Source organism: Adiantum capillus-veneris, chromosome 11 (genome assembly GCF_014529385.1).
Source record: "Adiantum capillus-veneris isolate H3 chromosome 11, ASM1452938v2, whole genome shotgun sequence".
In the NCBI taxonomy this organism is placed as follows: domain Eukaryota; kingdom Viridiplantae; phylum Streptophyta; class Polypodiopsida; order Polypodiales; family Pteridaceae; genus Adiantum; species Adiantum capillus-veneris.
Window position 1 is genome coordinate 124,248,821 of NC_140941.1, and position 71,436 is coordinate 124,320,256.

A 71,436-nucleotide genomic window follows, 5' to 3' on the forward strand; every position below is an offset into this window, starting at 1 on the left:
GAAAACACGAAGGAAGAGATAGCAAAAAGCAGCGAAGTCAAACCCCAATTCAAAGATCAACATAGGGACTGGTGACGACCCCGTATATATGAATGACGTTGAAGAGGATTCTCATTCAGGTGAAATCATGGAGACCAAAATGACCACTAGGCAAGAAACCAACAAGGAAGATCGTCATGAGCCACGATGGCCAGGACCCAAGAAGAAGATAGGAACTTACCCAAACCCTATAGAGGAGATCAAATGAGTCAAGCAATTAAGGAGTTTGGTAGAAGAGACCCAAAGGGATCTAGAGCCAGCACCTAGGCAGATCCAGATTACAAACAGAGTGTTCCCTACGCAACAACAACCTCACAAAGTCCATAGACCCCTAGCCATACCTAGTGTCATCCAAGTAGAATGTAACATTTAATGGCCTAAAATCTTATGTGTAGCGGAAATTAGCATGAACATAGTGAGCATTTCATTAGAGTTGATTCCTAATGAGAATTACAAGAGTGCTTGGGTGGAGAGAGCAACAAAAAGCATAACACCTAGTTAGATAGCATCGACAATACTTTCAAAAGAGAGAGCAATTAAGCTATTGACAACACTTGAGGACCGGATTTGCATGGAGCCGGTCCCCCCTCCAAAAGGCTTTGTATTATGGTTTCTCCCATCAAGAGAGACATTGTACAATACAATTCTTTGTGTTCCTTCAAGACGAGCTAGTGCAATGAAGATGGAAGCTTCATACACCAAGCAAAACACTTAATCAAACACAACTTGAATTATCCCCGTTCTCAGACCCAAGACCTCACACACCTTCGAAGATGGTGAGAGCTAGCAGGGTATGAGAGTAGATTGAGAGGAAAAAGAAGTATCTTACGAGAAAGAAGTACATCTCCTCACATAATCACTCATATTAGCATAGCTTAGCTTAGTAATTAGCTTGGTAGAGAAGATGAGCATGCATTGAAGCTTGGCTCTTGGTTGGATTTGCATCCACATGCCAAGAGAGTGTTGATGTAGGCTTCTATCTCACAAGCTTGGAGTAGGTGATGAGCTCTCCATTAAAGCTTGGGAGGAGATAGAGTATTTTCCCTTCACACATGGTCAAGTGTGAGAGTGTGTGTGTCAATGCCAAGCAAAAATCAGCCCCCTCTCTCTCTTGGGCGAGCCCTAGCTGCTAAGTTAGTCTGGCTTTTGCCTCATTGGACCTCCCCAGGTCAAGCCAATAGGGATTAAGCAGCATAAGTGATAGCCTTCTGACATGTGTCCCCCTTTCCCCTTTTGTGAGAGCTTTAGATAATTAAATAATTAAACTAAACTCTCATTGGACCCCTTTGCCTCCTGGCCAATAGGAATCAGGCAAGCCATGGGGCTCCTGAATGCTCATTGGACCCCTTGGGAGACTGCCCAATAGTCTTCTAGGACACTTAATTCTTATTGGTTTCTTTTATTAAATGTTTTTAAATTAATTAAACTAGATTTACTCTAGCCTAATTCTCATTGGTCCACTTCAAGGGTCTTCCAATAGGAATTGGGCATACCTTGTGGGCATCTGGCCTAGGGAGCTGACATGTGTCCCTCATTCCCTTTGTGTAAAGGGAGCCTGTGTGTGTGTGTGTGGCTTTCTCTCTCATCCCCTAGCTTTGGGGCTCGCCCCCTCCCATGTAGGGATGTAGAAAGACTTTTTGGGCACACACTAAGCATCCAATTTTCCCTAAGGTTGACCTTTGGACACAACCTTTGAATTTTGGAACCTTAGCATTTTGGAAGTCTTAATGGGCTAAACCTTAGGGTCTTTTTAGCCCGTTGTTTCACATGGCTCTTTTGCAGATGGCCCCCCCTTTGGATCCCTATTTTCCCTCCTTTGGATCCCTACTGTGGCCGGTCTGCTAACTTAACCAATATTCTAGCTTTTTCTCCCTTGGCACTTCCCCACATTAAATGATCAGTTTAATATGAGAAAATCATTTAGGAGAATTAGATATTGATTATTATGACATTGAAGTTCGCATACCTAATCACGCGAGCCTTCTTGCACTTGCGAGGAATGCCTCGGAAGAGAGTGTAGGTGCTGGTGTATTCTGCTAGGCATAAGTCCGCAAAGATCGTCGGACGGTGCGTATACTTTGTGATGATGTCGTCAAAGAAGATGTTTGAGTCGTCTGGTTGAAGAGAGTCTAGCGTGGATCTTCTTTACAGCAGCAGTGTTCTTTGGCTCTCAAAATCTGCATTGATAAATGTGAATTGTCTACTTGCACAGTGTAGCGGCAATGAAAGTGTGATGTACGTAGCTTGTTGCGATGTGATTTCTTGGGCATTGACCAACGCGCTCCCCATCTTCTTCAACCGTTTGAATGTTGGGAGGCTAGTTGATTGCTTTGCTTGTGGAAGAGTCTACCTTTGTCATGTATGACGTGCAATACGCAGCTGCTCCATGGCCATTGAATATAAATTGGATGTCAATGTTTGCATCCCAAAGGGTGCACAGTGACTTGTTAAAGTTGTTTGTGTATATGTCTTTTGGATCCCTCTTTAGCAGAAGTGTTGATTCTGCAATCTTCACAAAAAGTGATTCAATGTAGAGGGCGTCATCCATGTTTAGAGTGTTGAGCCAGTCGCCGTCAAAAGATAGTTCTGAGTCATGACCTAAGTGAAGTAACTCCATGTCAATCTGTTTCTTGTTTTGTAAAAGGGTTTTCTTCTTGGTTTGACTTGTTATTGGGTACAAGATTGTGGATTTTCTTGCTGGCGGACGCGGGAACCCAAATCGACAAGATGTTTTGTGCTTCTTACAAGTTTTACGATGGAAATGAATTTGCACAGGGTTAAGGTTGTCGTCTAGCTGATCCTTGTTTGTTGTGATGTAAGAGTCGATAAATTGCAATGTCTGATCATCAGGTGTGGTGCCAAATATCGGTGCATCCTTTATCCAAAGCAGGCCATGGTCGTGTTGACTCCCTCTGTGTTGAAACTCTGTCACAAAAAAATAATCCAACACTTCACCAAGTATTGATTTATTGCACTTAAGTTCTTTCTTCATTTCTTTGAATCTGTGGACATAGTACCTCGCAACAGTAACAGGATCTGATCGAACCAACGCACGCATGAAGATAGATACGCTCGTGAAGTCCTCCTCTTTTATATCTTGGTTTAATCTAGTCAAACATTGTCTCAAGGGTGCCCATCTTTGCTCTGCACATGAGAATGTCAGGAAGAAGGTAGGCTAACCCTGTTGGTGAATCATTGCGAAGACATTGCGCTTGAGCTTTGCCTTGTAATCAGTAGAGCAATGTCTCAAAGTCATGATAGCCGAGTTGAGAGGTGAGCAGTTGTTCAACGTTCGTGCTTGTGCTAACGTCTCTAGCTTGGAGTTGTCTGCCCTGGAGTTTCCCCTTTCGAAGGCGGACCCATATAGAGCTCAAGACTTTTCCAATGATGACTTTCATTGTTTTAAAAAAAAGGTTTTCTATGTCTCTTGCGAAGCGTCTATCCGTACTTTTAAGCTCCCACTGTGCTACTTGTTGATACTTCTTCTTTGCCAAGACATGGTACTTTCTTCTCTCCCCAGAGAACAATGCTAGGAATGCCAACTCTTCGCAGGCTTTGTCATCGAATATGCTAAGCGGGCTAAAGCCCTCGCAAGGTGCGATGCTACTTGGTTGCGCAGCGTGGTCCACAACCTGCTGTGCAGAAAAGATTCCATGAACAAGGGTGTCAGACTGCTCAACGGTATCGTCGTTGACATGGAAATCAGGACTCATAGCAATGTCAGGAGCCAACAAAAAGGAGGATGTCCATGACTCATTGAGTGTTATGTTTTGTTGTAGGTATAAGCACGTTTTCAAAAGGTGTGACAATGCTTGTACAACATATATTGGCCGAACAAGACCACTAAGATATGCATGGTTATACTCCATCTTGCGCTTAATCTCAACCAAAATTGTTGCTTGCTCATGCGCAAAACGAGGCAACAACGTCTGTACTCTCGATAGGTCTGCCATTACATTCACAATGCTACCATGCAAACCATATTAACCCTCGTAGTTGAGCTCACGAATCTGTGCAAATGCGATGCGTAGGGAGACAAGTCGTCGCTCAACAGCATTTAGCTTTTCAATGACCGGCACCTTGGCGTTGAAGGTTAACTGTCCGCATGCACAAAAAGGTGGTGTTTTTTGTGCTTTAAGGGATTGCTTGCAAGCTGTACAAACACGAAATTCTGAGGGACCTCCTTGGGGGAGTTGCTTTGGGTTTGTTAAAAGTGAGGCCTCGGCATGGTTTAAATTATGCGAGCTTTTCTTAAACATCAAAGTCTCACATGATGCACAAGGCCAACAAGGTGTATCCATTATTGCTTTTAAGTATTTTCTTGCTTGTGAATGCGGGCACTGAACTACACAGGGTTGGGAGTCCACGGTTTTCCACATCTTATAAATTTTGGTTTGAATTTGCTTAGAGTTGTAAGAAGGCATCAAACTCTGAAATCTAAATGCAATCTCTTTAGCAGCAGAGTTGGGACTTGCTTCTATTAACGAAGACAAAGCAGTTGTAGCATGTTCAGTCCATACACATCTCGCTCGCTTCAAACGATTGTTTGCTGAAGAAAATGAGAACAAACCTTCTGGGGTATCAAAGAAAAGCAGCCCATTCAGTTTCGAGGATGAAGGCATATGCGCAGAGCCATAAGAAACCATCTTATCGAAGGTCATATTTTGGAAAAGGTACATATTGCAACAAGAATCTAAAATACGACAAACAAGGGACACTAAATGCATGCTAAGGACCTTTGAAGACTGTCGAGTCCATAACAATGATTGCACAAGGTTTCTAAGTTTTAGAATTTTATTGGATTCATTTCGAAAATCAGCAACCCATGGCTTAAGCCACACATTAATGGTTCCAATGTTTCCTTCGCAAACGTCACATATAACAAGCTCAACAATCTTTTCAAGGAGAGTGCTTAATGAGAAGCCACAATCAAATATGCATATGAGAGAGTTTAAAACATCTTGATTCAATGGATGCTTAGAAAAAAAAGGATGATCTATCCCAAGGTGTAAACCACCAATATCAAAGCTAAACGATTGGTTGATCATAGTTACAAGCGTTATTTAGAAAGAAAAAAGGTATGTATCATAGACGGTATGAGCCAAGGAAGGTACAAAAAAGTGCCAAAACAAGGATGCATACAAGAGGCTCGAGATATATTGCAAGAGATACATACAAACAGAAGCTCTAATAGATTTTAGCAAAACTAGCTTGGCACACTAGACTTGTATTCTGAAACATACCCTTCAGTGTCAACAGTGAATGTCCCAACTTTCTTGAGGTTGACAAGAGATGAATTCAAGCTAACAAGATTATCATCGTACAGTTCGAGAAAAGGTCGACGAAGACAAAGCACTTGATCAACAATCTTCCCATGCAAAGTCACATTGGCAACGGATCCATTTTGGAGAGCGACCTTTGCTTGCACGGATGGCACCTTGAGAACATTCGACACTTTGTCACATGTGAAACAAAAGGGGTTGGATGCTTGGCGGCTTACCCGAACTCCCTTACAACTCTCACAAATGTACTCCACACCAAGGCTATTCACGTTGACGACCTCTAGTGTGCCAAAGATCTGCACAAAATGCGAATGCTAAATTAAGTGCTGGCTGTTTTGAAAGATACATACAAGCAAACATTGAAAATCAGCATGAAGAGTGGGATTCACCTTCTTCCCAAAACCCAAGCTTGCTAATTGCTTTGAGAGGAAGCCGCAAAAAACATTCTCAAGTTGGATTGGCAAAGCACACAATATAGTTGCATCAGCAATTGAAAGAGTGTTTGCAAGGTGCTTGAAAACGTTTATATTGTGAGCCACGCATGAGTAAGTTCCATTTGCTTTCACTTCATTGACCATATGATGATAGTCCACTCTTCTAGAGGGAGCAAACAAAAGCTAATCGAAAAAAGACAAAGTTAATAAAGACACAAATGTCACTGTCAATTTTTTGGGCTACAAGTCAAAATGCAACCAAAGAACCCAACTTACGCTTGCCCTATCGCTCGAGGCAGGTCCATCAGCAATTGTCAAGCGATAGCTCGTGCCACCATCACCCTTGGAAGAGTCATCAATCTTCATGAAGGTAAACGCAACACTTGGGACAAAATCCACTGTTGGACCAGCCACAAGGTCTTTGATTTTGTGCACGGGATAAAGACTCAAGACGCAATCAAATGGCTCAGCTTTGACAACCAAAGTAGTTGCATCGGCGTACAAAGCCCACACGCTTGTGCCACCGTCGTTGCGAGTTCTTATCCTTACTGACCCCCCCTCAATGCGCACAAAGTCATTGGCTTCAAAGGACTCCACAAATTGAGCAATGTAGCTCTCAGCCACAACAAAAGTAGTAGTGTGCTTACATTCTTTATCAACCAAATCAGCCTTTAAGAACTTAGGGAAGGAGCCTTCTCTAATCTTGAAAGTTCCATACTTACATAGCACCTTGCCTTCAAATGCAAAGCGGAAGTTGATTGCGTCAGAAAGCTCAGAAATAGCAAGGACAGGAGTCCTAGGAGCAAACGCTAGCTGCGAATCAAAAGTTTCAACGATTGCATCACGTTTTGGAAATGTTGTGTCACTGCTCGAGAACGACGTTATGCCAGCTAGGCTCTTACGCACGGCCTTCCGTGCAAGACAATCAAGTCAAATTTATCCTACAGTGCCAAAAAAGGCAAGGCTGCTAGGAAAATACCTCTGACATGGCTAAGGGCTTTTCTGATGGCCTTCGAAGGAGAAGGCTTCTTAAGAGAAGCCCTTGGACTTAGTTTCTTGAGAGGAAACATTACTCTCTCACCAAATGCCTCATGTGTCGGAGCTTCCAACACACCTTCTTCCTTCAAGTTGCCCTCCACAAGTTCATGCAAAGACTCGCCATGCGTAGCTTGAGCGTCTTGCACACTTTGAACATGCTCGAAAGATAGGTCTACAACCAACAAGAATTCACAACGGAAAGGTTCAAGCGCAAGGTCACTTTTCGTTGACTGTAACAAGTAAGCAATTCATTCAAAAGGTGCAAGTAAGAGTATCAAACCAGCCATTTCAAAATCCATTGCGCAGAGGTATAAGGTATGAAGATGCAGGACAGAGATGGAGGGAGAGGCGGAGACAGCGAGAGGAGGAGAGAGGCTTCCTTCCCTCGAGAGTTGGAATGCTTGAGAAGTGAGAGCAGCTATTGTCAACTACAACCCATAAAAACTATGCATAAAGCTGAGTGTTAGTCTAACCAAGCCACTGATAAAGAGGACTCAAAAAACTAACAGGTTTAGGGACTTAGAAAGCAAGTTTAAGTAACAGCTCAAGAGTGACATCCTCATGAGTGAGTCTTTAATATTAGGTCTTTAAAGATGCAAGGTGGAAGTAATCATATAAGAGGTGCAAATAAATCACCCACATTCTTTTTTAAGACCAAGAAAGGAAGAGAGAGAATACTCGGCAACCCAAAAAGGGAGCAAACTTCTGTCCTAATCTTTAATGCACCTCAAAAAGACAAAAGGTAGAGAGAGAGACAGGGAAAGCAGAGGAGAAGAGAGAGAAAAAGCATTGTAACTTGACATTAAATCTTAAACTACAAAAACATATGCACAAACTACAGACATCTTGCCATAACACCTAGAACTACGAGCCTTGCCCGGTGTGGGCCCTGAGAGCCGATTCAAAAACCAAGACACAAAACGAGCCTGACACCCACACATAGCTTTGATTCAGAAAAAAACCAGAGATGCTCACACTGGAACAATCTTCTAACGAATATTCTTCTAACAACATGACATGAAATCTGGGCACAAAACAAGCTTAAAATCGGCACCACATCAAATCTTACAACCCCTATTTCGAACGGCACTAATTTAATCTGTCTTCAAAATCTGTGATTCTTGCCATAACCATGCATCCTTGAGATCCCGAGCGTCACCCATAGCAATAACATCACCCTCTCCATCTATATATGTATGATCCTCAAGACTGAAATCGCTTGTCCGTCTATGTGGAATTCTGAACCCACGACATGTCCCTCATACTTGACCTACAGAACATGAAACAAAGGTCACAAAGATCTTCATTTACAAATTGCAAAAGAAGCTAAAACACTGACAAAGACAGCCACAGACCACAACATCACTCAACAACGCTGTCGAGAAGCCAAGACCCGACGCTCTTTGAGCAGGAAAATGACCCATTGTGGCTCACCCTGGTCGGCAGTGTTGTGAATAGAGGAATCCTAGGCAAAGTCAGTGCCGCGAGCAAAGAAATCCGATGCTCAAAATGACCCACTATCCACTCACCTTGGTCAACAGTGTTGTAGGCAGAGCAACCCGGGGTAGACTCAGCGCTAGCAGACACACCACCAGCCCGAATGTGTTGTATGCTTGAGGTTGCCACACAGCCCACGATGTGGGTGTTTTTGGCCAAGCTCTCCCAAACTCTTGAGTGCGCCAACCCGGGGCAGACTGAGCGCTAGCAGACACAATACCAGCCCGAACGTGTTGCATGCTTGAGGTTGCCGCACAGCCCACGATGTAGGTGTTCCTGGCCAAGCTCTCGCAAACTCTTGAGTGCGCAGAGGCTGAGGCTCCTGAGCCATCCACCGTTTTGAAGCTTGCAGAGATCGACGACGAGGGCTTTGCAGGCTCAGAAAAGCAGGAGACCTTGCAGGTTGTTGGGAGGCACGAGCAATGCATTTTGCAGAAGAAAAATTCTATGAGCCATAGCGAGATCTGTGGAGGTAGGCTACTCCTCTAGGTCGCTCCCCGCAGACAAAGGGAGAGGGAGCCACAGGCTTGCGCTAGCAGGGAAGAAGGGAAAAACTGCGCAGGAGGAAGCTCAGGCCAAGGCGGCAACCAGGACCACATCATGGAAAAGAGAGAGAGCGAGGCAGGGGAAGAAAGGCCTCATGAGTCACACTCCACAAACAAAATGGATTTCGGCGCCTCGGATTCCCTCGTAGCTGTCCACACGAACGAAGTAATCATCCCCACCTTGGATTCCCTCCAACTTCTCTACCTGTCCACCTACCCACCTTGATGATCCTAGGCCAATAAAAAAAACGTTTTTTCCTATTTTTAGCCAGGAAAAAAGATAAGGTGACTGTAGGGCCTATGCCCTTTGGGCAAGCCAAAAAATGCTTGAGGTTCTGGGCCTTGGGGAAAGTAGGTGGCCAAAAAATTGTTTTTTTGGGGGTTGAAAAGGTGGTATCTCTGAAGATGCCTTCTTTGGTGACGCATGAAAGGGAAAAGGAAAAGCAGATGGAGAAGAGTAATTTTTTTATGTGGAAAGGTAGCGGGACAGCTGGAGCAGAGAGATGGAGGTCGGTGACTGGAGGTCCTTTTCTTGCATTGATTCGATGCGCAGATGGACAGATATTTCTTGGTCTTGTCTACAGGGCTGGGCTCGGATCTCTCGGGCGTTGGTCTGCAGGGCGAGTCGAGGTGTTGATGGAGCTGATGGCGTGACGAGGGGGCAGGTGCCACGCGGTCCTTGCGTGCAATTCTATTTTTTGTTGCTCTCAAGGGACACACCGAGTTCAGGATCTCTCTCTCTCTCTCTCTCTCTCTCTCTCACACACACACACACACACACACACACATTTATCTGCCACCATTGTTGCTCGGTTTTCTTGCTAGAGATCATGGTAATAAGGAGACGAGGGAGATAGTAGGACGTGTGTATGACACCACAGAGAGAGGGAGGCAGGAATGGAGGTGGTAGTGAGAGTAGTGGTGCGCAGAGGCAATCGTCTAGAGGGATGAAGGCTTGTGTTCATCCGGAGTGGATAGCGACACCATCTGATTCTCTTTCCATATCGTCTGTGTGCAGGCCAGGTTGCGGGCCCACCAACACCGTCTCGGAATGGCTTGTTTGCAGGACAGGCTGCGGCTGTACTCATAATGCCTTTCTGTCCCTCTTGTTTGTGTGCACGGGAGGCCTCGAGTGGAGCAGAATGATGGCCCTACACAAGGCACATGGTGACGACAGACACTTCAAGAGGAATGGTGAAGGGAGAGAAAGAGACGGAGACAGACCTACTGTGAAGGGAGACAGTTGTGGAGAGAGAGAGAGAGAGAGAGAGAGAGGGAGAGCTAACTGCATGCACAGAGAGGAGGATGAGGGGGGCATTTTATGCGACGGACCAACTCAGGTGAGGCAGTGGCACCGTAATTTAGCATGCCACCGTCGAGCCTATAGGTCCTGCTTAACCTTTTAGTTTTGAGAAAATTACCAAAATACCCTCTAATTTGTGGAAATTCCCAGAAGACCCCTCAAATTTCAAAAATTCCCAAAATACCTTTGTATCTATTTTGGTTGAATTGTTCAAGATTTCCTAATCTTTTCGCCCTTTTGACAATCTGAGTGCTTCGCATGTAATTTGTCACAAATTACCTCGCAAAAAAGGACAATTATGTCTAAAGATAATGAAGTAATTAATCTCCAAAGCCTACATAGCCAACTCAAATTTTAGTTTTACTAAACAATCAGTCTCTTATGAAAAGCTACAAATTTTTTAATCTTCGGAGGTATTCAATCTCACAACCAGGGGTATTTTGAGAATTTTGGAAAATTTGAAGGGTATTTTGGGAATTTAAGACAATGAAATTTGAGGGGTATTGTGGGAACTTCCACAAATTAGAGGGGCATTTTAGTAATTTTTTCTTTATTTCTTTGGTATTTCGACGTTGTAGCATGCTCGCACGGTTGGATATCGATTGCCTCTCTCTCTCTCTCTCTCTCTCTCTCTCTCTCTCTCTCTCTCTAGCCTACCACGTCGCTTTGTCTATTTGCATCGCATGCTGTTCCTGTGTCGCTTTGACTAAGCTGCAGGGAACACGTGCCTGAAGCAAAAGGTGTTGACACGTGGCCGGGGGAGGGGGCCGGAATCCCTTCTCCCATTATTATTAGTATAGATGCATACAAAAACTTGTGGTTAGTGTTTATATATGTAAGGCTTTCAAAAATTTAGCGAGTGCAAAATGTTGCTCAAGTCTCTCTCTCTCTCTCTCTCTCTCTCTCTCTCTCTCTCTCTCTCTCTCTCTCTCGCGTGCGTGCGCGCACCACACGCACACACACACACACACACGGTTGCCTTGCATCTCCACCCGCCATAGCTCCAAGCCCAAAATTTGGTATAAAAGCCGTGCAAGTTTCAACCTCCATAGTTGGAGTCTCGACTTGAAGAAAGCCATGTGAAAAGCCTCCTCTAAAGAAGAAAGAGTGCAATTCAATGTGCTCACAATCACCATCAAAGGGGTCGCCATGAGGAAATTTTTGACACATGGGCCATGAGTGGAGTGGGTTGCTTCAAATTTCATTTCTACTAGTAAAACGGCACCGCCTTTTAAAGTTCTATGAGCCAAAATAAACTAAGCGTTCCTTCCTCTTTGCTTTCTGAGGAAAAATGCCATTGTTATGTTTATTTCACATTATGCGTTAGGCCTAGACATTGAGCAAGAGGATATTCACACACCTCTTCGTTGATCTCCTTGGTGCTTGACATTGGTACTCAAGCTCTCCACATCGGCTTCATCAATTTTTTGAGTTTCAATCTGTAGCAACAAACTTCATACAAATTCAATATCTCATGGCATCCAAGTTCGACAAAATTGATGGTCTGGATTTCATACATGGCAAAGGAATACCTCATGCAAAAGAATCTTTGGAACATCATCAAGCCACTTTCAACCAGAGGAAGCTAGAACATTTGTTGCGATAACTTGAGCTTTATATGCTGAGCAACAAAAGAAATACAAACAAGTGTTTGATATTATTTTGACTTCTCTTTAGGATGATTTTATTCATTATTTGGATGATATTAAATCTTCAAACAAGTGCCAAAGCTAAATATTCTAAAATGAGCTTCAATAGGTGCTGCCAACGTTTGAATTAACGCGGATCAAACAAGATCCTTTGAGATTAACTCAAAAAGGAAAAAGATGTGTGTCCTTGGCACTCGAGTCGAAGAGCCGGGTGGCAGATAGCTGGTGGACATGGTACCATGGTAGAAAAGGTAGGAGACGTTCAAGGTGACGCAGAGCACTGCATGTTTTTTTATATATAGAAGAGCTCACAAGGTGATCATTTGAGCCTTCGCGACAAGCTGGCTTAGCTCAGCAACACGTTTGCTACATCGCGATGTTGTGAGCTCGATACATGAGTGTTGCTTCGCCATTTAATAAACGTTTTGCAAAAACTAAACCTTCATTGGATCTCCAGAGATTCTGTCTAATGAATTGAGGGAGAGCTTGAAGATGGAATTGTATTCTTTAACCATGTGCATTCATGAAAATAGAGCAACGTTAACTAGCAAGTTAAAGAGAATCAAGACCCATCTAGTTATGAGTTATGTTAAAGCTCCAGTACGTGACGAAGACCTAATTATAGTTTTGCTTAATAATTTACATGTTGAGTTTCATCAAATTGTAACCGTCTTTAAGGAAAAGACCCTATACCTTCTTTGGATGGTCTTGTGAATTCTTTGTAGAAAGAGGAGAAAAGAGCACCCCGTGCTACTTCTCCTATGGTTCCATCCCTAGCAAAGCATATGTCTATCACAAACCCTTTGTCAGTAGTTTGGGCTTGAGAGAGTGCTACTTCTCCTATGGTTCCATCCACAGCAAAGCATATGTCTATCACAAACCCTTTGTCAATAGTTTGGGCTTGAGAGAGCGGGTGATAAGTGGTAAGACCTTGTTAGTGAGTGCAAAAATTTGTTCGAGTCTCTCTCTCTCTCTCTCTCTCTCTCTCTCTCTCTCTCTCACTCTCATGGCTGCCTTGCATCTCCACACTCCATAGCTCCAACCCGAACATCTCAGTTCCAACCTTCTACCTAGCAACCTTCTACCTAGCAATTCTTGAGGCAAAGTGTGTGTGTGTGTGTGTGTGAGTGTGAGTGTGTGTGTGTGTGTGTGTGTGAGAGAGAGAGAGAGAGAGAGAGAGAGAGAGAACATCTTATGGATCTGCGCATTTTGTATGGAACTGATGTATTTTAGTGCACCAGGTCTCTGAGCTTTGATTGTATTATCTGCAGTGGTTGTCATGGGTGTGCTTGTGTGGCTATAAGCTGCCTCGTGCTGTGATGTGCCAAGGAGGAGGTTTCATAAGTCCTACAACTTGTGATGTTTGTAGTTTTTCTTGCTTTTTGTTCTTGTCAAGTCAAAGTTGCATCGTAAATCTATTGTAGCATTGGTGATTCTTTGTAGGTAGGCATAATGGGCCGCCGAAGCCCGAGGCAAAGCTGATGTAGATGAAGATATTGTTCCGAAGAGGAGGAGAGTAAGAAGAGTAGAGAATTCCAATGCAGGGACTTCAAAAGGTGGGAAGGGAGAGGCCTCAAAACCAACCCATAGAGTCATGGAGGTAAGCGTCACCGTGTTTGTAGGGGGCGATGATATTGACATAATGCTCTTGGCATGCATGCAATCATTTCTTGAGAACGAAACCTTGGTTGGCCTATGTGCCTTGGAGAGGGGAGGGATCGTGTTTCATCTTCATTTTCAGATGGTTATCCAACTGTGGCAACATCGTTGATCACTGTAAACAAGAAACTAGAATCCTAATTGGGATGGGACAAAACAACTCCTCCAAGGGGAATGGTCTTGTGTCGAGGCTTAAAACAACATAAGATGCATACATTTGAGGGCGTGGTAGGGTATTGCCTAAAAGAGCAGGACAAGTCGTACTTCAAAAAAGTAGTGCACAAAGTGAGTGCTAGTGATGTGATAAAGAAATAGAATTATATAGCCTGTACAAAGCGGATGAGTTGAAAAACAGGGTGTGCTTAACGTCGGTGAACATTTTCGACAGAGCATTGATGTTGTGGAAATTTAAGTTGTGACACCATGCAGACAATGATTTCCTATCAACCTTGCATAGAATGGTGAAGACTGGAAAGTACTATTTGTTGAACAAATGGGAAAAATAAAAGCGCTTTGAGATGCACGATATATCCGTCAACTACAAGCTACCAAGACATTGTTAGCATTTTTGTTAACAATGAGATGTATGCAACCACACATCCACAAAGCGGATTGGTTCCACTCTCGTTGGCAAGAAAGAGAGAGGTATGCCACTTAGCATCTACATGCCAGAATTGACTTTTGAAATTGATGATTGGAGCAAACATGTTTTGTAGCCCATGAGCAACAAGTGCTGAGAACCAACAATTCGATATCAAAATAAGAGATGTAGAGATACGAGATGACTACATCCCACTAGTGCACCGCAACAATTGCTTAGTGGATTGCATTGGTTGTCTATCTTGTTATCATTTTTAATCATGTTTCTAAAGAATGAAAGTAATGATTGCTTTTGATATTTACAGTGTGAGAATGGAATATGAGGATGAGAACCAGCTACTTGGATTGGATGATACACAACCAGATGACTCATTTGCCCACAATTGAATATGCATAAATTGAGAGGATATAAGACATGTTGATTGGGGTTCTAAGAGAATTGATTGGAGATCAGACCAACAACCAAGCTCCTCTTCGATCAGAAGTTGTTGCAGCTATACATACTTTGAAAGATGTGGTTGATAATTACAACGCTAATGTTGTTGACATCCAAGTGCAAACGTAGTACGGGCTTTTACGTTTCGCTTTAAAGATCCTTTGTGGAATGGAATCTAACAAATTAATGTAATTTCTAAGAGTAGACCGAGTAAGTAGGTAGGTGATGAAAACACTACATATACTCAAATTGAAGTGTTTCCAACCAATCCTGATGCGGCATATATTCTGATCGTTTGATTCCTTTAGGTGGACAATCATCATTCTCATGATCTTCCAAGTGAATAAGCATAGGCATTTATATTTGGTAGTTTGGATTGAAATTCTTCAAATATAAAAAACTACCACCGCCTATCACCTAATTCTCTTTCTCTAACAAACTCTTCAAAACTTGGGTTGTTTCTCCTCAACTTTATTTGCCACGGGGTCATGTGCATAGGATCAATGATCCGAGTTGGAAGGTGTGCTTCACATGATCAATGCCATCGATCAATAAAAACTAATCTTAAAATGCCAATATTATTGTGAGAAAACTAATCTTTGGATATCATACTAAATCTCAAGACCTATTATTCAAGAGGGAATGTGCTAACAAATCTACAAGATTCAAGTGATAGAAAGAGAAAGAGGGGGGGTGTGGGGCAGTGTTAGAAAAAAACCGGAGTCCATTGTATTGTAACCGGTTGAAATCCTAAAATCCCGGTTAGATTTTGAGATTGCCTTGAAGAAAACCGGGAAGTTTTCACAAGCTTTAGTGTAATTACCGGTAAAAGCTTTAAATTTTGACCTAAAAACTGGGAGAATTTCAAGCTTGCCCTTATTTGCTTCGGTTAGGAAAAATGTATTTTTCTAGCCCTGGTTTTTGGGAGGGGGGGGGGGGGGGGGGGGGGGGGGCGAGGGCAATCTGAACCTTTAATCTATTTTTCTATGCCTACCTCTGCACACTCTCAAATTAAGCCTTTTAAATGTCTCCTTTATGTGGTAAAGTCGAATTCTCTCGCTGCTGCAAAGCTTGCCTACCTAATTATGTCGCTACTTATATGATTTGTTAGGTGCGATCTACTTTTTAACTTGACCTCCATCATTTGGGTGACATATTTGCTCCAAGAATGATATATAGGTATCACATATGGATGTGGTTCAACGGTCCACCTTGTCTATAACAATCGTGCTTGGAAATGTTGGGCGGTTGCTAATGGGCAACCTTATACACCACTAATGGAAGTAAGAGATGGCTTTGGTGTGTAATTGGTTGAGAGATTATGGTGCATACTTGGGTGCCATCAGAACCCCATTCTAAAGTAGCACAATTTTGGCACTAACATGGCAACTGAGAGTGTGTAACTAGCCTAGTAAGAAAGAGATGTGTGTGTGTGTGTGTGTGTGTGTGTGTGTGTGTGTGTGTGTGTGTGTGTGTGTGTGTGTGTCCATACTACACACATACTCATTGCGCCAAAACGAGAAGACCTCCTCCCTAACCACGTACGAAAGGGCCTATCCCCCGTTTCCAAAGCATCTCTACTACTATGCCCTTTTGCACTGCAAGGTGTGGGGTCTCCAAAGCGCTATCTTGCATCAACTTTATTTGTCACGAGGTCAAGTGCATGGGGTGAACGATCCTAGTTGAAAAGGGCACATCACACATGATTGAAATGGTCGATCAGTAAAACTAATCTTAGGATGTCGAGATTAGTGGGGAGAAGAACTAACCTCGAGACATGTGTCCCCCTCTCGCATCTGCAACTCGAACCCGTACGGTTGAGAGCCAAGCATCTTTTTGTAGCAAATCGCATAGATCCCGTTAGAGGCTGTACAAATGTCTATGAGCGCTACCCGATTGAGGCTGAGAGCCCAACATCTTTTTTTTTTTTTGCAAAACTCACAATTTTGAGTGGATAGTATTAAGAACATCATAAATATACACCAACCTCGAGCTCAGACCGAGCCTTGAGGGTCACAAGATTACAAGTTTTCTGCTTGACAGAGAGACCACAACTACTCCTAGGCTTTACTTATTACAAGATGTCATGTATTGTTCTAGACCAGTCCTCTGAGGCTTGTTTGCCTCCGATCATGTGGATCGTCACTCTGCTCTCTTGTATGATTTCACAAAAGCTTGCCACAGCCAGATTCCCCTCAAACACACCGTGATTCCTTGCTTGCCAAATATGATGAAAGAAGTACTACCTGATTATTTGACTGCAGACAAGAAGAGCAGGACTTCCCAACATGTTACTACCAAAGAACATATCATTCTTGAAGAACTTAATTTTCCATGTCCTTTGAATCCACTTGCATATTTTCCCAGTCATGTCATTGATTGACTGGCATCTCATGAAAAGGTGGCCTAGGTCTTCACTAGCTATTCTGCACCCCACAACACTTTCCACAGAAATATCTTCATATACTGAGGCCACCTTGGCTTCCAAATGTTCTCCATGACTCCCTCCCACCGTTTTTCTGTCCAGTGCCTCTTCCATAATTTGTTGATCGGGCTACACCAATTAACCTCGTGCATTGATGCATGGTAAATGTCTTTAGAATGTGGTTTCCAAAAGAGGCTACTCCCGGGCCATCTCCAAGCGTCCATTCAAAGTTGGATTCACAAATTGGCATCACCACCTTACCAAGCTCTTTCATCATCCTCTGGACGAGTAAAGATCTCAAAGCCATTCAATTGAAATTGGGTGGCTAAAGAGTCAACAGTTTTCCAGCACTTCTTGTTGCCATACCAGAATTGCTCAAGTCGAACGAGCCCCCTATTATTCACATTCCTGGCCATTTCTATCCAATAGGGGCTTTGCGGCTGCCCCAATATTTTAGAGAGCCAAGGGGACCAGTGCAAAATGGAGTTCTTAAAGTATCTGGTTGGTTCCCCCCATTCAAAAACTTCAGCTGCGCTTTTGCACTTCCTCATCAGCTCCCCTGAGAATCCACCAGATCTAAGATAAGACCACTTCGGGGCGAGAAGTTTGTCGTGCATCACAACCCCGACATCTTAACCAACAGTCCCACGCAAGAGATTAATTTTTATAATAAGAGATCAATGTTCACAATGAAGTGATGGGGTTCCTCTTGTAGGGGGTCATCCTCAGCACTATATGGCCATTGATCCCATGCACATGACCCATGGCAAATACGTGGCAATTGATTGGTCCTTTCATTGCCCGTAGGACTCAGGAGGTTAGCCTATGGGACTGCGGGACAGGTATATCTGGCCTGAATGCAAAACTGATGGCATTGCTTTGAAATATGGTGTGACAGCCCACCTTTGATTGCGCTGCTCCTCGCCCCCTTCCCCACAGAGCGATTTGATTATATTTGAAGATTGCGCCCATGTTCCATTCTCTGCAAATTCCGCAACCCTAGCCTAATGACTCTGGTTGGCTCCGCATGCCAACCTGCCGCAATTGTGCTGATGAGGGCAGCCTGGGTCATCCCCTGATCTTCCCAACCCAGCTGCTCTCCTCAAAGCTTCCATGGCGTTCTTCCTCTCCAGCTTGCTCTTTCCGCTCTCTGCTAGCAGGTTGCGAAGACCGCCATGGAAACCCACTTTGCTTTTTGTTCTCCTCTCAGGTATGCCCGCCCTTTTTCGTTCAATAGCACTGCTGTCTGAAGCTCAAATTTTGTAGCTCGTTAATGGTAATGGTGAAGATGAGCAGTGTGCACCCATTGATGGTCGCTTTATGCACTCAACAGACTATTTACAAACTTTTCTTCATTTTCATTCGCATTTTGCATCCCCTACATATGACTTTCTGATTGCCAACTCCATTCCAAAATTCTCTTTAGAGTTATAAACACAAGAAGATTTAGAAATTTGCTCATGTAGGAAAACAGAGTCTTTTTCGGTATTTTTCATACAATGCATAACATCATGAGCTTCTGCTCGAGAGGCAACGCATACCTAGCTAGGTACGATTGGGGGCAGGGGACCACCGGCCCGGTGGGGGGTCCGGTGGTACCCTGCCCCCAATCGTACCTAGCTAGGTATGTGGTGCCTCCCTCACAGAAGCTCATGAGGTTGAGATAAATCACAATGTGGGAATTATTGTGAGAATTTATCCAAAACTTCTTGTGAATTAGCAATGGGCTTGCTTGCTTGTAACAACCTAATGTTTCCAGCTTTGCGGCGCTTCATTTTCAGCAATTTTCATCCCACATCAAGCATGCCATAACTAATCTCTTTGCGTTCTTGCAATGTGCTTGCAGAGCTTTTTGCTGATAACTCTGTTGTAGCTGTCAATGGATTAAGCAATCTAGGCATAAATTATGGTATGGTCGCTGACAATCTGCCACCGCCATCACAAGTAGTGGAGCTTCTCAAGTCTATTTCTGTGACAAGCACTCGGATTTATAGTGCAAATTCGTCTGTCCTAACGGCATTTGCAAATTCAGGAATTTCTGTCATAGTGGGTATTGGAAACGAGGATGTGGCAAGCCTCACTAACACTGACTATGCTGCGAATTGGGTGCAAACAAATATTGCCTACTACTATCCTGCGACGCAAATCGCGGGTATCCTTGTTGGGAATGAGGTCTTCTCTGGTGATGACTCTCAGCTGAAGATGGATCTCCTGCTTGCAATGGAGAACCTGTATGTGGCCCTCCAAAATTTGGGCCTTGACGCTCATGTGTTTGTCTCCACAGCGCATTCACAGGCAATTTTGTCGACCTCATTTCCTCCCTCGTCAGGTTCATTTGCATCTGACATTGGGTCTACATACCTTTCACCTATGCTCAAATTTCTCGAAAATGCAGGGGCTCCTTTCATGATTAACCCATACCCCTACTTTGCATACAAGGCAAATCCCAATACAGTGTCATTGCAGTACGCGCTGTCGGCAGCACCGTCGACGTCCACTGGTGCACAAACGTCAGTGGCGGCATCGTCGGTATCGGCGACGGTGGTGACAGATCCGAACACGGGGCTTGCATACTACAACTTACTGGATGCAGAAGTGGATGCTGTGTATGCTGCTTTAGCTGCGTTAGGATACAATGACATTGAGGTGATAGTGTCAGAGACGGGATGGCCATCCGCAGGAGATTCTGATGAGGCAGGGGCGACGCTGGAAAATGCACAGGCCTATAACTCGAATTTGATAGCGAGGCTACAGCGGGGGCAAGGGACACCCGCAAAGCCCAATGTGCCTCTTGTGGCCTTCATCTTTGCTCTTTTCAACGAGGATATGAAGTACGGACCGACGTCTGAGCGGCATTATGGCTTGTTTAACCCAGATCGCACCCCGGCTTACGATTTCGGCCTTCTCTCCACATCATCAAAGTCGACAGTCGACCCTTACTCTGTGTATTATCATATTTCTTCCTCCATTAGATGGCTACCTCAACTCACTACTTATACACTGGCAGTGGCAGCATTTCTTATCCATTGTTTCTTATTAAAAGATTTGGTTTTGTGCTAACATAATAGCACTTGTGCCTGCATCTAATTGCTGAATAACTGAAGGGCAGCACAAAATCTAAGTGTATGTAGAAAGGCATTGCTAGTATTCTGTCAGCCGTTTTATTCATTAAAACACCCATTCCTTTCATTCTAAATGTGATCACGCCCACGGGTTCCACCTCAAAATGTGTAAATGTAGTTTGTGATAGTGTTCGGGAAAAATGTGTCTCAGCTTAATATCGTGCCGTTTCCAATTTCCAAAGTGCCGGTTGAGAGCAAGGGAAAAGGAGAAATCCCGCCCCAAACTAGAGAAAAAGTGTAAAAACTTGAAAAAGTAACCTACTTTTTCAAAATTTCCTCTTGGCAAATTCAAGGAAAGGAATATTGTATGTTTGGAAAAATGATTTTTTCCCGAACACTGTTTGTGAGATCAAGTCAATGTTTAGAAAAAAATCATTTTATCAACCATGCACAATTCCTTTCAATGAATTTTTTCAAGAGGAAATAATGAAAAATTGAGTTAATTTTTACTATTTTTCTTGAAATATAGTCAAATTTTCCCCTTTTATAGTCGTCCTCTCAAAAGGTATATTGGATTTTCAAGGCGGCACGATTGTACGTAGAGACACACTATTCTTTAACATTGGTTCCCTTGGATGGATGGTGTTCATTAAATTTCAAAGAGCTACAAAATTAAATGTACAAGAGGGGTTAAAAGATGGAAATTTGAAAAAGTTCTAGGTTTTCAAAAAAGGGGATATTTGATCCATGGTAAAGTATACGTGGAGGGATTTTATAAATACCTCTTGAATGTGCTATAGGTATTTTTGGGAGGTGTTCGAACCCCTTGGGAATGTGAGCTACAAGCGATAACAAGAAGGGGTTATGTGAGTGAAGCGGCAAGCCATGTTTTATTTGCTAATTTTGATCTAAGATGCAATCCGAATGCAAACTTGGGGGCTCGAACCCCTTGAGAATGTGAGCTACAAGCGATAACACAAAGCACGGCTTGGGAAACATTTTTGTGGACCAGGCTTTGAAACCTTTTCACATGCATACGAGTAGGTTCACTCTAAATTTGAAAGGGATAATCACATTGAAAATATCATATTATAACTAAAAATTCCATAATTTGAACCGGCTTGATGCCCAAATTTGAGTCGATCGTTTGTTATTTTGAACAGGGCTTTGGATAAAGCGAACCTATCTTTTCCCGAGCCCTTGACATGAAGGGGTTATGTGAGTGAAGCCATGTTTTATTTGCTAATTTTGATGTAAGATGCAATCCAAAAGCAAACTTGGGGTTTTACACCCGCACATGGTACTTTCAACCAAAATAGGTGCGACAAACGATTTTGAGGTGTTAACTACATTCCCCTCCCCCCCCCCCCCCCCCCCCCTTTTCAAGAACTCACATAGTGTGAGTGGATCTATCATAAAACCAAAAAAAAAAAACATGTTTTATCTGCTAATTTTGATCTAAGATGCAATCCAAAAGCAAACTTGGGGTTTTACACCCGCACATGGTACTTTCAACCAAAATAGGTGCGACAAACGATTTTGAGGTGTTAACTACATTCCCCTCGCCCCCCCCCCCCCCCCCCCCGGGCCCCCACCGCCCCCAAAGAACTCACATAGTGCGAGTGGATATATCATAAAACCAAAAAAAAAAACATGTTTTATCTACTAATTTTGATCTAAGATGCAATCCAAAAGCAAACTTGGGGTTTTACACCCGCACATGGTACTTTCAACCAAAATAGGTGCGACAAAACGATTTTGAGGTGTTAACTACATTCCCCTCGCCCCCCCCCCCCCCGCCCCCACCGCCCCCAAAGAACTCACATAGTGCGAGTGGATATATCATAAAACCAAAAAAAAAAACATGTTTTATCTGTTAATTTTGATCTAAGATGCAATCCAAAAGCAAACTTGGGGTTTTACACCCACACATGGTACTTTCAACCAAAATAGGTGCGACAAACGATTTTGAGGTGTTAACTACATTCCCCTTCTCTCCTCCTTCCCCCCCCCCCCCCCCCCCCCCCCCCCCCCCCCCCCCCCCCCAAAAACCCAAAAAGAAGTGACATAGTGTGAGTGGATATATCATAAAACCAAAAAGAAAAAAAAATATGATAATCTGTGCTCACAATGAAGCACAGATGCACAAGAGACCATACGATAACCTTCTTCAACTACATTCCTCTTGACACTAATTACATTCCTGTTGACACTAATTAACAAGAGAAACATCAAAGACGTTGAAAAGTAGCTTGTGAGGTTCATTGTCTTGCAACATGACAGCACGTGGTGCAACTGTATTTTTGTTCTCCAACCATAGCTTTTTATCTTCCACGGATGTACCCCTAGACTCTAGAGCAAATAGTAACCCCCCAAAGGCACTCCTTTCGTAACAAGGTGAGGAATCACTAGAGCCTTGTGAACTTAAGGTGTAGGGAAGGGTCGTCCAGTGACCTTTTCCCGTAAGTAGGGATCGAGAGCCACGTGGGAGCAGTTATTACGGGGGGAAGGTCATTGGACTACCTTTTGCGGTCGTCAAAGGGAGGGCGGCCAACTGGTTGTAGCATCGACAGAGTCGTTGCACAACACACAGTCGAGGAGCAGGATACATTCCGTATGTTGACATGTTAGCGTCAACGTGATTCTCCAGACTCAAGATTATGGCTATTGACTTGTCGGTTGGAGAAGACATTATCGTTGCTGACTTGCCATGCAATGATTGTTCTGCAAGTGCAATCTTCTAAGCAAGCATTACGGGTGTTGATTTGGCAGCCATCCAAAGGTAGAAGCGTGGATTACGTGATTGCATGCAAGATCCATGGACGACCCAGATTGCAGGCCCCACAATCTTGACCCTTGACGAGGAAATGATACTTATTATGGGGAGTAAGTATGAATGAGTGTTTACAATCACATGTCATTTTTATTTTGTTTAAATTTATATTGTCCATTATACACACATAATCACAAATGCGCTTCAAGAAAAGATGGGGTTATTAAACATACTAGTGTGGCCGACCGCTTTTGATCGCTTCTTCTCTCTCTCTCTCTCTCTCTCTCTCTCTCTCTCTCTCTCTCTCTCTCTCGTGAACGTTCAGTTCACTGTCTCACCAAAGGAACAAGACACACAGGTCGGATGAAGGAGCGCACACCATGTGGCGGGAGGGGGGAATCCCTCTCCTTTTATAATACTAGTATGGCTGGCCGTCGAAGCTCTCTCCCCCTCTCTCCCTCTTTATCGCGTGCAAAGGGGTTTGTTTTTGTTTTGGTCTTTACCTTCATGTCGCAGATTGTGACACGTGTAAAGGGCTCCTTCTTTCACCATATTATATTATATTATATTAGTAGATAATATAGATGAAACAATAAAACAATTTAATGAAATAGACTTGTAGTAGGTGCTTAAACTAAAGGGACTATTTCACAAATTGAAATATGAAGATCAATTTCAACGAGTCAATACTTCACATCATGAGATTAAAAGTCCGATTAAATGCACTTTTCTCTAAAGCTTTTTTGAGCAAGCCATAGTCTTCTTATCTTTGTAGCCTCAAAGACTTTTCAGCATACCTACCTGGATCACACTCACTTGTTTGCATTGTTTCTCGAGTATATCTCAAATAGCAGCATCCCACAATCAAAGTGGCAGTAGAAATGGTTTTCCAAGGTGTAAAGTAATTTTCTTGAAATCGCACCTCAACGACTAATAATTTGGCGCCGCCATTGACCCTAGCATTGAGCCTAGGGTAATCACTTTTCAAAACATGTACCTACCCTCAAAATTTAGAGAGGGTTATATATACTTCAAAAATGTATACTTTTTGTGTAGATTAAAGGGGTCCAGGTTTTATAGAAGACACCAAATAGAGTAAGTAAGGTGTCTGGGTCTAGTGTATTTTAACTGGTTAAAATTATAAAATCCTCGTTAGATTTTGAGCTTGCCTTTAAGAAAACCAGCAAATTTACACAAGTTTTAGTGTAATTACCGACAAAAGCTTGAAATTTTTACATGAAAATTGGGAGAATTTCAAGTTTCCCCTTATTTTGTTAGGTTAGGAAAAACATATATTTTTAGCCCCGGTAAGTATAGTGTATATTTAGAGTTATTAATAATTTTCTCTTGGACATATTGGAACTTGGAAAGGGCTTTTGATGAGTGACCACCCTCGCAGGAGGTACACCCTTGATTTAAAAAGTCTTTCCCCTAGTACCTACTACTCCAAATATTGTGGAATATCTCATGGTGTAAATGTCAATTTTCTACCAAACTTATTTTTCTTTCATGTGTAATTGCTTTGCTATGATGATAGGTATGACTTCAGCAGCTTTTTATCATACTGATATGATGATGGGTTTGCACATTTAACATGAAGGAGTAGGGAATGGGCTCTGGGAGGCCCATTCCACATTCCCGACCATCACGTTGCCCTTTTGACAAGTTAGCAGCGAGAATTACGAGACCTTGTAATTGATGACACGTTAGCAGCGAGAAATTCCAAGCGGTGGCAGACCTGCTAGCCGGTGGCTGAGGCGGAATCAGTGCCAAAACGATCGTGATGGATTTTTAACTGTAATTCAACAATGTACAATGGAGAAGACCCTACTGTAATTCAACGATGTACAATGTGCAATGTTTCTCTTCTTCAACAATAATTCAACAATGTACAATGGATTTTTAACTGTAATTCAACAATGTACAATGTGCATGTTTCTCTTCTTCAACTTCTGCAGAAGACCCTACTCCAGACCCCTATTTGTGCAGAAGGCCAAACTCTAGACCCTATTTGTTTTTGGATTTCTAAAACAAGCCTTCGATGAGAAGAGAATTGGGCGGACATTCACAATTTATTATTTCCTACTCTGATTGGTCGAGTTTTTATTTGACCAATAAATTTCTTTTTTGGTTTTAATTTTTCAGTTGGTCCTTTCACTTTCCCAGCCTAATTTTAATTTACTTCCAAGACAGCCTTTGCATGGGAACTTGTGAAGCATCGAAATTTTCTAAGGCTTTTTAATTATAAATGGATCTTTGCATTTAAGAGCCTCACGAGTTTGTTTTATTTTTATTTTTTAAAATGCCAATGTGACGTTCGTCGTGTTTGTATCTAGCAAAGGTGCCGATGCCACCGTTGCAATAGACATCAATGCTCATATACCCCGCTTTGTAGTATAAATGGCTCCAGTGTTTACCAAAAACTTTTTAAAAACCAATGGGAAAAAGGAGAGCTTTGAAAATCTACCGAGTTTTAGAAAAATTTAGCCGATTTTTGTTGGTTTTTACGATGAAATCCTCAAAATTTACCCCGTTTCCTTCAAGGCGGCCTTCGAAACTAAAAGAAATTTTCAAATTTTGTCCTTAAAAAATGCACTAAAGATCGGTTTTTTGTGAACACTAAATGGCTCGAATGAAAATGAAGAATCCCAATTGTGAATTATTTTGGACGTTGCTTTTTGAGGTCAAAACTTGGGCATTTTAGTATTTAATATGGATAAATATCTTAGATTTTGGCATAAATTCAAGGTTTGTCTCGTTAGTGTGATCAAGGCCAAGAAAATGGGTTTCTCTTGATCAACGATGGACATGCATCCTCGTACACATCCATAACTACCCTTAACAATGAAAATATGATATGATTGTGTCCATGGGATCAGAGGAATAATTCTTACCAATTGCTTTTGCATTGAGGTTGTACCTAAGTGCTTGTCTTCAAGTGATTAATGGTTTGCAATGTTGACTTGCAAAGGCTTGTTTTATTGCGAATTGTCATCAGAGAAATGTGTCTACTTGTGTGAAGCTGGTGGTTACCTTAAAAACAAAACTGTGGGGGTATGTCTATATGTCATCTCAATGATGGGGGCATGGAGCCTATATTGATGCTGAAATGCGCATTATTAAGAGGGATTTGAAATTTGGACATTTTGATTGCAAAGATTCTAGCCTAGTTGTTGGCTTGCTTTTTCTCTCTTCTCTCTCTCTCTCTCTCTCTCTCTCTGCTTCTGCATGCATCCAAAGGTGGTGTATATCTAGTACATGAAAGCAAATAAAGTACGCATCATTTTCACCAAAAAAAGAAAGATGATGTGTACCTTTATGGGCATTTGTTAAAGGGGATTGTATTGAGTGGCTGTTGAGCCATGCCTTTTGGAACAATAATACAAAAGTGACTCAAATTTGACTTGGCCAAAAATGCCTTCCTTGGTTAAAAATGGACCACTTTAAGCATCCCTTTATAAAATAAACATTAACTTTCAAAAAGGTCCACAACATGGAATGTGTAAGTCTAAAGATTACTAACGCTTTCACATTGGTTTTGACTCATGAAAGCCGCCCCCCGCCGCCCCTCGTTCATAAAGCACACGGGGTGCACTCGAGGGATCAACGGCCCAAGTGCATCCCACCGTTGGATCTCATCTGGTTGGGAAAAAAAAGCGCGCCGTCTGTCCCACTCCCGCCTCGAGCTCGCGACCCCTTTCCCACCCACTCGCAGACCTCAACCATCCCGCTTAACGCGCCTCCATGCAAGCAATGCGCCTTTAACTATATAAAAACCTGCCCCCTCTAGGTGCGTCGATCCAACGGCCTGAAGCCCCCCGCCCTGCCGATCGCGCTCCCCGTCGTCGATCCCTCGAGTGACATCCCGTGTCACTTATAAATGAGCCCCCCCCCCCCCCCCCCCCCCCCCCCCCCCCCCTCCTCTCTCTCTCTCTCACACACACACATACATATGAAGGCTTTCTATACAAGCCTTCCACCCAATCTATGGTTGGGTTCAGACGAGCCCGGCGGCAACCTTCTCACGTGCGATGTTGCCTCCACCCGTTCGTTCACACAAGCCGGCGGCATATGATATAGGAACAAACACGGGAACCTGTATCAGTTAACGATCTTACCTTAGTGGTAACGTGTTCCATTCTGATTGCATCGCGTGGGGATCAAAGCTCACTCTCCGCGTTTCCAGCTGAAAAGTGGCCCGGCAGTTTTGCTCTTTCGGGGCGAGGGGTCGCCCAAACAAGAGTGGGTCCGGAGGAAGACGCAATTTCTTTTGCCCAATCCACATGCGCCACGGCAGTTGTACGCACCTTCCCCTCTCTCTTCCGTCGGCCCGTCTGAACCCAGCCTATACTATAGGAAGGGAGTCTAGCATCCCCTCCCTCCACCTGTCCTCAGTTCTTATGTTTGGTCGTCTTCGACCAATGTGCATTAGCAGTCGAGAGAGAGAGAGAGAGAGAGAGAGAGAGAGAGAGAGGTGTGCCATCGTTGGAGGAGATGCTTCCGTGCTAGTTTCTATAATTCAACAAATCCGTGTCAAATTATACCCTAGATCGAGAAATAAATAAATAACTAAACGACTAAATAATTAAACAAACCAAATATAAAAGATAAAATAAATAAATAAAGCTTTTCAAAAATATATTCACCTTCCAAAAGGAAAGGTCGCCAATTTACCACCTTGGCAAAAGAAAGGTGGTACCTTTCTTCATTCTTGAGTCTTATCTCAATCATTTTCATCCATTAAATGATATAAAGTAACCTTTCAACGCGTACAAAAACTTTGATCAATGGATGAACCATGCCTTGACACTTGAAAGTTAGAGCTTTTCCTTTCCACCCTTTTCTTGTAGCGTTTCTCTTTTTAAAAAATTGAAAGATGTACGGGAACAGTCCCTAAGGACTTAGAACATGTCCTCATGTCGCCAAGGGGGGATTGAACCCAAGACCTTAGGCACACATATGATATGACTCTACCAACTCAACTGAGCTAGCATGCCTCCACCATGGGGGTTGGGTGTGTGCGTGTGATGGGATGTCTCTCTTTGTACCTGTGAGGCCGTTGTACATATGGTATGTGTGTGTGTGTTTCAAAGTTCTAGTACTCTTAAAAAAATAAAAATAAAAATTGAAAGATGAAATCTCTCTCTCTCTCTCTCTCTCTCTCTCTCTCACTCTCTCTCACACACACACACACACACACACACACACACACACACACAAGGGTTATTTTTGACGGGCATCCTTGCTCTTCAAATTTTTAAGATATTGTGATTTTATTTGTAATTTAGTGTATTTTTGAAGGGCAACCTACATTGTCACTTGTAGAAAACGAGCAAAATACCAAAAAACGAGATAAAATGGCCGTCAAAAAGCAATTATCTCTCTCTCTCTCTCTCTGTCTCTCTCTCTCTCTCTCACACACACACACACACACAGACACACACACACACACACAGAATACTTGAATTATTATGCACCACTTGCCAAGATCCTTTTCCTAATTGGGTCTGCATAGATCTTTTGGGAAATTCTTTAACTTCGGCTATGCTGTTGTAGTGCTTGAGGTTGCTTATACATTCTTTGCTGAGATAATATAACATCTCTACTCAGAATTGTGAGTATGGTAGAAAAAAAAAGTTTGCCTTGATTGCTTCACTCTGCAGATGATGACAAGAGTCGAAAAAATCTTGACCTTTTAGACATAGATTATGTGAATTGATTGCTTTAATGACACATGATGTAAATTGATCTACTTGCTAAAGCTAAGCTTGCTCCTTAGAGTCCTTGTCATCTTCATCTCAGCCTTTTAGACATTGCAAAAGCTAAGCTGCTCCTTTAGAGTCCTTGTCATCTTCATCTCATCCTTTTAGACCACTACAAGAGGTACTTCACATTAGCGACACTCGTAGTGCGACGCTCAAAATTAAAAATCCACGGTGTCGCTATCAACATCGTTATTTTATTTGTTACATAGCGACGCTTATAGCGACGTCGATAGGGGTAAAAAATAAACCGAAAGCACCCGAAAACTCAGATCTTAGATCTGAGTTTTCGATGCTCAAGCAAAGAGATAACTCGCGCTCTCCCTCTCTCTCTTTTTCTCTCCCCCCGCCCCCCCAAACACACACACACACACATACACGAGGAGAGGAAGGAGAGCCAAGTATGCTCCTTCTCTCTCCTCTCTCTCATGTTCCATTCCCCTCTTTCTCTCTCTCTCTCCCTCTCTCTCTCTCTCACACACACACACACACACACACACACATTGTGTCTTTGAGAGAGAGAGAGAGAGAGAGAGAGAGAGAGAGAGCACATGCATAAACAAAACACACACACACACACACACACATGTATAAACAAAGAATACATACACACACACATTGAGAGAGAGAGAGAGAGAGAGAGAGAGAGAGAGAGAGAGAGAGAGAGGAGAAAACATAGAGAAAGAGAGAGAGAATAAAAAACCAAAGAAAGAGAGAGAGAGAGGGGGAGAAGACAAAAGAGAGAGATAAGGGGAGAAAACAAAGAGAGAGAGAGAGAGAGAGAGAGAGAGAGAGAGAGAGAGAGAGATTAGGTTAAGATTTAAATTAAATTAGGTTAGATTACATTTAGATTTATGTTTATGTTGAGTTTAAAATTAAGTTAGATTTAGATTACGTTAGAATAAGATTAGGTTAGATTTAATATTAAGAAAGTATTAAAGATTAGCTAGCTATGTCAGATTTAAATTAGATTACATTTAGATTTAGGATTTAAGATTGGATTACATTTAGGTTTATGTTGAGTTTAATATTAAATAAGATTTAGATTTAAGTGTCATAATAATCAATACCTAATTCTCATAAATGATTTTCTCATGTTAAACTGATCATTTAATATGGGGAAGTGCCAGGGGAGAAAAAGCTAGAATATTGGTTAAGCTAACAGACTAGGCCACAGTAGGGATCCAAAGGAGGGAAAATAGGGATCCAAAGGGGGGCCATCTCCAGACGAGGAATGTGCAACAATGGGCTTAAAAGACCCTATGGTTCAGCCCATTAAGACTTCCAAAATGCTAAGGTTACAAAATTCAAAGGTTGTGTCCAAAGGCCAAACACTAGGGAAATTGGATGCTTAGTGTGTGTCACAAAAAGTCTTTGTCAATCCCTACATAGGAGGGGGCGAGCCTTGCAAGTAGGGGATGAGAGAGAAACTCTCTCTCTCACACACACAAGCTCCCTTTAGACAAAGGAAATGAGGGACACATGTCAGCTCCCTAGCCCAGATGCCCACAAGGTGTACCCAATTCCTATTGGATGGCCTTAGAGGTGGACCAATGAGAATTAGGCTAGAGTAAATCTAGTTTAATTAATTTAAAAACACTTAATAAAAGAACCAATAAGAATTAAGCTCTCTAGAAGACTATTGGGCAGTCTCCCAAGGGGACCAATGAGCATTCAACAGCCCAGTGGCTTGCCTGATTCCTATTGGCCAGGAGGCAAAGGGATCCAATGAGAGTTTAGTTGAATTAAATAATTACCTAAAGCTCTTACAAAAGGGGAAAGGGTGACACATGTCAGAAGGCTATTACTTATGCTGCTTAATTACCATTGGCTAAGTCTGGGGAGGTCCAATAGGATGCTAGCAGGAGCACATAGCAAGAGGGGTCGACCAAGAGAGAGAGAGAGGGCTCATTTTTGCAAGGCGTTATCACACACACACTCACACAATCTCATGTGTGAAGTAAAGAAGACTCTCTCTCCTTCTCAAGCTTCAATGCATGCTCATCTCCTCTACCATGCTAATTCTAAGATAATCTATGCTAATATGACTGATTATGTGAGGAGATGTAGATCTTTCTCGTAAGAATACTCCTTCTTCCTCTCAATCTACTCTCATACCCCGCTAGCTCTCACCATCTTCGAAGGTGTGTGAGGTCTTGGGTCTGAGACCGTGAGGGAATTGATGTTGTGTTTGATAAGTGTTTTGCGTAGTGCATGAAGTTTCCATCTTCATTGCACTAGCTCGTATTGAAGGAACACAAGAAATTGTATTGTAAACTGTCTCTCTTGATGGGAGAAACCATAATACAAAGCCTTTTGGAGGGGGGACCGGCTCCATGCAAATCCAGTCCTCAACTTTTGTCAATTGCTTAATTTCTCTCTCTTTTGAAGTATGGTTCATGCTATCTAACTAGGTGTTATGCTTTTTGTTGCTCTCTCCACCCAAGCACTCTTGTTAATCTCATTAGGAATCTATTCTAATGAAATGCTCACTATGTTCATGCTATTTTCAGCTACACACAAGTTACTAGGCTGTTAAATGTTACATAAGATTAAGACAAGATTTAAAATTAAGGACATTAAATTTAGATTTAAGTTAGATTACAATTACGTTTAGGTTAGATTTAAGATTAGATTATATGTAGGTTTATTTTGAGTTTAAGATTAGATAAGATCTAGATTTATGTTTGATTTAAGATTAGATTATATTTATGTTAGATTTTAGTGCATGTCAATAAAGGCGTGCTTTGCCCAAAGAGCAAACACTAGTTACACAACAATATGTATATTCCCATCAGAATCTGACACCTATTAACTCACACACTAACCATATTCAATTAGCCGCGAATCAGCACATGTTCAATTATGTTAGATTTAAGATTAGATTTTGAATTGAGTTTTTATATTAGAGTCTACCTTTGGGATTACGGTAAAAAAATTAGAGTTAGACGAATGGTGATCCCTCTCTTCCTCTCTATGGATGCGACCTTAAGTTGGAAAGCTTTCAACGGCATGATACTCAGATTGGAGGCCAACATGTAATGTGCTAAGTAATCCCTCGAACAAATATCTACTGTGAAGAGATGTTAAGATGTTGTCAAATGCTACAACTAGAGAAGAGGCAAAGGGGTTTTGTCCACTACATGCACTATCATGTACACGTGGGTGTGTGTAGATTTCTCGTACCCACAAATATAGGCATTGACCAATAAAGACGACATTATAACCCGGTGGTTCTGATCTCCGTGCACCTCTAGACCGAGGTGTGCAAGGATTGGACATGACTAGAGAATGTGAGGTAGTTTACAGTGTGAACAAAGAGAGAGAGAGAGAGAGAGAGAGAGAGAGAGAGAGAGATAAAAGACAAAAAATGCCAATATAAAATTAATTTTTTTCCAGGTTATAAGGTTTTTACCCTCATATGAGCAGTGATGAGGATGTGGGGCCGTCCAATCGAAACACCTATCTCTCAACAAGGATCTTATGTCCTTGTAATCAATGCAAGCATGCTTTGCGATGGACAAGACGCGTTTCTTTGCAGCACGTTCTCGAATTTGGCGAGTTTGATCCATGTATTATAAATCGAGTTGTTGCCAATTATAACTCGTCGGACTCTGACGCTGGCCAATAGGCAGCAATCTTGCAACCCAATAGACGTGTTCGCAGTCGCTTTGGTCAAGCAGCATACGGGAGGCCACAAGATGTAGCCTCTGACAGCTCGGAGGATGATCATGCAGACCACATTCCCAACGAGGCAATGTTTGAGCCCAAGATTGATGAAATGATCGAGACGATCATGGATTCAGAAAGGCTTATCTATGATGATATGAAAAGTGAAGCCGATACACCATTGTATGATGGAGCACGTGTGTCTAGATTGAAGGCGCTCCTGGTTCTTCTCAACATGCGGGCAAAGTTTGGATGGAGTGACACTAGCGTCACAACGCTTTTCAGGTGATCTATTACAATGCGTTTACTTTAATAAAAAACTCTAGATGTATAATGATCTGATAGATTACTTACACAATTGTACCGCATGTTTTTTGCTGTGTAGATTCACGCTTGTCCTAACGACTGCATTCTTTTCAGAGGGGAAAACATAGACATGGAGAAGTGTCTGGAATGTGATTCCGAGAGATATAAGTAGATCTCCACGGAACAAAAATTCCACAAAAGGTTTTGCGACATTCTCCTGTGCTTCCTCGCATCAAGCATTTCTTTGAATGTAAGTCCATGGACGCCCTAGCATCATGGCATGAGGAGAATAAATCTTTGGATTGTGTGCTACAGATTCCTATATATTGCACAGCCTGGAAACATGTAGACGAAACATGGTCGGATTTTGCCAGGGAAACTCGAAATTTGCACCTAGTTCTGGCTATGGATGGCATAAATCCATTTGGTCAAAGATCAACATCTTACAGTATATGTCCCGTTGTCATCGTCAACTACAACATCCCCCCCTGGTTGACTACTAAGAAAGGGCACCTATGGCTAAGCTTGATTGTGCCGGGGCGGTATAAAGTGAAGAATATGGATGTGTATCTTCGTCCACTATTGGAAGAGCTACAATAATTGTGGATTGGCATAGAAGTGGTGGATATGAGCCGACACACAGGTCGACGGAATGCTTTGATCAGTGGCATTTTAATGTGGACCATGCATGACTATCCCGGACTAACAAAATACTCAGGTGATTTACACTTAAACTCAAACACTGAAAATCTTGGTTTTTCTCAAGATTATCTATTGTCATGTGTATACATGCAGGGCTTCAAAAAAGCGGATACAGAGCATGTGTCACATGTGGCCCTAGTTTGAATGCACGTCGGGCACCCTCATTGAAGAAGCAAATCTACGAAGTTCATCAAGCGTATCTTCCAGAGAATCATGTGTTACGCGATGGATTTTTGGGAAGAGAGCCACCGAGGATGTCTGCACAAGCATAGTTAGAGCAGAAGGAGATGTGTAATGACGGTTTGCCCCCAGGGATAGAGAGACTCTCTCTATGGTACGAGTTACCATATTGGCCCCGACTCATGCTCAATCACTTGCTCGATCCAATGCACATATTCAAGAATGTGGGTAATCTGCTATGGGACCATCTGACCGGTAAGAAAGATACTTTGGGAGCCAGGGTTGACCTTAGAAATGTGGATCGTATGGAGCAATATTGGCTGCAGACAGCATCCGATGGATGCATAAAACTCCCTAAAGCTCCATGGATTTTCACAAGAGCCCAAGAACGCAAAGTAAAAGAGACCATTCGATCTGTGCGGACCCCCACTGGCGTAATGCACTCTCTCCGAATGTGTTTTACTAAAGAAGGAAAGCTTATTGGTTTGAAGTCACACGAATGGCATAAAATGTGTCAGGTATGTTTGAAGTGGAATATATCATAGTGAGAATTGTGTAACAAATTCGTGTGTGGACTTTAATATCATTGCTACACGTGTTTTGCAGTTTATTTTACCGGTGGCCATTGAGGGATGTTTGTCTCCTGACGTCCGTAACACAATCTACAAACTTGTGAAGTTGGTGCAATGGATCTCACAAAAGGAGATCAATGTAGACTCCATACCATTCGCCAAACTAAACACTGTGGAGGTTGTGTGCATGTTTGAGAAACACTTTCCTACTACCATGCTAACCATTTAGGTGCATCTTCTTGTTCACATAGTTGATGAGGTGGAAATAGCTCGCACAATACATTCCAGATGGATGTTCTTTTTAGAACATTTCATGAAAATGCTCAAGGGATATGTGCGTCAAAAGGCACGTCCGGAGGGTAGCATGGCAGAAGGTTGGCTGGTATCAGAGTCCCTATTTTACATTGGAGAGTGGCTAGACGGATTTGATAAAGCCCGGGACACGGTATGGCGAACCATAGATGATGAGCGCATATCTGGGATTGTCATGTGCAATCTCGGTGTTGAGAAGAAGATGATGGAAGATCTAGAGGCTAAAATCAACCGATTTTGCATGCTTCACAATCTAGTTTATGCAAAAGTGGATTTCACAATATGAGGATGCAAAGCAAGAGCGACAAAGGGCACGAATCGAGTGGAGACGGGGAAGACGACCATCGATGCATTATCCGGGGAGTCTAGAGAGCCTACCAACATTCATGAGCTTAAGATGGTTGCACAACCAATTGAAAAGCGCACAACAATGCGGTGAAGAAGTGACTGAGGAGGAGTGGGAGTACTCTCAGGGTAGCGCGACCAAGGTGAGTTTGCAATGTACGACTAGTGACTTTCTAGATGTTTGAACGGCCACTTATAACTTTGTTAGTATAAGTCTGGTTTCCTTGAGGTGGATCAACTAAGAAATGGACTGACCTAAGAGACACTTTCGTACTACCCGAGCATTGTGAACAAGTAAGTATGTAAATAGTTAACATCCAATTTTAGAAGTTATATGCTTGGAAGCTCTCATGTAAGTTATGTGGCTCTGGCAGGTGATATTTCATCCTACAAAGTCTGCATCAAACTGGTGGTACATCATAGAGGTATCCCCTCGTAGTGCATGGATGTATGAAGGCTACCATGTGCCAATCACAACGGCATCAATGTAGGAGACCGGAGAAGATGCTCAGTCAGAAGCCACTGAGGTGGTGCCAGACGAGCATCAAGCTGCTACTCTCTATGGGGTGCATGCAGAGGAAATACAAAATGAAACGTAGGACATCTGTCTAAACGGAGAGCTCTATATAGATATAGGAAGTTATGTTGAGCTATGCGAGGATGAGAGAGAGACCTCTTAGAGCCATAAATATTGTATTTGAATAATTTTTCTCCGTTTTATAATATATATATTGTATTCACGTGGCCTTTTGTCCATTTTTGTCTATATGCATCATTGCGTCATTGTTTTTAATCGTCTTTGCGTCCAGTGCAGGTACGTATGCTCTAGGTATGTTCTCACAAGCATGGACTATGAGCACTGCGCTCCGAGTGCGATGGAGACTGAAGCTGCAATCGCGAAGGAAGTGATCTGTCTCTGCTCATAGATGCTTCTCGTCCCACTGCTAGATCTAGTTGATCGGGTGAGAGAGACGCTAATAAGCACTACTACTGCTTCTTAGCCTCTCTTTCACCCGATCAACTAGATCTAGTGGTGGGGCAAGCAGCATCTATGAGCAGAGACGAATCGCCTTCGCGATTACAGCTTCAGTCTCCATCGCACCCAGAGCGTAGTGCTTTTACAAATAACCAAGAACTTCAATGAAATATCTCTACATAGGAATCCCTCCCCCTTTATGAGTCCTATCTCTCTCTCTCTCTCTCTCTCTCTTTACTTGTCCATGTTTTCTTCTCCATTCATTCAATATTAAGTGTTTAATGCTTTGTCACCCCAGCAGAGGTAGTGGTACGAGGATCGTCATCGCTCTAGAGCACCATCACGCGTTCCTATTCCTTTAGCGTCTCCCTCTGTTTCGGAGCATTCAGCATGCTCCAAAGCTTCGGTGTTGACGAGACAATTTTCACACTTGTCTAGGCACCGATGCTCTAGTGGTGGCGGCGACGGTTGTTGTGGGGATGCCGCCGCTGATGCCTCAACACCACCTCGTGTTTGACGAGGCTCTTTACCTTCCTCTTCTTTGCCCGCCCCCCCGCCAGCCACGACATCACCATCTAAGCAAGGTTTTGCGTGGCTGACGGCCGTTCCTAGTAGCTACACACCACTACCTACTCCTCCAGGAGTCACCCCAGTCGACACTCCTCGCTTTGGGGCCCAGACTCTAGTTGAGACACCTGACGTCCGTACCCCCATCGACACGCTGCTAGAGACCCCTATTGCGACACCCAAGTTCACGCGTCACCGGCAAGAGGGCTTGCCTTACTCTGTCAATTTCAGTGGCGGTATCATCTTGGATGATGAAGGCAAGAAGGTGATCTCACGCATGCACGGTATTTGCTCTCAGGTGTTTAGACACTATATACTAAACACCTGGAGTGAAGTAGTACCAAGTGATTTAAAAGACAGAGTGATCAGTAGGTTGCATGACGAGTTTCCCGTTTCAGCACGGGATGACTGCTTCAATGAAGAACTGATGAAGGTTCGAATGCACGAATACTATAAGCATAAGCGTTCTAAAGTGCAAAAATCAATAAAGTATGGGTGGAACAGACCAGATTGGCCGGCCAAAGAAGATTGGAAGAATGTGAAGAAAGGAGCGCGCGAGAATCTTGACAAGTGGAAACAACAGAAGGAGGCAGCCACAGCGCGAGTAGAAGCAGGGAGCTTGCACCACTTGGGGAGCAGCGGGTGGGCATCATTTGAGGCCTATTTTGTAAGTGTTTTCGCATTGCTCTTTAGGTTTGATAGTTTAGGGTTTATGGATTTTTAAATTCTAACATAATGGATTCTTTGTATGTTTTGACAGTGGCCGATGACAAGACGTGACCCCACACCGTACGAGCACGAGTACGCAGGCAGGAAGGGCTTAAACGCCTTGATGGACATTCTGAGTTCTCGAGGCGGCATGGTTAGTATTAGGATTTACTCTTTTCTATTTGTTGTATTGTTTTGTAAATTATATGTTGATACTCACAGAAAGCTGTCTTATTGTTTTTCTTTGCAGAATCCGATAGATACGCCGCTTGGACGTGATGAGACGTCTGATTAGATGACGTCAGTCTAGTTGTAGCTAGATAGCATTAGTTTCCTTTTGTCATAGCATATGTATCATGAGATGACGTGTATACGTCTTTTTGTAACTATTGGAAAACCATGTATATTTTCTCAATAATGACAATGGTGTTGTAACTATTACATTTGCAAAGTTTAACAATCAAGTGATTTTGCCTATGATGTGTACAATTGTCATTGATTTACTTTCATCAATTTACTTTTGTCAATTTTGTATCTGCAAACAATACTATGGATGATGGAGTTAATGGCTATATTGTCTTGTAGGTGACTACTTTGGGTCTATACCTAAGCTTGCACTTTCTTTCAAAGGTGAATCTAGGCTTATCTTGGATTCATTTAGGTTTACTCTATTATTGAAACATTCAATATGGTTGATGGTGAATGCCGTGCCACCAAAATTTTTTACTCTCGGGTGTCGCTATAAGCGTCGCTATAAGCGTCACTATATAAGGCTCTGTAGCATCGCTATGAACGTCGCTATAGGTAGTCTGTAAGTGTCGCTATGGTCGTCGCTATATGCATCACTATATAGCGACGGCCGTAGTGATGCATATAGCGACGCTCATACCGACGTTCCTGTATTGACGCTATTAGTGACGGTCTTAGCGACACCGGGGAGCATAAAAATTGAATGTATTTCCATAGCTAAAATTGTCCCAAGTGCACAAAACCTCTTGTAGTGGACATAGATTATGTGAATTGATCTAATTATTTTTAGGATCACATGCATATAATTTAAGAAGAGTATATGTGTACCTTTTGTATCGGTTGTAACTTGGTCTTGAGGCTTTGTAGGATTCCTTCTCAATGATGTTTCCACTTCTCTAGGAGGACTTACTACACTCTGAAGGTGGTGTGAGGAAGGAACTTTCATTTCTTCCTCTTCCACCTCCTTGTAATTGTTCAAGTCCTCTCCATTATCAAGCATGTCCTTGTTGTTCTCAACAATGCTTCTTTTGTGGGCCACCTGAAAGAATCTATCTATGACCAAAATGCAAGTGAGGCATTCATGATGTAGTTAGTGAGTTAATGACAAGAGCATAGGGAGGGATAACACTAATAGACATAGAAAATCATAAAGTAGATTGATCACAAACGAAATGAAAATGATGATTACAAACTCGCCTCAAATCATGGGGTAATGATTGGGATTCAAAGTATGTGGATAGAGCTTCTTTTATAGGAGTAGAGAGAGCATCTTCATGTGACACATGCGATGATGTCAATGTAAATTTAGAAAATACAAGCAACAAGATCCATCAACATCATAATTGGGATAATCCCTCACATTCAAGTCCCTTGATGCAATTAGCTACTTAGCTTCTATCCCTTTTATGAAATTGTTCACTTTAGTGGTTGCTTAGAAGAGCCATATTCATCCTCCTTTGTGATGATAATCCTCAAAAGCATGCCATCTAATAGGTTGTTGTGGGTGACGATGTCTAGGGTGCATCTCCTCTTCTCCATTTAATTTAGGATGCAAGAGCCTTTTGAGTTCCCAAGCCTCAGACAACGTCAGAGTGTATTGGCCTCACAATTTTGAACTAAAGCTTCCATCCCATCTTCACATGAGTACTTAAATTTGATGTGAATTACATCAGTTCACAAGAATTTGAAATTACTTGAGGCCATCTATCATGCTTCTGTACATACTTTCCAAGGATGGCATCTTCACTAGCATGAGTAAAATTGAAGTTGTTATAGCTTGACCTAATTCTAAATATGTCAAAAAAGTATGCAATTTTCTTGGATTGACAGGAGGGTATTGTACTTTCAATGAATGTTATGCTAAGATAGCATCACCATTGACTAATACTCTCAAGAAGACTAAAGTGTTTTCTTGGATTGTATCTGGGTTAGCTTTGAGAAACTCAAAGACACTTTGGTAAATGCTTCTATTTTATGACTTCTAGATTTCACAAAGACATTTCCCGTCCTCACAAATGCAAGTGGACAAGCGATTGGTGGTGTTTAATCTCAAGAAGGAAGACCAATAGCTTATGAATCTTGTAAGTTATGTTTTCACAAGTTGCATTACTCTATTCATGATTTGGAGTTGTTATCTTTTGTACATACTCTCAAAGTATGGCGACAATATCTCTTTGGATGGTGGTTTGAGCTACATACAGATCATAAAAGCCTCAAGTGGATCTACACTGAACCTGATCTTAATTATGTAAATATGATTTTGAGATTGAATATAAACCGGAAAGAAAAAACTTAGTAGCTAATGCTTAAAGCAAAAATAAAACAGTAGCACAAATTGCAACCTCTACTACCTCTTTGATTGACCTTATTCGTGAGAGTATGCCTCAAGATTCATTTAAATATTGAATATTTATTAAGCTTGCATAATTGAATAGAGAAGTAGGAACAAAAAATCAAAGGCTTTCATGTTGATAATAATGATCTCTACTTCTATAATCACCTTTGTATCCCAAATGATGTTGGTATCAAGCTTCAAATACTACAAGATGTCCATGATATCCCTATTGTACACTATCCAGGCTCAAGGGTTCACCTCTTAGACATATAAGTTACCGCGTGAGTTCAAATGAATGGCTTTTCTACTTGAAAAATCTTAAAATTTTAACAAGATTATATTAACAGAAGGGGTTTTTTAATTGATTTTAGAGAAAAAAATTGTAAGTCTTTGAAGAAAAAGGGGGTCATTTTATTACCTTAAGCATGTAAGTAAAGGGGTTTTTTTAATGCCCCCTTGAACACACGTTATATGAATAGTTTCTTAAAGGTGCACCCCCCATGCATCCAGGCTACATTAAAACTTATGCTGCTTTCAAAGAAAGTTTCTTTTGGCTAGGATCAAAGTGCAATGCGCTATTTTATATCACCAAATACTTAACATGTCACTGCATTAAAGCTAAATGAGTTTGATACCTTGGTCTGATTCATCTAATTGATCCACTCTAAATGAGATGGGAATGCATATCCATGAATTTCATCATAGGGCGTCCTACATCTCTTGGGCATGATTTTATTTCTATGGTGATTGATATGCTTACAAAAATGACTCACTTATTTCCCATCAAGACAATAGGAACCCAATTTGCCTTTTGTATACTCATCATCCTCAAATCGATGGCCAAATATAGAGAACCAATCGGATTGTTGAAGACATGTTGAGAGCTTATTGTATGCATAAGAGAAATAAGTGGACAAGGTACTTATAATTGGTTGAGTTTTCATTTAATTCATCCTTTCAACGTACAAGAATGTCTTGTTTTCAAACATTGTATGGTCAAGAGTGCCTTACTCCATGAAAGTGGATAGACCCACTCATAATTGTAATTATCCAAAGACATATTGGATGAGATGCAATTACAAATTGATCTTATAGACGAGGATACAAAGACTGCTAAGGATAGATAGGAGTTTTATGCTAGCTCTAAACACTCTATTTGATGGGCATGTTGATGAAGGAGATATGGTATTATTGAGAGTGAAACCTAAGCACAGTTCTCTATCAATGGGTAATTGTAAGAAACTTAGTACAAGTTATTGTAGATTTTTTGTCATCATAGATAGGATAAATAATCAAGCTCATTGATTAGTATGCTGACCCTAAACAATTTATTTGATGGGCCCATTGGCGAAGGGATATGGTATTTTTGAGAGTGAAAACTAAACATAGTTCTCTATCATTGGGTAATTGTAAGAAAGTTAGTGCAAGTTGTTATGGATCTTTTGTTATAGAGAGGATAAATGATCAAGCTTATTGATTATTATTGTTACCATCTCAAATCAAGGTACACTATGTTTTCCATGTGAGCTTACTTAAGAAGTATACACCCAACTCACATCACATTCTAGATGACTCTATGTTGTCTACTTCCATCGAGGAAAATGTTGATGAGACCATTCTTCGAAGTAGAAACAAGGCTCTTTGTAACCGGACGATTACTAAACTTTTTGTTAAATAATTAACTTACCCTCTAGAAGATGCTACTTGGGAACGTGATGATGTTTTGAGATGATTGCCCAGACTTTAAATTGAGGTAAGAACACCTTAGATCTTTCAAGTGTGGGAGAATGTAAGATCTCCAATTTTTGGGCCTGTTTTAAAAATGAGATAATGGATTTTTCATGTGCACATGATTTTATTTTCATTGTTTCAATTTAAAATTCTTACTTGTGAAAGGTTGTGATGTTCTAAAGTGGAAAGTGAGGTTATTTTCAAGCTCTATTAAGTCAAACCAACACTTGGTTCAATTTTGGAGAAAAGTATTTTTTCTTGCTTTTTGTGCTTTTTGGTGCTTTTCTTTTGCAAAAAGCTTAACAATATTTTTCTTCTACTAGGTCCGGGGAAGCTAGGGTTCCATTTTGTAAAACTCCTCTTTTTGGGTTCGTCTCATAGCTCAAGTAGACCAGGCGAAACCATGGTTCAATTTTAGGAAAAATTTCATTTTCTTGCTTTTCGTGCTTTTTGGAGTTCCCAAAAAGAAACATGTTTTCTAATATTATCTAACCCTAGAAACATGATTTTTAGTCACCATTTATGTATATAACAGATATACCATGGGCGACAAGGCTAAAAGGGGTTCTATGGGGATTATTCTTATGGAGAGCGGCACCGTAAATACACCAAGGTGGTATGAAGGATGTCAAAGGCATGGCAATGTTCACCTACAATTTCACTAGTTACCAAGATTCCTTTTTAATTAATTAAATTGTCCCATAAAATTGGACAATGGGACAAGAGTTAACTATGAAGAGAAAGGTCTTCCACAAAATGAAGTTTGCTTTTGTGTAAAAATTTGGGCGTGCGGCAAGTTTTTCCATGGGGGGCACTCTCACTTGTAGGATTTCTATATAAGAAACAATAGGGCTCATAATCAGGGGTTGACAGATTCACAAACTCAGTGAAATTCTACGTTCTTATTATACGGAGGTGGTACAAGATCTCCATCACCATGTTCATAACAAAATCTCTCTCATTTATTGCCAAAACTGTATGATGTTGATTCATGCTTGTCTTATCATGTTAACAAAGTTGATGTATGCATACGGTGTGTTTATGCTCATGTAGATACATAAAAAGCACGCTTTTCTCTCACATCATGTAGGAAATAAGGACATTGCTTTTATTATATCTTCCAAACCATAATGAATTACTTTGAATCCTTTGAATTGGAGATTAACCAAATTGCTTTCAGTGTTTTCTCAAAAGACCCTAGTCTCCTTGGAGGGCTACCATATGCACTCATCGGATGGGAAAACCCACTTAGCAATATCAAGACCTTGATTTTAATGATTAGAAATGCTAATAAATGTATTTAGATCACCGTTAGCATGTCATGGGTGTGACTTACTAATTGCTGTTGGTACAAAATTACCTACACATGTAGAGGTACTACCAAAGTTGTGTACCATATCGAGTTGTGGGCTTTATGAGAAATTTATATATAATTTATGGTGTGTTTTTGTGAGTTGATTCCACTTTTTGGATGTCCATAAAATCATGTGTTGATGTATGGTTATCCAACCCGAACACTATGGGTAGTTTTGGATAAAATGGCTTTCTTTTTGCATCATGGTTGTTAGCACGAGTTTCATATGGGTGAGGTGGCATAGTAAGGTGATAGTCTATGCTAGAAGGCTGAGATTGGTGTATTGGTATGAGGCTAAATACACACTCTTGTATGTCATGTGTGCATCCAAAAATAGGGGAAAATTGATTTGCACCTAAGTGTGAAGTTATGGCATATTGTTGCTCAAAGTGATGGGGCTGTTTTGCATCATGATTAAGGTTAGAATATGATGTTAGATGATGCATGAAATTTCAAAGGATAGATGTGGATGTCTCATGTGCATGTATGTACTGCTTTCCATCCTTCTATGTTAAAATTAGTTCTATGCAATAGAAGACTGATGTACAACCATGAATGTCACATGTGCATGTAAGTGTTTCTTTCCTTCCTTCTACATTAAAACTAGCTCTATGTAAAAAAAGATTGATGTACAATCGTGGTGCATCACTTCCACGGGTGTTGGCTTAATTGCCAATGTCAAGTACAATTAAAGCTCCAAGTGTGAGAGTTATGTTAGGAAATAAGGTGTAGCTAAGTAGATATTAGAGTAGTTTACTTAATGGAGAGATATAATTTTCACACACAAGAGACACTATAGAGTAGAGAGAGAGAGAGAGAGAGAGAGAGAGAGAGAGAGAGAGAGAGAGAGAGAACACATTATGCGTGGTTCATGCAATGTGGGCTACGTCCACAAAAAAGCAGCCACTCAATGGATTTAGTACTTCAAATTAGAGGTATGTTACAAAGGGATTATACTCTTAATGAAAGTCCCACCTTGCTTCACTCTCACCACCTTACTATCGGGATTAGGCATTGGGAAACCTTCCATGACGTCGTAGTCAGAGGAAGAGTCACTAGCCGCTATGTTTGGGTCTTGGTTTGTACTACCTTGGGTCCTCGTCGAGGGCCCGGAACCTAAGGTAGGTGGATATTGAGAACTCGTGTAAGTCAAAATTCTCTCTAGTTGCTCGGCCTCTAGCACATGACTAGAGTGCAGATGCATGTGCCTTTGGCACCCTATAAGCGTCAACGAATAAATTCAAAGGTTAACCGCTTACTTTTTAGGCGTCCGTTTTCACTCGTTTTTTGATGTTTTTTAATGTTTTTTAATGATCGATTTTTGGATTAGAGCGCGTGATAGCTCAAAAAAAGTGTATTGCTTAGGGGGTTGTGGTGTGCTTTACAGCACAACGTTCGGTTACCTGAAGCTCCGTTGGTCCTCAAAAAGGTCGAATTTTACCTATGCGTGAGGCTAAAATACGTAATTTAAAGGGGGACTGAGGCCTGAGCCTAAGCGTGGGCTTGGGCTTGGGTCTGGGCTTGGGTCTCGAGGATATTCTTGATTCCGATCCTACCTTTTAAATTAACTTTTATTATTTTTAATTTTTAAAATTTTTTTTAAAGTTTTTTTTTTGAGATAAGGTCGCTCCGGCCGTGCTGTGCGCGCGAGCACACACATACCTAACCTACCTACTTACAACTAATACAGCTACTGTTACACACTAACACACTACTACAGTAACTCATTAGCTAACTTAACTACCTACTGTACTTTACACAGAACTAACATTATGGATCTACTACCTTAATCCTAACACCTTATCACAGAGAAAACACCATATGAATAGAAAAAACACAGTACCTTTCAATACCTTATTAACAAAACAATACATATCAGAAAAACAATCTCCTTCTCAACACACACACCTTCCTTCTCTACCTTTCCTACATTTCAAAATCCACCACAAAGTAGCATAGAGTGCTCCTCGAGCTTAATGCAGGGCATTCCCCGGTAGCGGCGCCAAAAATGTGCACGTCTGTCACGCGTGTCAATGCAAGGGACTCGCCGATACACTGTGTGAGAGCCACAAATGGATCCAAGCACATAACTAGACTAATCTAGAAAATTCAAGAGAGCAAGGGTGCGTCACTCACCGCACTACGCTCGCCTTCGTGGAGGATTCCTCGCCGCGAAGAAGAAGGAGCCACTGCTGCGCCGTGCTCAACCGCTTCACTGCAACCATGCCATCGTTGCAATGCTCGATCACACACACTCTCTCTCTCTCTCACGCATACACACACACACACACACACACACACACACACACACACACACACACACAAGGAGATGAAGAAGAAGTAGATGGAGATGGAGCAAGAGCACTCTTCAATTGCACAAATGAAAGAATGAATGAATTTTAGGTTTAGGTGACTTTTATATGAACTTGCCCCATTCACACTTGGGCACCCATACTTAGCCAAATAACCCTTGAATGTTCCAGTTAGAGTGCACCTCTCATTGGCGATCACTCTTACCCTTTTTCTATTGGACCGACAAGCTCGGTACCTGACTCTACCAAATAAATAATACGGCGTCCGTTGTAGGTGATAGGAATGTGCGTGAGGGTTAACATGGGCAAGTATCAATTAATTGAAAATGTAAAAATATAGTTAAATAGTGCAAGTGTCTCAATCTCACACCATCATGTGCAAGGGAGGGTTGAACTTAAATTAGCCCACCCTTGGTATGCTAAAATGGCGAACAAAAGTGAGTCTTGCATAAGCTAATTTGAAACAGGCTCAAGGTTTCACTTCTATGGCCTTGGTAGACATAGTAGGTGGATGAGGATCAAACTTAAGTGTGAGCCTCACTTGTATGTGCTAGTGGAGCACTAGCAAGTGAGTCTCAAACTTAAGTTTAATCCTTGCTGGCAACTCAAGCTACAATATTCATGTTTGAGCCTCCCCCTTCACAAACTAGTGGAGCACTAGTAAGTGAGGCTCAAACCTAAATTGGAGCCTCACTTGTGTGTACTACACAAACACATGAAGATGAGGTTCAAACTTAATTTCAAGGATCACTTGCATGTGTTACTATCACTCGAGGTGAGCCTCACTTATAGCCTAGGTTAAGTTCTAGTGGTAGCTTCGGATGGGTCAACGAGGTTCAAACTTAAGTTTGAGCCTCACTTTTAATATGAGGCTATTTAAAGCCCTTGTAAATATAAATGTAGTAGTTTTGAGAGCCAACAAAATTGTAAAATAGTGTGGGTTTTCATAGCATGAGGCCACTATTCCAAGGTCTTAAGAAAACACAACATGTTGGAAGATTAGATTCAAAGAAATGAGCCATCACTAGCCATCAACCATTGTCGATGTAACCGAGTAAGTGATTCTAACTTGTTGATTTTTTAACCATTATTTATTAAATTTTTTAATTAGTATAAAACACATCTCATTGTTCTTAAGTAGGAAACTAGTATTCTACTTGTCATTTGGTAGAGTACGGTTTGGTATATAGCACATACTAATGATAGACTGAGAGAATCAAGGAGAGATTGCTTGTCATTTGGTAGAGTATGGTTTGGTAGAAAGTAAAGAAAAATGAGAGAATCAAGGAGGGATTAGTGTGCATTCAAAGGAGAAGAGAGATTAAGAGCAACTGTAGAGATTAAAGGGACAAGATAGAGGAGGAAAGAGCGATTAGAGAGAAAGATTTGATGTTTGAATATAGAGACAAAGAAGGACAAGAGATATAGAAAATTAAGGATATTTTGTGATTGAACTAATAATAATCATAGATATTGGATACTAATAAGCAATGAGAAACATTGATTAGAGAGCATTTAGAGAGGTTAAAAGGTCATTTAAGGACAAGAATTTGGATAGAAAGCGATTAGAGAAGATGGAGAACGATTAGAGTGACTAAACAATGTTGAGATTGACTAAATAATGTTTAGAGACGAGGGAGATTGATGGATTAAAGTGTGACTAGAGAGGATGGAGAGTGCTTAGAGTGACTATATAATGTTTAGAGAGGAAGGAGATTGATGGATTAAAGTGTGACTAGAGAGGATGGAGAGTGCTTAGAGTGACTAAATAATGTTTAGAGAGGAGGGATATTGATGAAAGAGTGATAGGAGAGGTTTAAAATCATTAAATTATGATCAAAGCAATTGGAAAGAAGACTGTAAATTGATTAGAGAGGGATTAACAAGGAAAAAGATTAATTAGTAAAAGATTAGGAAGGAGAGAAACTTATAGAAAGAGATTAAAGAAAGGCAAGAGGGTTTACACAAGGCTAATTGTGTACAACACAAAGAGAGTACCGAGAGAGATTAAAGAAAGGCGAGAGGGTTTACACAAGGCTAATTGTGTACAGCAAAGAGAGAAGAAGAGAGCCACACGATGATACTTACTTGGTTAATGAAGACTATTTGAATTTGAACTTTAACTCTCAGCCTTGAATGCTACTCTAAATCACTCCTATGCTTGCTTTGAATGCACCTCAAGCCCACTTTTGCACTTTTTTTGCATGTTAATGAGAGAATTGTTACCATATACATGTGGTAGTGATGTGTGTGTACACACTAGGACCGCCGGGGCATTTTTTCCCTCTTTCGGAGGTTTTTCCCCCCGTGCATTGTATATACGCCCATCACTCTAGGGCTATCTATCTTTCCATTGCACACTAAGCAATATAATATCTACTGTGTGCCTTGAGCTTCCTTCGTCTTCTCCAAGTTGTGTGCGTTTCCTTGCAACCTTAATTCCAACAATTGGTATCAAAGCAGGTTGCATCCTCCCGGGCTTAGTCACCAGCAGCTCCAGCACACACCTGCTCATTTTCTTTGATTTCAGTGAGCTTTGGCGAGCGTTCGCAGGTCGACAAAATTTTTGGGTAAGCTTGTAGAGCTTTGTTTGCTCAGGTTCCTGATTTGGACTCATTTCGGCCTTTGTTTCCACTATAGGCAGTATTGCACATACTATTTTGTCATTTTGTGGAGAATTTTTGTCAGTGCTGTTTTTTGCATAACAGGTGCCTTATAGTCTTCTACAATTTGTGCTATATAGCACGTGTTGTTAGCGCTTCGTTTCTCCTCTTTGGGCAGTTTTCACATCAAGTGCATCATTTACCATGGCTGACAACAACACAGATGGGTTCAAGATGTTTACCCTATGTGGGCTTACATGATGCAACATGTTCTTGTGTCAAAGGGCGTTTGGAATATTGTGTAGGGCATTGATGTATGCCCTGGTTCTCAGGATATAGGCGATGTTGAGGATGTTGCATGTCTTGCTACATGGATTCTTGCTGTAAGAGTTGTTTTGCCTACGGCAGAACAAGCTCGTTGGGATGTAAAGGATGCACAGGCTCATGTGTTGATTGTGTTTTCTGTGAAGTGCACCATTACTCCTCACATTTTTTCAACAAAATCTACAAAACAGGCTTGGGATATTCTGGTTGGTCTTTATGCAAGTCGCAATGAGGCTAAAATTGCATTGCTGCTGCGTAAAGAGCCAGAGTCGAAGATTATGCATGAGGAAGATGATATAGACACTTTCCTTACTGGTGACAAGGATTTTAAAGAGCATCTTATTTCTGCAGGTGAAGTTATTTCAGATAGTTCCCTTGTGCAAACTGTTCTTGATGTTTTACCAGATTCCTACCAAACTTTTTCTAGTACTTGGAGACTTATGACCCAAGGAAATCCTGAAGTTGTCAAGTTTGATACATTGTGCACATTACTGTTGCAAGAGTCAGTTTCCAGAAAAAACAGGACTAGACAGCGTGCAGTTGAATAGGCTTTTATTACTTCTCAAAGAAATGGGGGTAACATCAATGCAGCCACTTCTTATGGTTCTTCTGCGAGTGGAAATCACCCGTTCCTAATGCTTCTGCTGGTAACAATTCGTCTAGAAATTCTGGTGATAAGGGAAAAAAGAAGATGCGTTGCCATTATTGTAAAGCTAATGATCACTTGATCAAGTAGTGTCCTAAGTTGAAGTCTAAAGAGGCTAAGAAGAAAGAGGGTGGTTCCACTACAAATGCAGCCATTATTGAGTCTTTTGTGAAAGGAGACTGTGATGCTGATGTTGATGTAGAATGGGCTTTTAGTGCAGAGTGCACTTACAATCCTGCTGTCCATGATGCATGCATATCAGTTGCTGCAGATTCACATGTATGGTATTTCGACAGTGGTGCTACAAAGCACATTACCTCACATCGTAAATTGTTCACCTCTCTCGAGTCTGTCCCTCATGGGAATTCAGTCACTTGTACCAACAATGCCCCTTATCCGGTTCAGGGAGTTGGAAAGATTGTTCTTATTGCTGTAAATGGCAGTTATTTCACACTTGTTGATGCACTTTATGTACCTGGGATCAAGAAGAATCTTTTGTCTGTATCTGCACTTGCTAGACCTGGACTTGTAGTCAAATTTGTGGATGACAGATGTACAATTCATCTCAGTTTTGGTGATGAAATTGTTGCATCTGGCCTTTTGTGCCATGGGCTACAAGTGTGGACAAAATTTTGCAAATACAGTTGCAGATTCAACTGTTTCAGATGCAAAATTGTGCCATGCACGTTTTGGGCATATTAATTTTTTGAGTTTGCTATGTTTGTAGAAATCTGATATGGTTGCTTCTTTGCCACCTCTTGAAGCACATATCACACATGTTTGTGAAGGTTGTATTTTGGGTAAGCTGCAGCGTTCAAAGTTTCCAAAGGATGGTTCAGTTAGGGCCACATGTAGGTTGCAGCTTGTGCATAGTGATGTTTGTGGGCCCATGCTTTAAGCTGTGTCTAGCTTACATGAATTTAACACTAGGTTGGTAATGGGACACTTTTATGTCCTGGGACACTTTTATGTCCTGTTAAGTGACCATTTTCCTTGAATTATGTCAAGAGTTTCAAAATGGATTTTGAGGTGCTATCTATCTAGAAAGTTGTCTCATGAGCTGAAAAAAACTCGACATTTTTTTGGAATATCAATTCCATCTTTAACATTGTCCTTTCACAACATTTCACAACCTAAACTGTGTGAAAAAACGGGTCATGTTTTTGGCTTTTTTCAACTTTTTGCAACTATGCCACTCTAGAATTCATGTTTGTGAGGTCTATAATTCTAGAGAACTATCTTTAGTAGTCCTCAACATGTCCTTATGCTTCTAGGGAGAAATAAATGTTAAAGTTGTAAGTTATGACCAAATTACAAAAATTGTCAAATCCTGTTTTTTAGCCAATTTTAGCTCTTCTATGATTTTTTTGGTGGCTTTCATGATATCCAAATGTAGTTTTGATTTTCTATGTCGCATATTGTAGCATAAAGCTAATATTCCTTGAGTTTTGGGGCTCCCAATACCCTATTTTGCATAGTAGACAATGATGGTTGATTTTTTCAATTATAGAAGAAAACGAAACATTCTAGTATATCAAGTATAGCTTTTTCAATATTGTTAGTTTCTTGTGACAACTACCTGCATTTTGTAGGTAGTAACCATATCTAGTCATAAGGATCAAATTTGGCTACATATTGAATAGTTTCTATGGGATTCTACAACTCATAATGTTGAACCCAGTTTTTTCATGTTTGCTGTATTTAGCACTTCATCTTTGTCCCCAAGATTCCCCTTGGTAAGAGATGTATTATTCTTTTGACATGCTCCATGGCTCCTTATGAACCTAAAGGACAATAGGGAACTAAGAAAACATGCATATATTATTTGTATTGAGCGTGGCTATAGAAACTTTGATGATAGGTTTGCAGAATGGTAAAAATTCAACTTTTTTGTACCTATTTGTTTTGGAAAAACAAAAAATAGTGAGTGAGAAGCAATCATATGTTCTGATCACCAACCCATTGAAGTTAACTAGGGAATTTATCTCAAGTCCTACAAAAATCCCTAATCTTATTTTTATGCAACAAAACGTAAGAAATGACTGTTTTGATGAAAATGTACTGGTCCATCAACTTTGGAGGCTTGGTGTGACCAAAAGATGAGAAATTTTATAAGTTTCTTATTTTTTCCATGTGTAGTAGGCCTTGAACTATAACCTCATGAAAGGATTTTACAAAATGAGTGGATATACTATGGTTTTGGAGGTTTTTTTCAAAACCCTGAAAGGACACTTTTATGTCCTGTTAGGTTACCAACCTATTGTTAATGCTTTGGCTAGTCATGGGATAAAACACCAAGTGCCTTATACACCTTAGCAAAATGGTGCTGCTAAGAGGAAAAATAGGTCACTTACAAAAATGGCATGATGTACGGTCAAAAGTCAAGCTTTGCCACATTGTTTTTGGCTTGAGGCCATCATGTGTACCACTTATGTACTTAACAGGTGTCCTACAAAAGCTTTGCAATCTATTACTCCATATGAAGCATGGCATGATAGAAAGCCTTTTATGGAGCACATGCGTGTTTTTGGCTATTTGGCATATGCTTTGGTGCCACAACACAACACAAAAAATTGGATGATAAGACTGTCAAATGTATTTTTGATGGTTACAGTGCTGAAAGCAAAGGTTACAGGTTGTATCATCTACAAACAAAGCGTATTAAGGTTTCACGGGATGTAGTGTTTGTGGAAGATTTTGTTCAGCCCTTGGTTTCATGTACTAGAGACAGTAATGTAAGCTCACAGGACATTTATGACACTTTGTTGCCTCTTTTCAGTGGGGTGGAAGTTTGAATGTAGATTCTAATGAGGCAAATGTACAACCTATGGGGGTTTTCAAAAATGTTACAGATCAGCCAATTACTGATGCAGATGTACATGATGTACTTGATGAGGAAAGGGCTGAAAAATGAGAAGGCTAGAGGTATGACAAAATGGTTGGTGCACACTTTGCGTGACAGTAAATTGGATGCACCTTTGTCTAGTTGTACTCGTTCAGGATCTCGCCATGCATCTTATGCATTAGATTGTTATGCTTTGGATGTGTCTAGCTTACATGAGTTGAAGAACCTTTGTCTTTTGATGAAGCACAAAATTCAGAAAATTGGATGGCTGCCATGCAATCAGAATATGATGCACTCATAGAAAATGGCACATGGAGTTTCTGTGATTTGCCTCTTGGCAAAAAGACCATTGGTATGAAGTGGGTTTACAAGTTGAAGCACAAGCCGGATGGTGAGATCAATCGCCATAAGGCTCGACTTGTTGCAAAGGGTTATGCACAGCAAAAAGGTATGGATTATGAAGAGACTTTTGCTCCCACTTGTCGTATGACTACTGTGCATTTTCTATGTGCATTGGCAGCTCATTTTGGTTGGGATGTACATTAATCAGACATTGTTACTGCTTTCTTGAATGGTGATATATTTGAGGAAGTTTATGTAACGCAGCCTCGTGGTTTTGTTAAGAAAGGACAAGAGGACAAAGTGTGCAGATGTAAGAAGGCTTTGTATGAGTTGAAGAAATTTCCTCGTGCTTGGTATGAGAAAGCTGACACTCATTTGGTCAAATGAGGCTTTTGTAATAGTCCAACAGAAAGCACATTGTATGTCAAGGTGAGGGTGGTGTACTTCTCATTGTTGTTCTTTATGTGGATGATTGGCTGATCACTGGTCCCAATGAAACACATATTGCTGAATTTAAGGCTGATTTGAATGCTACTTTGAAGATGAAAGATTTGGGGCTGTTGCATCATTACTTGGGCATACAATTTAAGCAGTGTGATGGTGGTATTGCCTTGTGTCAGAAAAGTTATACAGAGACATTGCTATGTAAGTTTGGACTTGAGGATTGCAAACCTATTGCCACTCCCATGGAAATAGGTTTGAAAATGAGTCTTCATGATGCTGGTGATCCTGTAGGTGTCACTCTTTACCTGCTGGATGCCTCATTTATGAATGCAACACGAGGCCGGATATTCAGTTTGCAGTCTCATGAGTCAGCAAATTTATGCATAGCCCAAGGTCTAAGCATTGGCAGGCTGTCAAGAGGATTTTCCACCACCTTAGTGGTACTTTACATCTTGGCTTGTTTTATCCCAAGGGGGATCATTGCCTCCAGAATTACATGCTTTTTTGGACTCAGATGGGGTTGATTGTTTTGACACGCGAGTGTCTACAAGTGGGTTTTGTTTCATGCTTGGAAGTTCATGTATATCATGGTTGAGAAAGAAGCAACCTACTGTGGCCACTTCTAGTTGTGAAGCTGAGTACAAGGCAATCTTCACAACTATGGTTGAGTGTGTATGGCTCAGATGCCCTATGGCTGATTTGGGTGTTGGACAGAACACTACCAACACTATCTACACTGACAGTCAGAGCGCATTAACAATTCCGAGGAACCTAGTTTTTCATGCTCGCACAAAGCACATTGAGGTGCATTACCACTATATCAGGGAGAGGCTCTCAGCAGGAGAGATCAACTTGGCTTATGTGCCAACATAGGACAACATTGTAGATCTTTTCACAAAGGAATTGTCTTGTGAGAAGCTTGAAGCTTTCCGCAAAGCTTTGGGCTTACTCCCCTTTGTAGACTGATCATGTCCTCAGGGCATGGCACTTCCCTTTACTCATGTGCCATCTCTTGTTCACCGCATCACTCCAAGGGGATTTGTTATACCATATACATGTGGTAGTGATGTGTGTGAACACACTAGGACCGCCGAGGCATTTTTCCCCTCTTTAGGAGGTTTTTTCTCCCGTGCATTGTATATACGCCCATCACTCTAGGGATATCTATCATTCCATTGCACACTAAGTAATATACTCTCTACTGTGTTCCTTGAGCTTCCTTCATCTTCTCCAAGTTGTGTGCATTTCCTTGCAACTCTAATTCCAACAAGAATATAGTGATAGGTTTGCACTCACAGAGAGAGAGAGAGAGAAAGAGAGAGAGAGAGAGAGAGAGAGAGAGAGAGAGAGAGAGAGAGAGAGAGAGAGAGAGAGAGAGAGAGAGAGAGAGCATTAAGGAAAAATTGGACTCTCAAAGGGGCCCTATAAAAAGATTTGACTTTGCCTCTCTTGTCCAAAGTGGGCAACCTGGTGAAGTACATAAACGCTGTGTCAAAACCCTATCAACCAACATATCATTGGAGAGGAATCTCAAAACTCGAGCGAGATTTTCCGAGCAATCCCTAAAGCGAGCAAGACTGGCCAAAGCACACTATACAAAACAAAAACCAAACAGGACATTTTAGGTGACTTCAAGCACAAAAAAAAAAACTAAAACAAGATTACATCTAATTTTATTGGTAAAACGATCACAAATTTTTGACAAAAAAACCCCTTAAACAAGGGTTTGGTAGAATGTTTCCATTGATGGGCTATAACAATTGGAACCCATACAATGGCATGTTGATATTCCTCTTCTTAGAACTAGTTGCCCTCATATATTAAATGCTCATTCTACCACCATTGATACTTGTTGGGAATAGTGGCACCATGATTCCAACGGATATAAATCCCCTATTCCTACCTCCCTACATGTAGAACCACGAGACTTGCACTAAAAGAGTAAGGTTGTTGCCACTCGAACAAATCTCATGAATAAGGAAAGTCTGGGAGCTTGAGCTTCTCTTCACTTCTTCTTCTTCTTCTTCTTCTTCTTCTTCTCCTGTCTCTTGCTCTACCTCAGGTTATTGTGGGTTGATGTATGTAACATACTATGCATTTTAAGTTACTCTAGAGAAAACAGTGGAAACTTGAAAATAATTCTATTAATGAGTCTATCTTTTTGAGAAAATCCACATCATGGTACATATTAAAGTCTGGATCACACCATCATAGGTAGCCTTCTATCGGGGGGGGGGGGGGAGTGGGAGTTAGTGGTGTTGCCAAAGGTGGTGGTGAAAAACGTGTCAAGGGAGGTGGTAATGGTGGGGGATTATAAAGAGTGATTTTATAGAAGAGTACACAAGGTTGATAAAGCTACGAACAATTTTGTTATGACAACTTTGTCCACATGCTAGTTCTCTTTTACCTACCCATATCGATAGAAACCTAGGTTTAGTGTAATTCCACCTACAAATTTTGAGATTTATCTTCAAATTCAAGGTAGAAGGTGAATAAACCTACAAATTTTAGAGAGATTTAGTGTAAAAACCTTCTCTTAAATTTTCCATGTTAATATGAGCACAACTTAGAGCTTCTAAATTGCTCGGGGTTCCTAGTCTGCTGAGTTGTCCGTCATGCCTCAACCCAGATTACTCACCCAACGTGTGATGCCACTATGCTGAATACACTTCTTAGAGCCATGGTGTATGATTGTCATTGTAGTCCTTTGAAATGCTTTTCCTAATGCGGCTTAGCCCTCCATTTTTGTTTGTACTCTATTTACTGTTTGGGAGCTGTACGTCCATCAATGCCTCATAGCAATTCAAATGGATGGTAGTCTAGCATTGTATATGTCATCTTGCAAAATGATGTGGCCCAGGCCTCGGTCCTTAGCACCCCATAAGGTAACCCCCTTAAAGGGGTAACTGGGAGGTTGGTTGTGCTACAACAAACAACATTGTGCCATGTTGAGAAAACTGTGTTGGCTAGGAAAGGTAAATCTTAGGGTCCCTAATCATTGATAAATTTGGTTTTTGAAGGAGTTGGGCAAGGAAACTCACAATAGACGAGGCAAGAAGGTCCTCAAGTTCAACTGTCATCATTTTCAACAACTAAATAGTATAAACAAAACCCTTCAAAAAATCTATTTGAAAGAGACGCTGACTCTTTCACATACGGGCAGGGACCAATGCTTGAAAAAAGCTTTGTTTTGAAAACTTAGCAAACCACCTATGAGAATTTTAGTGGTAAATTGACTAAATTTGAAGGTTTTTACACGAAATGACGCTAAATTTCTCTAGATTTTGTAGGTTTATTCACTTTAAAATTTAAAATTTAGAGGTAAATCTCAAAATTTGTAGGTGGGATTACATTAAACCTAGGTTTTTTTTCTCAACCCCTCCCCCCCTCTTTCTCTCTCCTTGCTCTCTCTCAATCTCTTTAAAAAAAAGTCTCTGAAAGAGCCCGCACCGGCGTGGACTTTTTGTTAAGAGAGATTGAGAGAGATGGAGGGAAGAGAGAGAGAGAGAGAGAGAGAGAGAGAGAGAGAGAGAGAGAGAGAGAGAGAGAGAGAGAGAGAGAGAGAGGAGGGGGGGATCGTATATGCATGAGGGAAGTTTGGAAGGGAAGAGGCTGAGGAGGCGGAGATCGTGCATGTTGTAGGATCAACATATCTGTGCTGATGTGCGTCACGCGACCTTGTACTCTATCACGGGGAGAGCTTCTGCATGTTGACGCAACCCAACCTTATCTCTTATTGCACCATCGTTTTTGGTGTTGCGGCTTGAGTAGGTTTTTGCCAACCCAATTAAGCATCAACTGTGAAGAATCGTAGTGGTTGTTGGACTAAGCAAGGTAGGGGAGGGAGAGCATGTGCTCCTATGTTGCAAGGCAAGAGTTCATAACTTCTATTGGGGACACGTAGGGACAACAAAAGGAGACCTTCAGACTCTAGAGAAGCGCAACTGCTAAATCTCACTTCTCTCTGTCCCCCCCCCCCCCCCCCTCTCTCTGTCTCAAATTCTCTTAAATAAGAGGTCTTGAGTTCAACTCTCCTCATCCGCTAGATCTTTAAGGTCTCTTGGGGTAGTTTCCTATGATGTTAAAAATCTCTTCTTCTCGGGTGTTTGTGTGAGCCCATGCTTCAAAAAGCATTGGTGCATGAGGTCGAGGGTGTCGAGAAGGTGCTACCCTTGGAGAGAGAGTGAGAGAGAGAGAGTGTGTGAAAAGCTGTTAAGCCAAAGCGAGAAGGGACGCAGACACACACACACACACAAGGCTATGAGCCAAGAGGGCGATGAACGCGCTAATATATTAGCTACCAAGAGGTGGTTTAAATATACAGGTAATGGGAGTTACAAGGCGTTTCACGGGAGATTCGTAGGAGTGCAATCCGTTGTGTGCCTAGTGGGATGTTGATTGGATGATGATGTGGATTATTATTTCCCACACGCCCCCACAAGACACATCGTCCATACAGAGGCATGTATAGATGCATATTGTGATGTGATCATGAGATAGATCTACATGCTTTGGACAAATACAATATGCGTATGAAATTATTCTTGGTGTGACTTCCAAGGTCTTCAACCTGGATCAAGGTCCGACTTCGTAAGGCGAAGTTTAGCAACTCTGATTGCTTCATTGAATGATCTTTGAAAGGCTTCTTAACGTCCACTCCATGAGTGATTTCACGAGCTTGGAAACTACATGTTCGCCCCCTCAAGCGAAATGAAAGCATAACCGTGTCTTTGTGTTTTGGAGTTGATGGCGAGGTTACGTGTTGAAATGGCAGCAAGGTAAGAAGACTCAGAGAAGCTACCATTTGTTGAATGAATAGTAGAGACTTCATGAAGGTTATACACACACATTGGTGAGGTCGAGGAATCATCTCATAATTCAAGGGAGGGCTCTTGTAAGCAAGGCCACCAGGGTCTAAAACAATGGAAGACCATGATGGTGGGAAAGATGGCCAGGCTGAATTCCCGCAGATTACTGCAGAGGGGTGTGCCTCATGATCAAGTTCAACAACTTGAGGTTTGACCTGCCTCAGAAGACTTTTAGCAGCACGTAGGGTGCATGGCTTAAGCAACCGAGAGGTTTGAGGCTTGTAGTTGGTTGCTACATCAATATCAAGATTGGGAACAGGTGCATGGCTGGGTGGGTGGGTAGCGCTTGAAACGTCAGGCCATGCCTTGGTGGATTTAACCACATGATCAGGAGTGGTCAGGTTGGCAAGAAGGGCCTTAGCAGTGGCGCCAAAAATTGGAGGGGCAACAGCCAGGTTCCCAATGATGGTCTTGACACCATTGCCATCTTTAGACGAAGGTTGTATTGTTGTGGGTCCGGCAACACTGTTTGCTGCCCTATCTTTGGAAGCATTTTTTGGCGGATGTGAGGGCTGCACCAAGGTCAGTAACGGCGTGTGTGCCATCTCTTTTGTTGGAAACGAGGTTTGCGACAGTAGCCTTGCTGCAGCTTTCAAGAATCTCTCTCTCTCTCTCTCTCTCATAGCAAAAAAAAAACTCTCTGAAAGACCGCGCGCCGGCACATGGTCTTTCAGAGAGTTTTTTGTTGCTATGAGAGAGAGAGAGAGAGAGTATGTACCAACGATTTAAAAAAATCACTATTAATAGGAATCTTGAGCGAAGCCACACCAAGGACAGTATGCACAAGACGATGATGAGCGGTGATGGTGGTAGCAAGACGACGGGCAATGAGCAGACACAGGGGCGAAGCCAAGCAAGACCATGAGCAATCCATTGAGATAAGAAGACTTTTTTTGTATTTTTAAACTGTCTCAAATCAGACGTCACAATGGCTTCGGTGGGATGGTTAGTGCGAAAGACCTCTTTGAGATGGCGCACGTTGCGTGCTCGACTCCCTGCACTCGATTGGAGTTTTACTCCAGCTAGCAAAAGAATGAGGCAGATGAGGCATTTGCGAAGATTCCAGGCAATAAAATTACAAGCGAACCAGTATGTATATGAGAGAGAGAGAGAGAGAGAGAGAGAGAGAGAGAGAGAGAGAGAGAGAGAGAGAGAGAGAGAGAGAGAGAGAGAGAGAGAGAGAGAGAGAGAGAGAGAGAGAGAGAGAGAGAGAGAGAGAGAGAGAGAGAGAGAGAGAGAGAGAGAGAGGAGAAGTGAGCATTCCATGTTTGTCTGTAGATCGTTCTGAAATGCTTGCATCATCAAATTTTCAAATCGGTTATTAACAGAGCTGGACAAGGAGGTTATCAACAGAGCTCATCAGACCATGACTTGCACTAGTGGCAAATTGCAATGTTCCCCAAATATGCCTTTCCCTCGACATTGAGCTGTTTGCCACTAATGCCCTCACACACACTACTTAACTACTTGAGGATTATGACCATCATAAGCTTTTTTGCCTTGATGTCCACTTTGACGTTTACTCGTTTCATTTCTTTGCCCTCTGCTGTCTGCATCGCCAACATCCTGATAACATCAACAGAAAAATGTGCTGACAAGTGGGGATTCAAGTACTTGAGCACTAACCATTGTCTCGTCCAAATGCCTTCTTAAGGGGAGGATCACATAAGATCTGTGATTTTTCAGTACTAATCTGGAGCTTGTGAGCCTTCATGTAGTCCCATACTCGCTTGAGAGCATCAGGCCTTGTGGTCTCCGAGGTTTGCAAGATGGGAGCCAAGCTGGAGGAGACCCTATAGAGGATCTGAGCGCCACCTCTGGGCTTGGGCTTGGGGTCGAGCTCGAGAGTGGTTTTGAGTTCGGCCTTCAGCACTTTCTTGCTCATCTATTCATCAACTCATGCAGAGCGCAGAGCAGTCACACACTAGACCAGGGGCAAGATCCTGATTGATGGCAAGACAAAGGATAGTGATGGATAGCAAGAAGACGGATTGGGATTGTTGGCTGGGGTTGAGCGATCGAATCTATCACTTGCACGTACAATACCCCATACTGTAGAAACAAGGCTGCATGATACAACCCAGCATTGGACTCTGAAAGTCAAGTAGCGCTCATGCAGGTGCAATTAGGAAGCAAGAGCTAATTGGCCATCCGATATTGGGAAGAAGCAAGAGGCATGAACAACATCTTGCACTACTATGATATGATTCCTGCAGCCACCAATATTTCAGTTGACTACAAGTAGTAGTACTAGCACCAGCATACAACATTTAAAGAGCAAAATAATTCATTGCTTATTAGATATGATGCCGATCACTGCACTACAAAATTATGAAAAACTCTCTTCTAAAAGAGTCTTCTCACATACAATCGGCCACAGAGCGTATGATAAGGCATATGATAGAATTGAATAGGAATTCATACTTCAAAGTCTATATGATATGGGTTTGGATAGATCATTTTTCAGATTCTTTTGGGAATGCGTCAGCTAGAATTCAATTAATGGTACTCTTACAGATGTTATTCCATTCCATAAATCCATAAGACAAGGGTGCCCCCTTCCTCCTTTGCTCTATGCTATCTCATCTGATGCCTTGGATTGGCTTGTTAAAGATGCTATGCAGTAGGACAAACTCACTGCTATAGACGTACCTGGCTCTATGAAGCAAATGTGTCTCCAAAAGTGTGTTGATCATACCAATGCAATTGTGAGACATAATGTACATGCAAAGGATAATTTTAGGGCTTGTCTCGGTGTCTTGCAAGTGGATCGATTATTAACCATGCTAAAGGTTTGGTTTGATAGGGTTGTCTGCTTTGTCTAAGCCAATTTTCACCAGGAAGACTTAAACTGTTGCGTTGGGGGAAAAACATGCCCATGCTTCCTGCTGAATGGTGTTTTCGGTTGAGCCATTATCTGATAGTTTATAGTTTAGCTTCTTTTTTATGTGCCATATCCGTACGACAGGATAGTCATCACCATTGATGGATTCATGTTGTAAATATCCACTTTCTACCAAAGACAATTTGAATGATTGGAAGATCGAGACCAATTAAAATTGTAAGTGGAGGTCTAATTAATACTAAAATAGTTAATAGTATTTTCTATTTTGACTTGGAAAGTAACGGTGTTCCAAGGATCCTCTATCCTCTTGACTAAGAGAGAGAGAGAGAGGATCCTGCAAGGAAGTATTCACCAAAACCTTTTGTAGGAACCAGTGGAAAAAATAAAATTGAATATCATAACAATTTTTTTTTGGATTTTTACCGAGTTTTACACTAAAATCCTCCAAATTTAGCCAGTTTCCTTCAATGACACCCTCAAAACTAGCCTGGAATTTTTTTATTTTGACCCTTAAAAGTACACTTAAAGCCAAGTTTTTAATGAAGTTTTTACCAAATAGTGATACTGTTGAGAGAGAGAGAGAGAGAGAGAGAGAGAGAGAGAGAGAGAGAGAGAGAGAGAGAGAGAGAGAGAGAGAGAGAGAGAGAGAGAGAGAGAGAGAGAGATCTCAACATCTTCTCTCACTTAGCATTGTTCTTTTTTATGGATACCACCTTATCTCAAGAAAACACAAGCTTAAAACAGACGGAATTTGTCAAACAAATAAGTATGAAAAGTCACTGTAGCAACCTTCCCTCTTGTTGAAATTTTCATTCCAGATTTAAAGAAGGCTCTAGTACCACCTTTTAGGGTATGGCATGGCTTTGATCTTCATAGATTGGAGCCGAATTCGGCTCTTATAATTGGTGACCGCATGAATACTCCACATGACCAAAGATGTAAAGCATATTCCGACGATGATGTGCCCATTGTGTGGTGAATGCTATGGCCTTCCTGACATCTACCATATTTTTTCAAACAATGATTCAAAATGGAAAGGAGCAGCATCTTCAATCTTTGTGAAAGAAGTTGTTCAATTGAAGCTTTGAAGTTGTCACATTGTATGGTAAAAAGATCCTCAATATTTTATTTGTTTCCAACTAGCTTAGTTCAATTATGATGATGCCTTTCTAGAAAATTTTAGACATAGAACTCTATTAATTTTGATTGTTGTTTTTGTAAATTGATTAAAAAAGGCATATATTGTTCAATTAAAGAACAATATGATTTTATTGTTACAGAGATAATTTCATATACAATGGTGTTTGTCGGACATGTGTCGTGTAAAAAGGGTGCCCTTGTATGAAGATCACAACGTTGTAGTATGGGCAAGGCAAGACGACATGGAAGGGACGATTGGTGTATAAATGAACTAATGAGGTGCAATAAATTGCTATCAAATTGGTGTGGCTAAGAGGAGGAGGGATGCACATGCTCTCAAGTATAAATGGCAATCAAGAACCAAAGTACTAGACAAGGGAGCACTTACCTTACAATTTTTTTTTAGGATGACTTGAGCATTAAATAAAGGTCTAAAGCTCTTATTAGTCTATCAATCTTACTTCACGCTCAAACATGTGAAGAGCAAGTGAGAAAAATTCAAGCCAAAGAAGAGTAGAAACAGAGGAAATGACAATTAGATAATTAGAGATTGAGACAGAAGATAATATTTTCAAATATTGTGCTACTTTTTTTAAAAGTAAACTTTGATCTTTTGGAATTTAGGAGGTAGTCTATCCATTGAAAACTTTTTTTTTTGTAGTGATCAATATATAACAAACAATAAATATTTTGTTGATGATAAAATTTACTATATTGCGTACAAACGCTTGCTCGTGTTTGTCTTTGCTCGGAAAAACTCGCTCGGAGCGTGGTAAGACTCATGATTGGAAAGATCTTAGAAAGTAGGTTCTAAATCCCCAAACTCCGACAAATTTGGAGTTGATTTGTAGAAGTTATGGCCTCCCCATTGAAGTTGAAATGTGGTTAGAGATTCCATTTATAAGATGGAGTTGTCACATCAAAAAATGGAATCTTCTAGAATATAAAGAATCTGATGACATGCTATATATCGATGGACAGACCTCAATGAAAACATTCTAAATCCAAAAGGTTCGACAAGTCTTGATTTCGTTTGTAAAAAGCTTATCGTGCGCCCGTTTTGGATAAGAGAGAGAAAGTCAAAGTCCTTATAGGGCCCCTTTGAGAGTCCAAATTTCCCCCAAAGAGAGAGAGAGAGAGAGAGAGAGAGAGAGAGAGGATGGGTGAAAATGATTAAGAGAGAGTGTGTGCATGTGGGGTAGTGCGTCGCACAAGGGAGGGGGTTTTAATGAGGCACCAAAACCCCCCCTTCCATGTGTGTCTATTTTTAACATTGATAGCTAATGCTTATTATAGTAGTATTTGCCAATATTTTAAAGAACTTTCCCCTTAAACCATATCCTTTGAACCTACTGACTTTTGTAAGATATACAATCAAAATATGTTTTTAAACAAAACCTTAACTAATGGAGGTTTTGCATGATAAATTTTAAGATGCTATAGTTACCCTAAAATTGCATTCAAAATCATGATCAATATTTGCCTTTTTATTTGGCTAAAATCATAGCAAATCTATAAGAAAAGATGCATCTCTTTTCAAAAATCAATAATAGTATGGAAAATAATTTGCTAACTAACTGAATATTAGTTATCAAGAAAATTAGTTGTCATCCTGCTAGTAGATAATTTCTATAACTTTGTATTTTTCTACTAAAACTATCCTTGCAAGCTTTTGAAACTATAGATTCTAGTCCCTTGTATCAAACTTCAAGCTCCAACTTAAGTTTGAGCCTCATAGAAAAGTCAATGGCTATTTTGGCTAGACACTAAACCTCAAAAAATTCTTTGATTAACTTGGTTGAACGTAGTTTGAGCTTGAATGAGAATTCTTTGACTCATCAAGCTCAAATTTGAGTTTGGGCCTCAAAGCAAAGTGTACAACCATACTAGATAGAAAGACAATGGCCAATGTGTAGCTCCATGAACTTTTTTTTAGGCTCAACCCAAAGTTTGAGCCAATAACAGGGAAGCCTTGATCTTTTTATGCATGGCTTGAGCTTTAGTACAAGCCTTCCATGTAAGTTTTTGGCAACAAGAAGTGTTCTTTGAGAATTGAACTTGGTGGCAAGATTCCATCTTACATCTTGCAAGAATGAAGAAAAACTTTAAAGACTAAATTTCAATGTATGAGATTATATTGAAAGTGACTCACTCTTCTTTTGATCTTTGTAGGGGGCTAATGAACTTAATAAGGGTGATTCAACATCTCTTGTAAGCAATTTTACAAGGAAGGCATGTGGATTTGTTCATTCCATTGAGCCATTGCAAAGATGTGGTTTTCAATTAATTGGTGTAGGATGTGTCGACCGACATGTACTTGAAGTATTTGAGGAACATTCTTGATACCATTTAAAATAATGGATGCAAGAAACATGTATCAAGTAGTTGGAAGCATCATTGAACAGCCACCACTGAATAGCATTTCCATCAACAATGACAACATTCTTGCAAAAGAAAATACTACCAAGGAACTGAACGTTAAACAAGAAGATGGACATATAGATAGAGAGAGCTGGAAAGAGAAAAGAGTCATCCTATGGGATGATACTAGATCCACAAAACTTGCTAAAGGTGTGGTATCTTGGTTCATCCATATGAAGCCATCAATGTAGTGAACTAGGGGAAACTAACTTGGGTGTCATCATTGGAGGCTCTTTACACCCCTCAAATCCTTATGCAACCGATATAGCAAGTTTAAATTTGGTTAGCTAGCCAATTGGTCACACTTTCAATAATGATGAACCCTTAAGTCACACAATCTTCTTTTACCATTCAGGTGAAACAATGGGGGGCAATGTTGATCTCTTTGAGGATTTGGACGCTTTCTCTGATGAAGATGAAGATGATCACAATGCTCATACAAATGGTATGAGTACTGGCAATGGTAGCACTAAACTAGGTTCCTTTGTCAAACAAAGAATGAGAGAGAGAAAGATGCCATGACTAGTGACTGTAATACGAAAGACAGGGTGGTAAAGAAAAGAAGCTATGTGTAAAGAGTCAAGGATTTTAAGAAATTAGGAATCCTACATCAAGTAGGAGATTTACATTTTCAGACATCCATAAAGTTGCAACTGTTGTTTGATGTGGGCAAAGATGGTGTCCGATTGGAGATAGATACAAAATCATGCAAGCAAGGTCAAAATTTTGGGGATAGAGCTGAAGGAGTACGAGCGGAAGTGCGACGCGAGAGAGAGTGCGAGAAGAAGAGCACGACGATATGGTGAACTCGCTCTGTTGTAATGTGTAGAGCATAGTGAGTTCTTATTAGGTTTTTACAAAAGAATATGTGTACATACCTGGCGGCCCGCCCACTTACCTAGGCGACCACATTGGGCTTTATACCCCAACAACCTCCCACTTAAAGTCCAATGTGGTACTTTAAGTGTGAGAGAAGCTACTATACAAGCTAATATACAAGAGATGTAGAGAAGTGATGTACTACCCTACACCTAACTGCTTGCAAAAATGCGCAAAGCTCTCTGAGGGAAGTCCTTTTGTAAGTAGATCAGCAGGATTTTCTGTGGTGTGAACTTTGACAAGCTGAATTTGCTTATCCTCGAGAATTTCCCTGATGAAATGATACTTCACATCCACATGCTTTGTCTTTGAGTGATAAACTGGATTGCGAGCCAATTGTATAGCACTCTGACTATCACAATATAACACACACATCTCTTCTTTGATTCCCAAATCTGTTACTAGTCGATTAAACCAAATTGATTCTTTGCATGCCTCTGATGCTGCAACATATTCAGCCTCTATAGTAGAGTGAGTAACACAATCTTGTAATCTAGAACGCCATGATACTGCTCCACCAGCCAATGTAAAGACATACCCTGACGTAGACCTTCGGTTGTCTAAGTCACCTGCATAATCTGAGTCTGTAAAACCCTTTACACTTAGCTCATGACTCCCATAGCATATACGCATACTCTTTGTAGCTTTCACGTATCTCAATATTCCTTTCACTGCCTCCCAATGTTTCTTGCTTGGGTTTGACGTGTATCGACTTACTACTCCTTTACACTTAGCTCCTGACTCCCATAGCATATACGCATACTCTTTGTAGCTTTCAGGTATCTCAATATTCCTTTCACTGCCTCCCAATGTTTCTTGCTTGGGTTTGACATGTATCGACTTACTACTCCCACTGCAAATGCAATGTTTGGGCGAGTAGCAATCATTGCATACATCAAACTACCCACTGCAGACGCATATGGAATCTTATCCATTTCAGCCTGTTCTTCCTCAGACACAGGACAATATTGTTTGCTAAGTTTCACATATGGTGGCAATGGAACACTCAATGACTTTCCCTTCTCCATATTGAAACGTTGCAAAACCTTCTCAATATACTCTGTTTGAGATAACCAAATCAACTTCTTTGATCTGTCTCTCTCAATGCGCATACCAAGTATATGACTTGCCTCACCCATGTCTTTCATGTCAAATGATTTTTCCATCTGTGACTTCAAAGCTGAAATTTCTTCCAAGTGCTTGCCAGCAATCAACATGTCATGCACATACAAAATAAGGATCAGCCAACTACCATCCTTAGCCTTCTTTGTATAAAGACAGTGCTCGAACTCACTACGTTTGTAGCCTTGAGAAAGCATAAACTTGTGGAACTTATGTTACCATGACTTCGGTGATTGTTTTAAGCCATAAAGACTCTTTAACAACTGGCATACCAAATCTTCCTTGCCTTTGTCAACAAACCCTTCTGGCTGCTGCATGTAAATTTCCACATCTAAATCACCATGCAAGAACGCTGTCTTGACATCCATTTGGTGCAACACCAAATCTAATATGGCAACCAATGCAAGAAAGCATCTCAATGTAGTCATCTTGACCACCAGAGAGAAGACTTCATCAAAGTCAATGCCTTGTTCTTTCTTAAAGCCCTTGGCAACAAGCCTTGCTTTGTACTTTGGCTGACTATCATGAGCGGTGATCTTAACCTGTAAACCCATTTACAAGGTAGAGCCTTTTTGCCCTGTGGTAATTTAACTAGCTTCCATGTCTGGTTTTTATGCAGAGCTATCATCTCTGACTGCATGGCCAATTGCCAATTCCCGGAGTCCTTCATTTGCACTGCTTCCTTGTAACATGAAGGCTCATTGCAATCAGTCAACATGACATAGTTCATAGATGGAAAAAACCGATCAGGAGGTCGCGTGATACATCCAGATTTACACAAAATAGGTGGCTTAGGCTCAGCCACAACTTGTAGTTCCACTCTATCCTGTCCTTGCTCCTCTTGAGCCCTGACATTTTGTCTTGCACGCGCAGGTCCATCTTCTTGGAAGACAACTCTTCTAATCTCCTCAACCCTCTCTGATTTAGAATGATATTTGGCTTCATTAAAGTGAACATCATTGCTACGGATAACCTTTCTGGATTCGGGATCCCAAAGTCTGTACCCCATCTCACTAGAATTACCATAGCCTAGAAAGATGCACTTTTTACTCTTTGGCTCAAGTTTGTTCCTAAATTCCTTTGGAACGTGAGTATATGCCTCACACCCAAAGACTCTGAGATGCTTGTATGAGGGCACCTTGTCTGACCATACCATCTCTGCTGCTGAATCCTTCTGCAAAACCTTGCTAGGAGATCTATTTATCAGATGAACAACTGTTGATACAACTTCAGTCCAAAACCCATTTGGCAGCTATGCATTAGACAACATACTTCTGACCTTCTCTTGTATGGTCATATTCATCCTCTCAGCAACACCATTTTGAGGAGTATTGTAAGGAGCAGTAAGTTCACGTTTTATACCTTTTGACTCACAAAAGTCCTGAAAGGCCTTTGAAACACACTCTCCACCATTGTCAGTGCGTAAGCATTTAAGCTTCTTGTCACTCTGATTCTCCACAAGTGTCACAAACGTTTTGAAAACAATAAACGCTTCATCCTTGTGCTTGAGAAAGTAAACCCATACTTTCCTCGAGTAATCATCTATAAATGTCATAAAGTAAGAAGCTCCCCCTAGAGATAGGTTAGGCATAGGTCCACACAAATCACTATGAACAAGTGCCAACTATGTATCTCTTCTACTGCTTCTATGCTTATGTGGCTGGTGTGTTTGCTTACCATATAGACAATGTTCACAGAATTCAAAATCATTAAATGAAAAGCCAGGAAAATAACCAGAATGAGATAAGATTTCCATTCCCTTCTTGGACATATGTCCTAACCAGCTATGCCACAAAGAAACGTTCGGCTGCTCGGTTACATTGATTACATTTTTAGAGACATTTGAACATAAATCATGTAAAGTCCTTTCGACTTTACTCCATGTGCTACTGTCATAGAACCCTTGGATATCTTCCACATGTTCTATCCAAAAGTGGTGATGTAGCCAGCATCATCAAGTAAACCTGTGCTGATCAAGCTCTTTGTAATTGTGGGAACATGTCTCACATTCTTCAGCGTGAAAGAAGAGCCAGTCTGAAACTTCAATTGAACATCTCCAACACCTAAGATCTCACATGTTTGCCCACTGACTAGCCGCACATGATATTTAGTGGTCACATAAGAGGTAACCCACTCCTTGTTTGGAGACACATGAAGTGATGCCCTTGAGTCTATAATCCAGTCACTCAGTGCATGTCCATCAGATGCTGTAAGAAGAGCTGAGTCCATTGTATTCTTCAAGAAGTAGATGTCTCCTGACACTAGACTGTCATCCTCTGCAACAATGTTTGTCACATTTATTTCTTGAATCTTCACTGAGGACTTGTTCTTCTCACCATGGTCTTCAGCTTTCTCTTTGCCTTTTTCTGCTTTCCATTCTCTGCAGTCTGTTTTCATGTGACCCTTCTTGCCACAATGGTAGCATTCTATGTCACTCTTGCCTTTAACACTACGGGACTTGCTACGAGACTGATTCCTCTTTCCACATTTGTACTTTTCTTTGGTCCTTCCCCTGACAACTAAGGCTGTTCCTTTGCCTTTGTCCATTGTCTTTTTGTTGGTTTCTTCAGTAAGGAGACTGCCTTCTACACCTGCTATGGTCAAACCATCTGGAGGTGCATAATTACTCAAAGCTGTGCGAAAAGTGTCCCAACTTTCCGGCAATGTGATCAACAGGAACATAGCTCTAACAGGTTCATCAAACTTGACACCTTGAGTTGACAACTGACTATAGATGGTGTTGAATTCATTCAGATGATTGGACATAGATGTCCCTTCTTTCATCTTCAAATCAACAAGCTTCTTAAGCTAGTATACCTGTGAAGCTGCACTCTGCTTCTCTTAAAGATCACTCAGCTTTGTCCATGCTTCATAAGCTGTAACATTTAATGGCCTAATAACTTGTGTGTAGCGGAAATGAGCATGAACATAGTGGGCATTTCATTAGAATAGATTCCTAATGAGAATTACAAGAGTGCTTGGGTGGAGAGAGAAACAAAAAGCATAACACCTAGTTAGATAGCATCGACAATACTTTCAAAAGAGAGAGAAATTAAGCTAATGACAACAGTTGAGGACCGGATTTGCATGGATCCGGTCCCCCCTCCAAAAGGCTTTGTATTATGGTTTCTCCCATCAAGAGAGACATTGTACAATACAATTCTTTGTGTTCCTTCAAGACTAGCTAGTGCAGTGAAGATGAAAGCTTCATGCACTAAGCAAACACTTAGCAAACACAACTTGAATTATCCCCGTTCTCAGACCCAAGACCTCACACACCTTCGAAGATGGTGAGAGCTAGCAGGGTATGAGAGTAGATTGAGAGGAAGAAGGAGTATCTTACGAGAAAGATGTACATCTCCTCACATAATCACTCATATTAGCATAGCTTAGCTTAGTAATTAGCTTGGTAGAGGAGATGAGCATGCATTGAAGCTTGGCTCTTGGTTGGATTTGCATCCACATGCCAAGAGTGTGCTGATGTAGGCTTCTATCTCACAAGCTTGGAGTAGGTGATGAGCTCTCCATTAAATCTTGGGAAGAGATAGTCTTCTCTTTCTTCACGAATGAGATTGTGTGAGTGTGTGTGTGATAATTCCTTGCAAAAATCAGCCCCCTCTCTCTCTTGGGCGAGCCCTCTTGCTATTTGCTCTTGCTCCAGCCTCATTGACCCTCCCCAAGTCAAGCCAATCACAATTAAGCAGCATAAGTGATAGCCTTTTGACATGTGTCCCCCTTTCCCCTTTTGTGAGAGCTTTAGGTAATTAAATAATTAAACTAAGCTCTCATTGGACCCCTTTGCCTCCTGGCCAATAGGAATCAGGCAAGACATTGAGCTCCTGAATGCTCATTGGACCCCTTGGGAGACTGCCCAATAGTCTTCTAGGAGACTTAATTCTCATTGGTTTCTTTTATTAAATGTTTTTAAATTAATTAAACTATATTTACTCTAGCTTAATTTTCATTGGTCCACTTCAAGGGTCATCCAATAGAAACTAGGCACACCTTGTGGGCATCTGGCCTAGGGAGCTGACATGTGTCCCTCATTCCCTTTGTGTAAAGGGAGCCTGTGTGTGTGTGTGACTTTCTCTCTCATCCCCTAGAAGAAGGGCTCGCCCCCTCCCATGTAGGGATATGCATTGACTTTGGAGAGCACACAAAGCATCCAATTCCCCCTAAGCTTTAACCCTTTGGACACAACCTTTGAATTTTGGAACCTTAGCATTTTGGAAGTCTTAATGGGCTGAACCTTAGGGTCTTTTTAGCCCATTGTTGTACATGGATCTTTTGCAGATGGCCCCCCTTTTGGATCCGCCTGTGTTGGAAAAAATCTTTGTACTTTGATTATTTGTTGCTTCTAGTAGCATAACATTTGGTTGATACTGCTTGCATTAGCTCTCATGGTAGCGTTAAACTGTATACAGACAAACTGTTTTTCAATTAGGGGTTCTACTTGACTGGTTTTTTCGGCAGAACTTTGCTTGAATGGTTTCTTTTGACAGATATCCGCTGTGGCTCTTAGATATTGTAGCAAGGCACTATTTTCCCCGCTTTGGATCCCTACTGTGGCCGGTCTGCTAGCTTAACCAATATTCTAGCCTTTTCTCCCTTGGCACTTCCCCACATTAAATGATCAGTTTAATATGAGAAAATCATTTAGGAGAATTATATATTGAATATTATGACATAAGCCAACATCCCGTCTGCTACATTGAAGTAAACGCTTTCTGCCAAAGTCAGCATAATGGTAGAAAGTGCCAATTCATCCATTTCGCTCCATTCATCTTCGTCCATATCTTCTTGTTTTATCCCCTTGAGCTTTATAAGTTTTATCTACTTCTTTTGTACCAACACGTGCCAAATCTGCTTCTTCCACAATGGGAAATTGGTTCCAGCTTCTTGATATTGTAAAGAGCAGTGTCCTGTGATCCAGCCATAGCTACGCTTCACAGTAGTTTACTTTCCTGGGAAAAATTCGGCAAAGTTTCCCTTGTAAACTGACCTCTGAACCAATATCAACCTATCAAATGACACATTGGTTTCATTACACTATAAGACATTTTCATAGACAACTTTCTGATGGCTTTGGAGCACAATCTTCAAGATAGTCTCTTTATCAAATTCTAGCACATTTTCTAAGTGCGACATTTGCACAACAATAAAGGAAAATCTAGAGTCAGTTGGGAATCAGGTGGAGGGTGCAATACTTTGCACAGAGGAGAGCACACATACTGTAGCAAATATCAAAACTTATACTATGCTTGGAAGAGATCATCAAAACTATATATTGTACATTATACATGAAAAAATGGATCAAAGTATGACTTTCATACCACAAATCAAACCAATACCTAAATCACTCAATGGAGTTGAGAGGCTTCCTATATCCTTGATATGAATTCTCACTCATGGGCATGGAAATACTGCTCATGGTCACTTTTCCTTGGGGTTACGGCCAAGTGTTCCCAACTTCACAATTGCATCGCTCAAAATTCTTGAGGACTTGAGGAGGAATTCAGAAAGGAAGGAGGAGCACAATCTCAAACAGATCTTTTTTATTGCATTTTTCTACTACCATGATTTACCACCACATGGAAGTGTCTAAGGAGGATAACAAGTACTGCAAGTAACAACGTGCTGTCAATGATGCAATTATGGATCTAAGCACAAATGAGGGTGTAGAAAACTCAATGTCAAGAGAGAAAGCTGCATGCCCAAATATGCAATCAATCTTTCCTTCTAATGCACATGTACATGAAGGGGAACCCTTTGGATCAAGGGGGAATGATTTCAAAATATTTCCAAGAACATCATCATTACAACTTGTCAATTGTAGCTTAGAAAACAAGAATCAATATGTATTTGCCTACCTTTCACTATTTTCCTACTAATTGCATGAGGCATGTGTCACATGGTGCAACTTGGCTATCTTATGGTTGGTCACACGAGGATGTTGATGCATTGTTTAATCAATTTTGTGAAACATTTAGGAAAAAAATCGCATCTACATTCTCATATTTGATGAATGTCTTTAATGATTGTGTTAGCATGCATCCAACACCATTTTTGTTACAAAAGGTGGTAGACTTTAGAGAATTTTTAAAGGATTGCTTACACGATGAAGCGGATAGCTTG

At 41.2% G+C, this 71,436-nt stretch overlaps 6 protein-coding genes across 8 annotated transcripts; 3 read left to right on the plus strand and 3 right to left on the minus strand.

The window, feature by feature from the left end:
- Window positions 1–5,127: 5,127 nt before the first annotated feature.
- On the minus strand, window positions 5,128–6,679 carry LOC147447959 (uncharacterized; the record flags this gene model as incomplete). The annotated part of the gene is made up of 3 exons (XM_086523856.1): window positions 5,128–5,617; window positions 5,711–5,938; window positions 6,032–6,679. Coding segments are annotated over 3 exons (1,248 nt in total), but the record flags the coding sequence as incomplete, so codon positions are not given.
- LOC147447960 (uncharacterized) lies at window positions 6,547–7,194 on the minus strand. The gene is made up of 2 exons (XM_086523862.1): window positions 7,074–7,194; window positions 6,547–6,965 (listed from the first exon to the last, which is right to left on the minus strand). Exons 1-2 carry the CDS (start codon window positions 7,090–7,092, stop codon window positions 6,697–6,699), a joined length of 288 nt encoding a protein of 95 aa, XP_086379988.1. The 5' UTR covers window positions 7,093–7,194; the 3' UTR covers window positions 6,547–6,696.
- On the minus strand, window positions 6,827–8,718 carry LOC147447961 (uncharacterized). Of its 2 annotated transcripts, XM_086523859.1 has the most exons (3): window positions 8,323–8,718; window positions 8,149–8,228; window positions 6,827–8,063 (listed from the first exon to the last, which is right to left on the minus strand). In XM_086523859.1, exons 1-2 carry the CDS (start codon window positions 8,716–8,718, stop codon window positions 8,160–8,162), a joined length of 465 nt encoding a protein of 154 aa, XP_086379985.1. In that variant the 3' UTR covers window positions 6,827–8,063; window positions 8,149–8,159. The 2 variants fall into 2 exon arrangements, with proteins under 2 accessions (XP_086379985.1, XP_086379984.1); XM_086523858.1 differs by lacking the exon at window positions 8,149–8,228 and having other exon boundaries at window positions 7,931–8,063.
- A 398-nt stretch (window positions 8,719–9,116) lies between these two features.
- On the plus strand, window positions 9,117–10,542 carry LOC147447962 (uncharacterized). Of its 2 annotated transcripts, none has more exons than XM_086523860.1 (2): window positions 9,117–9,500; window positions 9,854–9,989. In XM_086523860.1, the coding sequence occupies exon 1, from the start codon at window positions 9,136–9,138 to the stop codon at window positions 9,487–9,489; it is 354 nt and encodes a 117-aa protein (XP_086379986.1). In that variant the 5' UTR covers window positions 9,117–9,135; the 3' UTR covers window positions 9,490–9,500; window positions 9,854–9,989. The 2 variants fall into 2 exon arrangements, with proteins under 2 accessions (XP_086379986.1, XP_086379987.1); XM_086523861.1 differs by having other exon boundaries at window positions 9,223–9,558; window positions 9,854–10,542.
- Window positions 10,543–17,775: 7,233 nt separating this feature from the next.
- Window positions 17,776–20,096, plus strand: LOC147447963 (glucan endo-1,3-beta-glucosidase 14-like). The gene is made up of 2 exons (XM_086523863.1): window positions 17,776–18,117; window positions 18,754–20,096. Exons 1-2 carry the CDS (start codon window positions 18,021–18,023, stop codon window positions 19,965–19,967), a joined length of 1,311 nt encoding a protein of 436 aa, XP_086379989.1. The 5' UTR covers window positions 17,776–18,020; the 3' UTR covers window positions 19,968–20,096.
- Window positions 20,097–35,641: 15,545 nt separating this feature from the next.
- LOC147447964 (uncharacterized) lies at window positions 35,642–37,136 on the plus strand. The gene is made up of 4 exons (XM_086523713.1): window positions 35,642–35,699; window positions 36,295–36,800; window positions 36,894–36,995; window positions 37,092–37,136. The coding sequence occupies exons 1-4, from the start codon at window positions 35,642–35,644 to the stop codon at window positions 37,134–37,136; spliced, it is 711 nt and encodes a 236-aa protein (XP_086379839.1).
- The last annotated feature ends 34,300 nt before the right edge of the window (window positions 37,137–71,436 follow it).

Bases quoted from the DNA above. Each gene is read 5' to 3' on its own strand.
- LOC147447963 (XM_086523863.1), top strand. From the start codon at position 18,021: ATGGCGTTCTTCCTCTCCAGCTTGCTCTTTCCGCTCTCTGCTAGCAGG. The intron at 18,118-18,753 runs GTATGCCCGCCC...ATGTGCTTGCAG, and splicing joins GCTTTTTGTTCTCCTCTCAG to AGCTTTTTGCTGATAACTCT.
- LOC147447964 (XM_086523713.1), top strand. From the start codon at position 35,642: ATGAGCAGAGACGAATCGCCTTCGCGATTACAGCTTCAGTCTCCATCG. The intron at 35,700-36,294 runs GTAGTGCTTTTA...ACACGCTGCTAG, and splicing joins GTCTCCATCGCACCCAGAGC to AGACCCCTATTGCGACACCC. The intron at 36,996-37,091 runs GTTAGTATTAGG...TTTTCTTTGCAG, and splicing joins TGAGTTCTCGAGGCGGCATG to AATCCGATAGATACGCCGCT.
- LOC147447961 (XM_086523858.1), bottom strand. From the start codon at position 8,718: ATGCATTGCTCGTGCCTCCCAACAACCTGCAAGGTCTCCTGCTTTTCT. The intron at 8,064-8,322 runs GTGAGTGGATAG...CATGTTCTGTAG, and splicing joins CTACAACACTGTTGACCAAG to GTCAAGTATGAGGGACATGT.
- LOC147447962 (XM_086523860.1), top strand. From the start codon at position 9,136: ATGCCCTTTGGGCAAGCCAAAAAATGCTTGAGGTTCTGGGCCTTGGGG.